This window comes from Vipera ursinii, assembly GCF_947247035.1.
Source record: "Vipera ursinii genome assembly, chromosome: 1".
In the NCBI taxonomy this organism is placed as follows: Eukaryota; Metazoa; Chordata; class Lepidosauria; order Squamata; family Viperidae; genus Vipera; species Vipera ursinii.
In genome coordinates, this window is record NC_139512.1 from 354,680,130 (window position 1) to 354,750,805 (window position 70,676).

Sequence of the window (70,676 nt, forward strand, 5' to 3'; positions counted from 1 at the left end):
ATCGTTCGCATCAAGGGTGCCTATGGGGGCCTGGGCAGGAGTGGGACAGATCTGAGGGTCTCTGGCAGAAGGAGGGTCTTTGGGCCAGGGCCAAGGCAGTGGGGGCCGTTCCCTCACTCTTTCCAGGATGGCTTCGCGGGCTGCATGAAACCACTTGGCGGGCCGGATCCGGCCCCCGGGCCTTGTGTTTGACATGTCTGACCTAGAACTAAGGAGAAACTTCCTGACAGTTAGAACAATTAACCAGTGGAACAACCTGTCACTAGAAGCGGTGAATGCTCCAACCCTGAAAGTTTTTAAAGAAGAGACTGGACAGCCATTTGTCCGAAATGGTATAGGGTTTCCTGCCTGAGCAGGGGGTTGGACTAGAAGACCTCCAAGGTCCCTTCCAACTCTGTTATTCTATTCCATTCTCTCAGATATTTGCTTCTGACAACTGAGAGCACCACAATGTTCTTTGATGGTTTTTTTTTTTAAAAAAAAACAACTTCAAAAGGTCCTGAACTCACCCGATTTGGGCAGCAAATGAAATTTATGCATGCAGTGCTGGTCCGTCAGACTCCGCTCTTCACACAACTGGTGCCCATTGCTCCAAAATTTGTAGCAGTCTTCGTGCAACTGCAAGGCGTACTTGTGGAAGGCCGGACCCCGGGCGTGCTGGCTGTAGACCCTCAAGGCCTGGGCCAGCTGGCTCTTGTGGATGGTCATGGTGTAGTTATGGGGCAGGTTGGACTGATAGGCACTGTGAGCCATGGGAAGCGCTTTCTGACAGCGGTTTTCGGAAAACTTGGTGTCAATGTCCAAGTAACCCTCCAGGACCTTGATGCTGCCCATGATCTTGGAGGTCAGCTCTCCACCGGGACAGGATTCATTCTCCTTCCCTTCAATCGCCACCTCGTAAAGCTTCAGGGCCGTGGTGACCCATTTCTGGTAGGTGGGCAGCTCAAAGTGAGAAGGCTGGGGGTTCCTTCCCACGCTGTCGTCAAAGCCCTTTTTGCAAAGGACCAGCTCCACATGCTGGAACAAGAATTCCTTTAAGGTGCAATCCACCAACTGCCCCGAGCAGCTGGAACTGCTGCTCCCGCCGGCGCCAACGCTACTTTCGGCGTGGAACGACAGCTGCTGTCTCCCGTGGCGCATCATGTGGTAGCGTCGCGGCCCCGCCAAGGCCGGGCCCAGCGAGGTCTCGGTCTCCCGAGCAGTGCAGTTGTTTCTCAGCTGCTCCAGCAAGACAGCAATGGGGTCCTCGCCCTCCTGGGCCCCGCCGGCCACGATGTAGACAAACGCTTGGTTCGCCGGCACGGTGAAGAGGCAGTTGATGCTCTGGTTGGTCAGCACCCGGCTCTTGCGGAAGATGCGGTAAATCTGGTCCTCCAAGGCGTGTTGCAGCCGACGTTTGGGCGAGTGCTTCTTGGGGGGCGGCTTCTCCAGCGGGCCCCCCAGCTCCTGCCCTCGGCCCGGCGGAGGCTCCACCTTCAGGGCCCGGTTGAGCTGGAAGAGGAAGAGCAAGCGAGGTGGGCAAGGCCGGCAGAAGAGCTTCCAGTCCTTGCCGACGGGGCAGTCCTTGATGGCAGCTTTGAGGGTAGGCAGCACCTTCTGGCGCAAGCCGTCCAGAGCCCGGAAGACCCGGTCGTAGGTGATGTCGAAGGAGGAGGTGGGATGCACCATCAGCAGGATGTGACAGACGGAGAAGAGGTAGAGCAGGCTGAGGCAGTGCATCTTCTCCTGCTGCTTCCAGAACTCGTGGGCTTCGGCGTGGGGCAGCGGAGAGCCCGCCGGGGCCCCCAAGCCGGCGGAAGCCCGGATCGAGCCCCCCATGGCTTCCAGATCCTTGCAAGCTTGCAAGAGCTGGTGGCTGTCGCTGATGGCCGTCAGCACCAGGTAGAGCACCTTGCTCTCCTGGCTGTAGAAGGCCTGCAGGTGGTTGTAGTCCCCTTGGAAGGGGCTGGCCGAGGAGGAAGAAGAAGAGGAGGAAGAGGAGGAGGAAGAGGAGGAGGAGGAAGAAGAGGAAGGGCGAGGGGGGGAGTCAGCCAGCGGGTCCGGGCTTGCTCCAGCGGCTTCCCCGGCGGGAGACCTGACTCCCCCCGCGCCGCCCTCCCGCTGGAAGAGAGGGAAGACCTGCCGATCGCAGACCGTGTTGACCAGCGCCGCCTTCTCCGAGCCCAGCTGCAGCGCCGTCTTGCCGAAGATGCCTACCACGCAGATCTCCTCCTCTTCCCCCGGGGGAGCAGCAGCAGCAGCAACCGGGGCCGCCGACGGAGCAGGAGCAGCGGCCGGAGGAGGAGCAGCAGCAGCGGCGGCGGGTGCCCCGGCCAGCAGCAGCTCATGCAAGCTCACCGGGCCTTGCACGACGGCGGCGGCGGCGGCGGCGGCGCCCACCATCCTCCGGCTTTGCAACGGGGCTGCCGTCGGACCGGCGACTTCAGCTCCGTCCCGCGACCGGCAGCAGGAGCCGCACCCGGGAGAGGCGTCAGGGCGCAGGCGCGGGGAAGATAGAACGTCCGGCGATTTTTTTTCAGCGGCGGCAGCCAATCCGAGCTCGCCTTCGGGGAGGATTGGATACTTGGCGTTCCACGACGGTAGATTTAAGACGAGTGAAGAGGGGGCATGCGCCAGGTTGCGGGACAGACTTCCGGGCTCCCGTGAGAGGGATGGGTGGGTGGGTTAGTTTGCATTTAGAATCGGAATCAGCTGGAAGGGATCTCGGAGGTCATCTAGTCTAGCTCCCTGCTCAAGCAGGATCCCCTATCTCAGGGGGGGGGGGTCTTCCAACTTGGCCCTTTTTATGACTTGTGGACGCTGTTTTATATTTTATCAAAATAAACGATACTGACAGTTCCAAAAGGAACTGTTTTTCCCTTAATTGATGTTATCTCAACTATAGCTGAAAAGAAAAGTGAAAGTGAGGAAATGATGGTTAAAGAAAAACAGTTTGGCATTGTAAAATATTGCGATCTTAACGATTTTCCAACTTAATTCTTAATTTGCTAGATATTTGAGGCATGTCTCTCTGTGTAAGTGTGCTTATTTCATTTTTTTAAAAATTGTTTTTAACTTTTGTATTTCTTGTTTTGAATACCCTGTAAACCGCCATGAGTCCTTCGGGAAAGGGCGGTATATAAATCTAATAAAATAAATAAATAATAAATAACTCCCAGAATTCCTCAGCCAGGCAAGATTGGAGGTAGAAGCCTTCAAACATCCATTGAGACCTCAGTAACAGAACCTTGAATTTATGGTACCCATAAATTGATCGTTGGTGCTCAAATGCCACGTATTTCTCTTCTCTCCGTCTTCTAAGGAAAAGGACAGAAAAACTGTCCTCTTGTGTGTAACGTGTATACAAATCTGCGGGTGCCCAGCTTAGTTACAAACACAACAGGCCAAGAATAAATAGAATTCTTCCAAGCTCTGGAAAAACAGTGCAATTTCTTTCGATTAACATCTGTCATTCCCCCCCCCCCCAAAAAAACCCACCACATTCTTTTAAAAATATAATGAGAGGGTGAGTAAACTTTTAAAAGAGCGGTTCAGTTATCTAAAATTGCAAAGCTTTAAATTAAAGCAGGAGTTTTCAAAGTTGGCCCCTTTTATGACTTGTGGACTTCAGCTCCCAGAATTCCTCAGCCAGGCATGCCTGGCTGAGGAATTCTGGGAGTTTAAGTCCACAACTCATAAAAGGGCCAGGTTTGACGACCCCTGCCCTATACCATTTCAGACATTTCGGACAGTTTCCTCCTTTAAATTTCTGGGAGTCTACCTCTGCGAAGATCTGACCTGGAAAGTTAATACAGCCCAGGTGGTCAGAAAGGCCCAACAGAGACTCCACTTCCTCGGGGTCTTGCGGAAGAACAGGGTAGAACAACGGCTAATGACCCTCTTTTACCGGTCTACTATAGAGAGCATCAGGGACGCGGTGGCTCAGTGGGTTAGGACGCTGAGCTTGTCGATCAGATGGTCGGCAGTTTGGCGAGTCAAATCCCGAGTGCCACATAACAGAGTGAGCGCCTGTTACTCGTCCCAGCTTCTGCCAACCTAGCAGTTCGAAAGCACGTAAAAAATGCAAGTAGAAAAATAGAGACCACTATGGTGGGAAGGTAACAGCGTTCCGTGCGCCTTTGGCATCTAGTCATGCTGGCCACATGACCACGGAGACGTCCTCGGACAAGCGCTGGCTCTTCGGCTTTGAAACAGAGATGAGCACCGGCCCCTAGAGTCAGAAATGACTAGCACGCATGTGCGGGGGAACCTTTACCTTTATAGAGAGCGTCCTCTCGTAAGGTATTGTGGTTTGGTATGCTGGTCTGACAGCCGTGGATAGGAAGGCATTACAGAGGGTGGTGAGCACAGCACAAGACATTGTGGGCTGTCCCCTGACACCACTGGATGACCTCGCCAGGGCCCTCTGCCTTGGAAGAGTGAGGAAAATTCTCAGGGATGACTCACACCCTGGACGGTACCTCTTTACTCTCCTACCGTCGGGTAGGAGATACAGGAGGATAGCCAGCCGCACCAACAGGCTGAAGAACAGCTTTTATCCATGGGCTGTTAGGCTTTTGAAAGGGAAATAATTTTATAAACTTTATGCATGATTGACTTGTGAGGCCGGTGTGTTGTGCAATTAGCTCACAGGGTGTAATAAGATGGAGGGTTTGTGTCACTGTAAGTTGGGGGTGGGGGCACGAAGGGAGGCTCAGCCAATCTCAATGTATACATGGTTGTACTTTGACAATAAAGGTTCATTCATTCAAGTGGCTGTCCAGTCTCCACAATGTCTGAAGCAAGCTGTTCCACTGGTTAATTGTCCTCCCTGTTAGGAAGTTTTTCCTTAAATCCAGGTTGCTTCTCTCTTTGTTCAGTTTCCAACCATTGTTTCTCGTCCTTCCCTCTGGTGCTTTGGAGAATAGGTGGACCCCCTCCTCTTTGTGGTAGCCCCTCAAATACTGGAACACTGCTATCATGTCTCCCCTATTTCTTCTTTTCTTTAGACTAGCTAAACCTAGGTCCTGCAGCCATTCTTCGTATGTTTTAGTCTCCAAGCCCTTCATCATCTTAGCTGCTCTTCTCTGCACTTTTTCCAAACTGCATTTTTTTTGTAATATCGTGATCAAACCTGTATGCATCCCAGATGTCGCCTTACTAAGGCTTTATAGAAAAGGTATTAGTCCTCTTTAAGGGGATCAGAGAGGGAAAGGGTGGCTTTAGCCGGGTTTACTTCTGAGTAAACCTGCTTGGGAGTTAGCCCAAAGCAGTCCTGTATTACAAGAAGACAATCTTCCATCCCAATCAAGGATACATATTGCTTAGACCAGGGGTCCCCAACCTTGGCAAGCATGGCTGACTGGGGGATTCTGGGAGTTGAAGTCCACAGGTCTTAAAAGTTGCCAAGGTTGGGGACCGCTGGCTTAGACGGAGGGGGGGGGTTTGCCAAGGAGCGTGTGTGTTGGAGAAATGTTTAAAATTTGGCTTAAAAACCTCGGTTCCATAGCAGTCACGCTACAATCCCGTCTTTCTTTACTCGTTCCTGTTCCATTAGTATGAAACGCAAAGCGGAAGTCTTCTCTGGAGATTATCTATGAAACATTAATCAATCAGGGAAATGCTTTGACCCACATGCGCATTTGAACCCACGAAGCTGGTTAAAAGTGTCCATATGCCCTTCTTCTCGCTGCACGGGTGTCCAACTTTGTCAACTTGTGAACTCTCAGAATTGCAACATGGCTGGACAGGGAATTCTGGGAGTTGAAGTCCACAGGTCTTAAACCTGCCATGGTTGGACATCCCTGACCTAGATAGATGCTTTTCCAGGGAGATCTGTCCTCAGGCTTGTCCTTCATATCTTCCAATGTTTCCCCTATATCAGGGGTGTCAAACTCAATTTCATTGAGGGCCACATCAGCATTGTGGTTGCCCTCAGGGGGCCGGGTAGGTATGGCCAGGGTGGGCTTGGCCTACTGGGTGGGCGTGGCTAGAGTGCATATGGCCTACTGGGTGGGCATGGCCAGCTCTACATCATTTGCATCAAGGGTGCCTATGGGGGCCTCGGCAGGAGTGGGACAGATCTGAAGGTCTCTGGCAGAAGGAGGGTCTCAGGGCCAAGGCAGCGGAGGCCATTGCGGGGGCCATTCCCTCACTGTTTCCAGGATGGCTTCACGGGCCACATGAAAACACTTCGTGGGCCTGATCTGGCCCCCGGGCCTTCTGTTTGACATGTCTGCCCTATATTGTCTGTGTAGAGGACTATCTATCTATCATCCACCCATGTCTTTCTGTCTGTCTATCTATCCATCCATCCATCCTATCATCCCTCTATATTTATCCTCTATCCATCCATTTATATCATCTTATTCATCCATCCATATTTGTCATCCATCTGTCTCCTTCATTGGTATCTATCTATCCATCCATCCATCTCTATCATCTATCCATCCATTTATATCATCTAATCCATCCATTCATATCTATCATCCATCCATCTCCTTCATTGGTATCTATCTATCATCCATCCATCCATGTCTTTCTATCTATCCATCCATCCTATCATCCATCTATATTTATCCTCTATCCATCCATTTATATCAACTTATTCATCCATCCATATTTGTCATCCATCTGTCTCCTTCATTGGTATCTATCTATCCATCCATCCATCTCTATCATCTATCCATCCATTTATATCATCGAATCCATCCATTCATATCTATCATCCATCCATCTCCTTCATTGGTTATCTATCTATCTCCATCCATCTCTATCATCCATCCATCTATATTTATCATCCATCCATTTATATCATTATCTAATCCATCCATCCATCTCTATCATCCATCCATCCATCCGTCCATTTATATCATCTTATTCATCCATCCATATTTGTCATCCATCTGTCTCCTTCATTGGTATCTATCTATCCATCCATCCATCTCTATCATCTATCCATCCATTTATATTATCTAATCCATCCATTCATATCTATCATCCATCCATCTCCTTCTTTGGTTATCTATCTATCTCCATCCATCTCTATCATCCATCCATCTATATTTATCATCTATCCATTTATATCATTATCTAATCCATCCATCTCTATCATCCATCCATCCATCCATCCATTTATATCATATAAATTATATCATTTATATTATTATCCAATCCATCCATCCCTCTCTCTCCAGCCTAATCAAGGAACCTCCGGGAACACTCCCACCAATGCTGACAGGGCAAGCCACTTGTATATCAACAGAGAGCAAATCCCACACTCTTCCAGCATTGATGATCTGACCTAGTTGGGTCATGAAACGTCTGCAAAAAACACAACCCAGCTCAGAGAGCACCAAGCATCCTACAAATTATCTTGTATCATGCAGAATCACTGTTCTCCGGCCATGGCAACTTTCAGGTGGAGAACCCATTTCCCACAATCCCCCAGCCAGCCTAGATCATTGCTGAAGATTCTTGATACTGAAGTTAATGCAGTTTGAACTCCCCAAGGTGTGGCGCGTGGGACTTTCAGCTGGGCGAAGATGTCAGCCTTCTCTATGAAGTTGGCGGGTGATTCCCAGCATTACCGCACCATCCTGCTCAAGAACTTCTTGAATTCTGGGAGTTGAAATCCATAGATCTTAAAGTTGCTAAGCTGGGACACTCATGATCTAGAAGAATTGTTATGAAACAACGCTGCCAAAAAAGCCAACACAGTGCTAGGCTCCATTAACAGAGGCAGAGAATCAAGATAATGTGAAGTGTTAATAACACTTTACAAGGCCTTGGTAAGGCCACACTTGGAATACGGCATCCAGTTTCGGTCACCGCGATGTAAAAAAGATGTTGAGACTCTGGAAAGAGTGCAGAGAAGAGCAACAAAGATGATCAGGAGACTGGAGGCTAAAACATATAGGGAACGGTTGCTGGAATTGGGTATGTCTAGTAGTTTAATGAAGAGAAGGACGAGGGGGTACATGATAGAAGCCTTCCAGTGTCTCAGGGGCTGCCCCAAAGAAGAGGGAGTCAAGCTGTTCTCCAAAGAACCTGAAGGCAGGAAAAGAAGCAACAGATGGAAACTCATCAAGGAGAGAAGCAACCTGGAACTAAGGAGAAACTTCCTGAATTAACCAGTGGAACAACCTGCCTCCAGAAGCTGTGAATGCTCCAACACTGGAAGTTTTTAAGAAGAGACTAGAAAGCCACTTGTCTGAAATGGTATAGGGTTTCCTGCCTGAGCAGGGGGTTGGACTAGATGACCTCCAAGGTCCCTTCCAACATCATCATCATCATTATTATAATTCTGGGAGCTGAAATCCATAGATATTAAAGTTGCCAAGCTTGGACACTCCTGATCTAGAAGAATTGTTATGAAATAATGCCTATTTTCTACTATTCTCTTGGAGACAATGAGCTGACCCAATTATAAGCGACTCTTGCTTTTTTTCCAAACTTCTTAGAATTTATTCTTTTCTACCATCCGTTTTGCTTACAGTTCTTTGGCCTTTCCGATCCGAAATTGAACAGACACACGAAATATCACTTGCAGTATAAAGCAGTTGGTCTACCACAGCACATTCAACGTGAGCCTTTTACACCTTTTCTGTATAACAATCCATTGTGTAATCAAGCTAGGTGCAACCTGACCTATTATGGGTTAATTCTGGATTTATCCTCTCCTTTCCCTTCACAAACTCTCTCCAAAATTGGAGGTAGAAGCCTTCAAACATCCATTGAGACCTCAGTAACAGAACCTTGAATTTATGGTACCCATAAATTGATTGTTCATGCTCAAATGCCACACATTTCTCTTCTCTCCGTCTTCTAAGGAAAAGGACAGAAAAACTGTCCTCTTGTGTGTCACATGTATACAAATCTGTGTGTGCCCAGCTTAGTTACAAACACAACAAGGCAAGAATAAATAGAATTCTTCCAAGCTCTGGAAAAACAGTGCGATTTCTTTCGATTAACATCTGTCATTCCCACCCCCAAAAAACCCCACCACATTCTTTTAAAAATATGAGAGGGTGTGTAAACTTTTAAAAGAGCGGTTCAGTTATCTAAAATTGCAAAGCTTTAAATTAAAGCAGGAGTTTTCAAAGTTGGCCCCTTTTATGACTTGTGGACTTCAGCTCCCAGAATTCCTCAGCCAGGCACGCTGGCTGAGGAATTCTGGGAGTTGAAGTCCACAAGTCATAAAAGGGCCAAGTTGGAAGACCCCAGCTGGTGGACTTCAACTCCCAGAATTTCTCGGCCAGGCACGCTGGCTGAGGAATTCTGGGAGTTAAAGTCCACAAGTCATAAAAGGGCCAAGTTGGAAGACCCCTGCTTTAAAGTCAAAACTGCTTCATTTAAAGGAGGTTTTGAATGCCCAGATGCTTGAGAAGGTAGGAAGTGGATGTGTTTTAGAGAGTCTTTTTCGGCAGTGTATTGTTGCAGAATATTTTTTTAAAAAACTGGAGGGAGGGGGGAAAAAAGACATGTTCCAGCATGTGAAAAACCTTGCCAAGCTAACCCTTCCTTTCTCCGACCATACTGTTCCCCCAGGCAGCGTGATGTATCCATCGTAGACATTTGTGGAGACCACCAGGAAATCTTCTAGTTCTGTTCCTCGAAACTGTTTCTTGTAGGAAGGTGTGAAGGAGAGGGACTCTTTGGGTGTGCCAGCTGTGAAAAAAAAAATAAAACAGCTTCCAATTGGGCACTTTATTTCTTGATTTGTAGCCCAGGTTTATTATTTTTACAAATAACTCAAGGAGGCAGACCTATCCTATGCGCCTTCCTCCTCCTCTTTTCCATACAACAACCTTGTGAGGTGGATTGGGCTGAGAGAGAGGGACTGGCCAAAAGTCACCTTGCAGGCTTTCGTGCCTAAGGCGGGACTAGAACTCCCCGTCTCCTGCTCATTGGCCCAAAGTCACCCAGTTGGCTTTCATGCCTAAGGCAGGACTAGAACTCACTGTCTCCTGGTGATTGGTCCAGTCACCCAGCCGGCTTTCATGCCTAAGGCAGGACTAGAACTCATTGTCTCCTGGTGATTGGTCCAGTCACCCAGCTGGCTTTCATGCCTAAGGCGGGACTAGAACTCACATGCACCTGATGATTGGCCCAAAGTCACCCAACTGGGTCTCATGGGTAAGGCAGAACTCACCATCTCCCACTTTCTAGCTTGGTGCCTTAACCACGAGACTAAACCGGCTCTCTTGTGTCCAACTGTACTCCTTTTGTGTAAAAATCTTGGCTGTCTTACAAGCTCCTGTAACTTATTTTATTAAGGTCAACGTACCAAGAAGATACCAACAGTCCTCACTTAGGGACTAGCAACTTGGTTGCTAAGTGGGGGGGAAAAAGCACACGATTTTGACTTCTGATTGTACTTCTGCCTTGTCCAGTAACTCTGCTTCTTACAAACTGGTTGTAAGAATGCCCAAATAGCAGTCAAGTGACTGTGGGATCTGCAAAGGTGAGGATTGATTCCAGGAAAAAAAAATCCCCCCCCCAAGACATTGTAATTTTGTACTGATGCTGCATGAGGCCACTGATAAGGGCGGGCTGCTTGGTTTGATCAGAGGCTGCTTAAATTACCACCTTGCTTCTTTTTCTAAAAATCTAAAAAAATTTTTTTTAAAAAAAGCAGTACAAGTAGTTCTTGACTTACAACTGTTCGCTTAGTGACTGTTCAAACAGCACTGAAGAAAGCAAAAGATGAGCATTTTTCACACTTACTGCCATGGCAGCATCCGCGTGTTCCACGGGATCAAAGTTTAGAAACGTGGCAACTGACTCCCATTTATGACGGTCGCAGTGTCCCGGGATCACGTGCTCCCCTTTCGCGACCTTTTGACGAGCAAAACCAATGGGGGAAGCCAGATGCACTTTAGCGACCGTGTGACTGGCAGAACAACTGCAGGGATTCACTAAAGAACGGTGGCAAGAAAGGTCTCAATATGGGGCGAAACAAAACTCAGCCAACATAACTCAGCGGGTTATTCCCAGGGGAAGGGCGTTCTCTGTGGGCGTGCCGGCCCTTTGGAACCAGCTTCCCACGGAGCTTAGGACCGCCCCCGACCTTCGCTCATTTCGTAGGGACTTGAAAACTTGGTTTTTTGAGTTGTCTGGCCCAGACTGAGGGGTTTTAATTTTTAATTAATGGGGGTTTAGTTAAGCTCAGGGATTGATTTAATCTTAGTTTTAATCATTTTTAATTGTATATGATGTATTTTCACTTTTATTTTTCCCTGTAAACCGCCCTGAGTCCTACGGGAAGAGGGCGGTATATAAATTTAAATATAAAATAAATAAATAAATAAATAACTTAACAAAGGGAGTTTGGGGCTTCAGTGTGGTCCTAAGTCAAGGACTTCCTACAAAGACGTTTTTCTACTCTCCACGGGTCCAATTTTCCCGGGAAATGAAGATAAGCTGGGACAGCAATATACATTTTGAGATAGCCTTGCCTGGAATTTCCGCCGGAGAGCCTGGGTCATGAGTGGCGTTAGCCCTGTGCCTGTCTCAATGTTTTCTTTGTTGTTCATTGGTGTCCCCCCTGGACTCCTGGTTGAGAAAAAAATAATAATAGCACCACGTTACAGACAGTCCTTGACCTATAACGGCTCATTTAGTGACCGTTCAAAGTTAGAACGGCACTGTGGGAGATGAAAATATAGTCCCTTCCTCATATAGTAAGATAGAGCTGGAACAAACAACAACAACAACAACAATAATAATAATAATAAAGTTGGAAGCAACCTTGGAGGTCATCTAGTCCAACCCCCTGCTCAGACAGGAAACCCTATACCATTTCAGACAAATGGCTGTCCAGTCTCTTCTTAGAAACCTCCAGTGTTGGAGTATTCAAAGCTTCTGGAGGCAGGTTGTTCCACTGGTTAATTGTTCTCACTGCCAGGAAGTTTCTCCTTAGTTCTAGGTTGCTTCTCTCCTTGATGAGTTTCCATCTATTGCTTCTTGTCCTCCCTTCAGGCGCTTTGGAGAATAGCTTGACTCCCTCTTCTTTGGGGCAGCCCCTGACATATTGGAAGACTGCTAACATCTCTCCAATCTTTCCCTTTGTTTGAGTAACAGAATAACAGTTGAAAGGGACTTTGGAGGTCATCTAGTCAAACCCCCTGTTCAGGCAGGAGACCCTATACCATTTCAGGCAAATGGCTGTCCAGTCTCTTCTTAAAAATTTCCAGTGTTGGAGCAATCACCGCTTCTGGAGGCAGGTAGTTCCACTGGTTAATTGTTTTAATTGACATGAAATTTTTCCTTAGTTCTAGGTTGCTTCTCTCCTTGGTTAGTTTCCATCCATTGCTTCTTGTCCGGCCTTCGGGACAAGGTCCCCCACAGTAGTCATTCAAAGCTTTAACTTGAACTTTATGCTGTTTCGCAATAAAAATGTACTATTTGTAATCTGCTGAGCTTTGTGCAATATAAATTGCAAAGTAGATAGTTCTATGTATATTTGGAACATGAGTATTGTAACCGTGGGAAAAAGGGGAACTGAAAGTAGCTGATGGATGCGGGTTCCAGTCTTCACGGGTATACGTGGAACGTTCAGCAGAAGGTCAGCAGGAGGTCAGTAAAAAATCAGCAAACGTCAGCAGAAGTCAGCGGACCATCTGACTACAGTCTTAGAACGAGAAAGGATATAAAAGGTTGGGACTGGAGCTGATTGATTTGCCATTGGCCTATAGCTGTCCTTTTGGCTCAGTGGATTAGGCCACTGAGCTTGTCGATCAGAAGGTCGGCAGTTTGGCGGGTCGAATCCCGAGTGCCGCGTAGCAGAGCGAGCGCCTGTTACTCGTCCCAGCTTCTGCCAACCTAGCAGTTCGAAAGCACGTAAAAATGCAAGTAGAAAAATAGGGACCACTCCGGTGGGAAGGTAACAGCGTTCCGTGCGCCTTTGGCGTCCAGTCATGCCGGCCACAGGACCACGGAGACGTCCTCGGACAAGCGCTGGCTCTTCGGCTTTGAAAGGGAGATGAGCACCGGCCCCCAGAGTTGGAAACGACTAGCACGCACGTGCGGGGGACCTTTTACCTATTGCCATATGGTCCTCATTGCAATGGGTTGTTAATGTAAGTGAAGTTATGTTATTATGCTATGATCCAAATTAGTAGAAAAATAAACCTCTGAATCTTAAAGTAAGAATTATTGTTTTGTGTTGCTGTCTCGTCTTTTCCTTTGGTGTTTTTCCATGACAGTTGCACCGGCACGGAAAAAAGTGACTTAGGACCATTTTTCATTTACAGCTCTTGCAACATCCCCAGGGTCACCTGATCAAAATTCAGACGCTTGGCAATTGACTCATATTTACGACGGTTACAACGTCCCAGGGTCAGGCTGTCATGTTTGGTGACCTTCCGACAAGCAAAGACAATAGGGGAAGCTAGATCCGTTTTAACAACCAACCGTATTAGTAACTTTTAACAACTGCAGCGATTCACTTAGCAACCGTTCCAAGGAAGGTCATAAAACGGGGCAAAATTCGCTTAACAAATGTGTCTCGCTGAGCAAGGGAAATTTTAGGCTCCATTGTGGCCATAGGACCAGAATTTCTCTTGTGACGCAATTGCTAATTGCGTTAAATTTTACAACCTGTTTTGCCACGGTTGTTCAGCAAATCACTTGCAGTTGTTAAATGAATCATCTGGACTTTAAGCAAATCTGGCTTCCCCTATTGGCTTTGCTTGCCAGAAACCGGCTGGGAGAAATGGCGATCACACGACCATCATAAATACATGCCGGTTCCCAAGTGCCTAATTTTAGATCAGGTGTCCCAGGGGAGGCAGTTATGCATTTTTTGCACCAAAAAAAAAAAAGTTGTAAAATCGGGTTCAGTGGCATGACGGCTCACTCAGTGACCGGTATCCCTTAGCAACCGGATCCAATTGTGATCGTAATCGAGGACTATCTATCTAGAACTTTGGGTCATTTCCCACTTGCCCTCCGTCTGGTAAACTCCTAAGATTCGTTTTTCTCGCCATGCACATATATACATAACCTGAACTGGACTGTATTGTTTCTCTGTGTCATAGGATTAATAATAATAATAATAATAATAATAATAATAATAATAATAATAATAATAATAATAATAATAATAATAATATATTATTATTATTTTAACTGGGGTTTTATTTATGCAGGGACAAATATAATTTTTTTTAAATTTGTTTTTAACTTTTGTATCTTGGTTTTTTAATCACCCTGTAAACCGCCCTGAGTCCTTCGGGAAAGGGCGGTATATAAATGTAATAAAATAAATAAATTAATTAATTAATAAAGTAGTTGGAAGCGACCTTGGAGGTCATCTAGTCCAACACCCTGCTCAGGCAGGAAACCCTATACTATATTCCAGGCAAATGGCTGTCTAGTCTCTTCTTAAAAATTTCCAGTGATGGAGCACCCACAGCTTCCGGAGGCAGGTTGTTCCACTGGTTAGTTGTTCTCACTGTCAAGAAGTTTCTCCTTAGTTCCAGGTTGCTTCTCTCCTTGATGAGTTTCCATATGTGGCTCTATGCATAATTCTGCCTTTATTCACTTATTTTCGTCCTATTTATGTAGTCTATATCGGAGGTGGGGACCCTCGCAGAGCTGAGGGCAACGAAATTTCCTTTTAGTGTGCATTCGAAGGGACAATAAAGTTAAAAGTTATGAGTTATTATGAATGTTGCCATTCGCGTCCCCAGGCCAACTGGGCACCCATCCTATCCCCAACCTCAATTATTGGTAGACGGCAAAATGTTTTTTTCTTCTTTTTTCTTTACCTTTTAATAGCCACTTTTTTCAAGTGTTTTCGGAAATCTAAGCCGTCTTTGCTGGGAGTGCTGAAGGAGAAAGAAGAAAAAAAAAGGGCAGGGTTTAGCACTAAGAAATCGCTCAGTGGACCAAGTTCAAGCACGAATCATAAAGACGTCTCCGTCAATTTCGCAGCAGGGCGAACTTCTTACTTGAGAAGATTTGTAAGGCGAGGAAGTGGCTGGGGAGGTTTGGACTGGAGACGGACGCTCTGCAGGGCCTGGAGAGAAATTACGGCCTTGCCTCCCTGGAATGGGGACATTTTCTGAAAGAGGAAGGGGTGGGGGAAAAAACACGGTACTTTCTCATCTCAGAATAACAGAATCACGGAATCACAAAATTGGAAGGGAGCCTGGAGGTCATCTAGTCCAGGGCTTTTCAACCAGTGGCACGGGTACCACCTGTGGTACATTGGCACCCGGCAGGTGGTATGCGACCATCCTAGAGAAGTGGCAGCGGGGGAGGGGAATGAGCTGAACCGGTGGCAGCACCGCACAAGCCTGAGCGAGAGACGGCTGGAGCTGCAGGGCTGTCGGGGCTCAGCAGAAGCGCCAGGATCAGTGCCAGGATCCAGCTGGAGATCAGCGCTGATCCTGGCACTTCTGAGCCCAGAGGAAGTGCCCATCAGCTGGAATGTTGCAGCATCTCCAGGGCCTTGTGATTTACATTCAGATGCTTGGCAACTGATTCATATTTATGACGGTCACAGTGTTCCAGGGTCATGTGAAGTGATCAAAACCTGCTGCAACCACCCAGCAGACGGGGGGGGAATAAAAACCAAACACCCCCCACCCCACCCCCACTGCCAATCCTCAACAGAAATGCTCACAACAATGAAAATAGGAGGAAGAGCGCCGCCGGGCGGGCAGGCAGGTGTCTTGCTCGGCTGTGGCTTGGGGGGGCACTTTTTTCAGTGACATTGTAACTCCTAACAGTCACTAAGCAAACTGTTGTAAGTCAAGGACTACCTGTACTCGCAGTTGGTGTTGACGGGAGGGCAGAGGTCCGCCCCGAGTACTCATGTTTGTGGAGTCCCTTAGGGGTCGGTCCTCTCTCCCCTCCTGTTCAACATCTACATGAAACCGCTGGGCGAGATCATTCGTGGTTTCGGGGTGGGGTATCATCAGTACGCTGATGATACCCAACTTTTTCTCTCCACCCCTAACCAACCCAGTGATGCCCTCAACGTGATGTCCCGTTGCCTGGAAGTGGTCCAGGTTTGGATGGGGAGAAACAGGCTTCGTCTCAATCCTGCCAAGACTGAGTGGCTGTGCATACCGGCATCTCGGATAAACCAGGTTGTTCCACCACTAATGATGGGGGGGAGGTGTTCCCCCACGTCGATAGGGCTCGCAACTTGGGCGTCCTCTTGGACTCACGGCTCAATTTTGAAGATCACATAGGAGCCGTGACCTGGGGGGCTTTTGCCCAGCTTCGTCTGGTGTGCCAGTTGAGGCCCTATCTGGACCGAGATGCCCTACGCACAGTCACCCATGCGCTCGTGACCTCCCGGCTAGACTACTGCAACGTTCTCTACATGGGGCTGCCCTTGAGGACCACTCGGAAACTTCAACTGGTGCAGAATGCAGCTGCGCGAGTTGTTATGGGAGTTTCCCGATACTCCCGTGTAACACCTCTTCTCCGTGAGCTGCATTGGCTTCCGGTTGCCCTCCGGGTGAGATTCAAGGTGCTGGTAATGACCTATAAAGCTCTAAATGGCTTGGGTCCAGATTATCTAAGGGAACACCTGCTGCCGGCATCAACTTCCCATCGTCCTATGCACTCCCACAGGGAAGGCCTTCTTAGGGTACCGCCGGTTTATTTATTTATTTAATTAAATTGTTATACCGCCCTATTCCCGAAGGACTCAGGGCGGTTTACAGGGCAGCATAAAATACAATATAAAAATAGTATAAAATTAAAATAGATTAAATTACTTAAGCCCAACAATTAAAACAATATTAAAAGCTAAAACCCCTTCAGTCCAGGCCTGATAGATCGAAAAACCAAGTTTTCAGGTCCCGGCGAAATGAACGCAGATCGGGGGCGGTCCGAAGTTCCACCGGTAAATCATTCCAAAGGGCAGGTGCGCCCACAGAGAATGCCCTCCCCCTGGGGATCACCCGCTGGCACTCCTTAACCGCCGGTTAAGGAATGCCGGCGGGTTATTCCTAGGAGAAGGGCGTTCTCTGTGGGCGCGCCAGCCCTTTGGAACCAACTTCCCACGGAGCTTAGGACTGCCCCCGACCTTCGCTCATTTCGCAGGGACTTGAAAACCTGGTTTTTCGAGCTGTCTGGCCCAGACTCGAGGGGTTTTAATTATATAATTAATGGGGTTTTAGTCTAAATCCAGGGATTTAATTTAATCTTAGTTTTAATTGTTTTAATTTTGTATGTGATGTATTTTAATTTTTCCCTGTAAACCGCCCTGAGTCCTACAGGAATAGGGCGGTACATAAATTTAAATAATAATAAATAATAAAATATAATAATAAAATAATAATAAATAATAAAAGCGGTACAATGGGTGAAAAGGTTGAAAAGCCCTGCTCTAGTCCGACCCCCTGCTCAGGCAGGAGACCCCGTGCCATTTCAGGCAACTGGTTGTCCAGTCTCTTCTTAAAAGCCACCACGGTCCCTAAATGAATGGCTGTTAAGTCAAACGTTACCCATGCTGTCTTGTCTATTCAAACGAGATTCTAATTCGCCCACAGACTCCTCGTTGAGAGATGGGTGGCAAAATAAATTTAATAAATAATTCAATTCTGAAATTTCCCCAGGCTGCAGTCCTTGGGATCAGTGCTAAAGTACGACACGCCATGGGGCCATGTAATAATGTGAGGCCTGACTTAACGACCAGGGTAAAAAAAAAAACCACGATAAAATCAGGTGTGGTCACATCGCGACCACCTTACTTAAACGTGAACGAGCTGCTCGCTGTTGTGATTGTAACTTGAGAACTGCCTGTATTGTTTCTTCACACAGAGACTTGCAAGGAAAGCCTGCCAAGACCGTTGTTCATAACCTACAGGCAGTCCTTGACTTATAACCGTTCGTTTCATTGTCTGCAGAGATCCAGGTTAGGCTTGTCCCAAAGGTACCTTTGTCAGGAGGCCAACTGGACTTTCTTGTTTTTCTTTGAAGATGTTTTACCTCTCATCCGAGAAGCTTCTTCAGCTCTGACTGGAACGGCGGGGAATGGAAGGATTTATACGCCTTGCAGAAAAACTGGTCATTTGCATTCTTTTATGAGGGTCGTTGAGGCCGCTTGGAGATTTGTCTGTGATATAGGAGAACAAACCCATCAGGACAAGAGTCAGCAGCCCGTCTGCATTTAAAAGACAAAGACCGCTCTTTCAAAGACAGCAAAGTCCACATTTTGGACAGGGAGGATCGCAGACATCTGGTCATTTGCCTTCTTTTAGAAGTCGTTGAGGCCATTTGGAGGTTTGTCTGCGTCACCTGAGTGGTGCAAATGGGTGTGGAGCCTTCTTGGAACTGCTGAGAGGACCATGTTGTAGACTGGAGATAGATGATGTCGTATCCCTCCCCCTCTGTTGACAGATGTCTGTTCAGTTTTGACACAGATGGCCTCTTTGACCCCTCTTTCAAGCCAGCGGTCCTCCCTGTCCAAAATGTGGACTTTGCTGTCTTCGAAAGTGCGGTCTTTGTCTTTTCAATGCAGATGGACTGCTGAATCTTGTCCTGATGGGTTTATTCTCCTGTGTTGTGACACGCGTTGATGAAGTGGTTCTTCTGTTCCCCAAACAACCTCTTTTTGTACAACACAGTCCTTTCAGCAGGTTCAAGAAGGCTCCCCACCCATATACACCACTCAGGTGACCCTGAGGGCACAGGTAAACCTCCAGGTGGCCTCAAGGACTCTTCAAAGCAGGTATGTCAACCTCGCGACGTTACGTGATGTCGCGCGACGTATCGGAGCTTTTTCCCCATTGCTGGCAATGGGGTGAGCACGGTTTCGTCGTGACGCGTCCGGCCCACGGGCCAGCAATTTGACACCCCTGCTCTAAAGGATGCAAATGACCGGCTGTCTGCAAGGAGTATAAATCCTTCCATTCCCCACCATCCAGTCAGAGCTGAAGAAGCTTCTTGGAGGACAAGCGAAACATCTTCAAAGAAAAATAAGGAAGTCCAGTTGCCTCTTGAAAAAGCACCTTTGGGACAGAAATTCATTTAGTGACCATTTAAAGTTATAACAGCGCTGGAAAAAGTGACTTAGGACTGTTTTTCACCCTTACAACCGTTCCAGCATTCCCGAGGTCACGTGATCAAAATTCGGACGCTCGATTCATATTTATGACGGTTGCAGAGTGCCGGGGTCATGTGACCCCCCCTTTTTTAAAAAAAATTCCATTTATATCCCGCCCTTCTCCGAAAACTCAGGGCGGCTTACAAGCTTAGCAGTAGCCTTCATTCTATGTATATGCCTGCTTATTAGGGCTTTCACACACACACCCCAAGCGGCATTATTACAAAGTCAGCTTATTGCCCCCAACAATCTGGGTCCTCATTTTACCTACCTCGGAAGGATGGAAGGCTGAGTCAACCTTTTTGTGACCTTCCGACCAAATCGAAGGGGAAACCTGATTCCCTTCACAACCCGGCTACTAAATCAACAACTGCAATCATTCACTTAACAACGGTGGCAAGAAAGGTCGTAAAATGGGACCAAACTCACTTGAGAACTGTCTTGCTTAGCCACAGAAATTTGGGGCCATACGTGTTTTTTTTAATTCCATTTATATCCCACCCTTCTCTGAAGACTCAGGGCGGCTTACAAGCTTAGCAGTAGCCTTCATTCTATGTATATGCCTGCTTATTAGGGCTTTCATACACCCCCCAAGCGGCATTATTACAAAGTCAGCTTATTGCCCCCAACAATCTGGGTCCTCATTTTACCTACCTCGGAAGGATGGAAGGCTGAGTCGACCTTGAGCCTGGTGGGACTCGAACCTGCACTAATTGCAGGCAGCTGGTGTTACTTAAGGAGGCATTAGCCCACGTTGAGGATTCCCTGCATGTGGAAAACAGTTTAACTGAGCTGCAAGTTGCTCGTTTCAGGATTACCTTATCCACTGCTGGTTCACTCTTGGTCTTCTTCAGTTTAACGTTCAGAAGATCCTGGGGTGTTATTTGTAGTGGGATGTCCTTTTTTAACGGGACGGGCTAAATTTGAAGAAAATAAATTGAAAAGGGAGGTCAGAATCCATGAGTCACTCAACTATGAAAACAAAACATTTATTAGGGATTTGTTTGGAGCTGTTTGATTGGCTGCCTTCAGCAAAGGGTTGGATTTTAGGTGGTTTTAAATGCTTCACCGCAGACGGGGACTGCAGCCAAGAAATTAAAAGACGCTTGCTCCTGGGGAGGAAAGCCATGGCAAATTTTAATAGCACACTAAAAAAGCAGAGACGTCACCCTGCCAACAAAAGTGCGTATGGTCAAGGCTGTGGTCTTCCCAGTTGCAATGTATGGCTGTGAAAGTTGGACTATAAGAAAGGCCGAGCGCCAAAGAATGGAGGCCTTTGAACTGTGGTGCTGGAGAAGACTCCTGCGAGGCCCTTGGACTGCGAGGCATTCAAACCGGTCGGTCCTAGAGGAGATCAACCCTGACTGCTCTTTTGAAGGCCAGATCCTGAAGCTAAAACTCAAATCCTTTGGCCACCTAATGAGAAGGAAGGACTCACTGGAGAAGAGCCTAATGCCGGGAAAGGTTGAGGGCAAGAGAAGAAGGGGACGACAGAGAATGAGGTGGCTGGATGGAGTCACTGAAGCAGTAGACGTGAGCTTAAATGGACTCCAGAACATGGTAGAGGACAGGAAGGCCTGGAGGAACATTGTCAATGGGGTCGCGAGGGGCCGGACACGACTTTGCAACTAACAACAAAAGCTTCTTCCCATCTACGTTGCCGTTTCTGTCATAATTTAAATATATGAGAGCAGATTCCTGTAGCTCCCAGGTTGGCTGGGACCTCAGAGGGTTGGGTAGGCCTCAGAGGTGAGCACAAAACTGTACAATTGCAGTAGAATTTCCTCACTTCAACAAAGACCAACAATCACCAGTCAAATGTTTTGGTACACATGGACAGCGAAGGAACAGAATAGGAAACTGCAATATTTTTACTTTTATTTATTTACATCCTGCCTTTATTATTTTCATAAACAGCTCAAGGGGGTGAACACAGAGACTAATCCTTCCTCCTCCTATTTTCCCCACAACAACCCTATGAGGTGGGTTGGTTGAGAGAGAGATTGGTTCAGTCACCCAACTGACTTTAGTGCCTAAGGCAGGACTAGAACTCCCAGTCTCCTGGTGATTGGCCGAAAGTTCACCCAGCTAGCTTTCATGTGTGAGGCAGGACTAGAACTCACCATCTCCTGATGATTGGCCCGAAGTCACCCAGCCGGCTTTTATGCTTAAGGCGAGACTAGAACTCACCGTTTCCTGGTGATTGGCCCAAAGTCACCCAGCTAGCTTTTGTGCGTGAGGCAGGACTAGAACTCACCGTCTCCTGGTGATTGGCCCAAAGTCACCCAGCTAGCTTTCATGATTAAGGCAGGACTAGAACTCACCATCTCCTGATGATTGGCCCACAGTTACCCAGCCGGCTTTCATGCCTAAGGTGGGACTAGAATTCATGTCTCCTGGTTACCAGCCTAGTCCCTTAATCATTGAAATGTCCCTGCGGTTGTAATACAGGCAGGCTGTCAAACACCCCTATATTGTTGGCGTAACCTCAAGGAAGCTGCAAGAGTTGTAACTTGTGGGGATAGCTTGTAAGAAAGATTCCTTTTGTGCCACCTTAACTCTGAATGGTGGCTGAAGGAGCAGCCGTTAAGTGAGGACTACCTGTGTCTCTCATGAAGTCAATTGTAGCCCACCAGATTTTGTGCAGGCTAGCCTTTCCACGCCTCACAAAGCCTTTCCTTTGCAAAAGAAGTTCGAAACTTTCTCCCTGTGAGGTGTTAAGTTCCGTCTTACCTTTGGGTCACTCCGTCTTTTGAAACCGAGGGATACTGGTGGCGGTGGGGGCGGCAGTGGGGGAGGCAGCGGGGGTGGCGGGGGAATCTCTAGCTTTTGCGAAGACAACGGTGTGGGTTGTGTGACGCTGAGCTGTGTATGTGCGGGAGAAGCTGACAATAGGTTTGGAGAGAGCTGGCAAGGCAGGCTTCCCGCAGACGCTGCCGTACTTTTATTCTGCTTGAGGAAGAAAAAAAAATCTATTTACTATTAGTTGTTAAATTCGTTTGCTGCCCAGCTTGCCATTTTGCTTCCCTCTCTCTCTCTCTTTCCTCTCTTTCGTTCCCTCCATCCCTCCCCTCTCCTCCTTCTGTCCTTTTTTAATACCTCTATCATACCTCCCCAAGGTCATCTCTGCATTCCTTTGCCTACAGTTTATAAAGGTTTTCTTTGCTTATCTACTTCTAGTTATTTATAATGTTTTTATTCTCCTAATTTTTAAAGAGGGGGGATTTGGCCTAGTGCAGCGGTAGGCAACCTTGGCTCTTTTGATGACTCGTGGACTTCAACTCCCAGAATTCCTGAGCCGGCCACGCTGAGGGGAAAGGGGAGAGGTTTCCAAGCTGGCTCAGGAATTCTGGGAGTTGAAGTCCACGAGTCATAAAAGAGTCAAGGTTGCCTATCCTTGGCCTAGTGCAAGAGGGAGTGGAAGTCCACAAGTCTTCAAGTCACCACGTTTGAAGACCCCTGCCTTGGGGCAAGATGTTTCCAAGGGAGGGGGGCGAGTGTGATGCAGCAGAGAAGGCCTTTCTTCCGGATCCCGATAGTCAGAGTTCTTTGACTGACAGGATCTGGAGTAGGCCCTCCCTGCTGGCACAAATCCAGAGAAGAAAAATCACCAAAGGCAGACCACCATCTCAATTGAACCGGGACAGCTCTCAGCTATTCCTTATTACATCTGATCCAGAAGGACTCAGACATCCATTAACAATTCACTATCTGGGTTCACGCATTAAGTGATTGATTTCTATAGTCGCCCATCCCTGGGAAGCTTAGCGTTCAAAACATATATATATCGATTAAAGTTTAAAAAGCATCTTACAGTATTAAAGCAGAAAACTTGAAAAGCATTAAAACATCTAAGTTAAACTACATAACTACATACATGACCAAGTTTGAAGACCCCCCCCAGCTTGTGGACTTCAACTCCCAGAATTCCTCAGCCAGGCATGCTGGCTGAGGAATTCTGGGAGTTGAAGTCCACAAGTCTTAAAGTTGCCAAGGTTGAGGACCCCCTGCCCTTTAGCGAACTAACTTTGCTTAACAATACATGGTATTTCCTGATCTTTCCAATCGTAAAGATGAAGGACAGAATTTAATGGGCGGAGTGCAGAAGCTTCAACTGTAGTGAGGTGTAACTAACTTGGAGAATTGACCTCAGCTTAGCCACCTCCCTTTCCAGGTTTTTGACTTCGGCCCCGAGTGTCTTCAGCTCCTCCCGGTATGTGTGCGAAAGAAAGGCTGCATTCACAAAGATGCGAAAAATCTGGAAAGGGAAAGAAATCACGTTTCGACAGGATTCGTGGAGAGATGAAGGAAATGGGTGCCAAGTGAAGAACTGTTTTATTTTTGGAGTAGTGGACAAGATGCTGGCTTAGACATTGGGCCTAGTCCCACCATAGGCACGAAAGCCGAGTACGTGACTTTGGAGAGGGTGAATTCTAGTCCCGCCTTAGCCACGAAAGCAGACACTAGGTGACTTTGGCCCAAGGACTTTAGAGGCGGTGAGTTCTAATCCTGCCTTAGCTATGAAAGCTAGGTGGGTGACTTTGGGCCAATCACCAGGAGACAATGAGTTCTAGTCCGGCCTTAGGCATGAAAGCCAGCTGGGTGACTTTGGACCAATCACCAGAAGACGATGAGTTCTAGTCCCGCTTTAGGCATGAAAGCAAACTAGGTGACTTTGGCCCAAGGACTTTGGAGGCGGTGAGTTCTAGTCCCGCCTTTGCCATGAAAGCTGGCTGGATGATTGTGGGCCAATCACCAGGAGACAATGAGTTCTAGTCTCACCTTAGGCATTAAAGCAGACTAGGTGACTTTGGCCCAAGGACTTTGGAGGTGGTGAGTTCTAATCCTGCCTTAGCCATGAAAGCCAGCTGGGTGACTTTGGGCCAATCGCCAGGAGATGGTGAGTTCTAGTGCCGTCTTTGACATGAAAGTCAGCTGGGTGACTTTGGGCCAATTATTAGGAGACAGTGAATTCTAGTCCTGTCTTAGATATGAAAGCTAGCTGGGTGATTTTGGGGCTGATCTCTCTCCCTCAGCTCAACCCATCTCACAGGGCTGTTATTGTGATGAAAAAAGAGGACAAATATTATGTATAATTATTGATAGAAGGGAATATTTGTAGCTTAGAGTAGTATAGTAATGCCCCACAAATTTATGCCTGTTTGCCTTTTGCTGTAAGACTGATAAATTAATAAAGACAGGATAACCAACTCATAAATACATCCAGGTTGCATTTTAAGTCCTGCAAAGGAAATCTTGTTGGGCAAGAACCAAAGTTGATTCAAAGGAAACCTGGTTGCTCTGAAATCCCTATGACATCTTCGGTAAGGGGCAAGTCCAAATCAAGCCTCCCCCATTAATTTTGCTTGTCAGAAGGTGGCCAAAGGTGATCACATGACTCCGGGACGCTGCAACCATTGTAAATACATGCCAGTTGCCAAGCCTCTGCATTTTGATTATGTCAGGATAATGATCTAAAGGCTAAACAGCTTATGTAATGATCTAATGTAAGGTGCATGATGCAAGAATGGGAATGACACAGCAGGGTCTGTGACTGTGCCTTTAAGAGTCTGAGTATAAAAGGGAAGTTTTTTTTGCTAGTCTTTCTCATCCATTTGACTGCTTGTCAGGACCCACCTTAAACCACGTCTTAGGAAGACAAAACTCTTGGAGCCAAATCTAGTCCAAAAAGAATCTTTACTATGACATGCTTGGTTGTAGGAATACAAGACAGGACTTATTATTATTCCACGAACTAAACCCTTATAAAGAGTTCCCGGTTTAACCCCCCTTAACCCCATTTGGTCAGTCCCCCATCATTTACCTCGTATCATCCCTCTCCTGGGAAAAAGGAACTTAGGACCTTTTATGTTTGTTTGTTTGTTTGTTTATTTATTAATTATTGGGACTTATATGCTGCCCTATCTCCCGAAAGACTCAGGGCGGCTAACAACAATAATGTAGAATAAATACAGAAGTTAAAACTAAAATTAAAATTAAAGGCCCCTGTAGAATAAATAAAAATTAAAATAAATTAAAAATTAGAGTTAAAAATTAAAAACCTAATTAAAATCCCTGTCAGTCCTCATATATTGCTCTCTTCCGTGACACAAGCCAGATGCTAGCCCCCCCCCTCTTTTGTTTCCCCAGTTCAAAAGGCTTCTCTTTTCCTTTGAAATGCCTAATACCAGTTCAATGCACATCCGTTTCCTCCTCTTCGGGAGATGGCAGAATCCATGGAATAATGTTTTAAACATACATTTATGAATATGATATAAATGGATTCTGACACTGCTATAATTGCTGCATATTGGAGTTTGCCGTTTCACCACGTATATCTTATTTCTAGTGTATATTTGCAGATATTGTATGATGAACCACATTTAATTACAAACCACTGTTTACTGTATTTACTCCTGGGTAACCTCTGCACAATAAGACTGTGCATGCTCTGACAGATCACAGGACCACGGGGATGCTGCAATGGTTGTGAGTGCGAACAATGGTCATAAAGCACTTTTTTCCAGTGCCGAATGGACACTAAACGATTCCTCTCCCTGTAGGGTACCCTCGATATCAAACAAACTTACGTGTGCAACGTGTCTCTGGCACCACCAACACCAACTAACCGCCGCAGCCAGAACATGCTTGAGGGTTTCTAGTATGTCCTCCAAAGCTAAAAACCTGGAACAGAAAGGCCGTCTTTGGCTACGGAGAGTAACTGGAGACCTGCTGAAAACAACTATAAATTAACATTTTCTTTGCAAAATTGTGATTGTCATTTATGACTTTCCCAGCCAGCTTCCAATAAGCAAAGTCAACGGGGCAAGCCAGTTATGCTTTTGTATGTTATATTTTAATTGCCCTGTACACTGCCCTGAGTCCCTCGGGAGAAGGGCGGTATATAAATCTAATGAATAAATAAACACCGCGGTAAAAAAAAAGTTGTAAAATTGGGTGAGGACACTCGGCGACATATATAACGACTGCATCGCTTAGAGATGGAAATTTAGGTCCCAAATGTCGAGGGACGACATATCCTCTTAAAGCAGGGGTCTTCCTTCCAACTTGGCCCTTTTATGACGTGTGGACTTCAACTCCCAGAATTCCTCAGCCAGCGTGTCTGGCTGAGGAATTCTGGGAGTTGAAGTCCACACGTCATAAAAGGGCCAATTTTACAGACCCGTCTTAAAGCAAACGAGCATTAACCACAAGCTTTAATCAAGCAATATAGGTAGTCCTTGACTTACAACAGTTCATTTATTGACCGTTCAAAGTTATAACGGTGCAGAAAAAAAGTGACTTATGACCATTTTTCAAACTTACGACCAATGCAGCAGGCCTGTGATCATGTGATCAAAATTCAGATGCTTGACAACTGGTTCCTATTTAGGACCGTTGCTGTGTCCCGGGGTCATGTGATCACTTTTTTTTTTGCGACCTTCTGATAAGCAAAGTCAACGAGGAAGGCAGATACACTTAACAACCAAGTTGCTAACTTATCCTCTGCAGTGATTCACTTAACAACTGAGGCAAGAGAAGTCGTAGAACGAAACAAAACTCACTTAACAAATGTCTCACTTAACAACAGATATTTTGAGCTCAGCTGTGGTTGTAAGTTAAGGACTTCCTGTATGCAGGTTTAACAAAAATAATATATTTTTTGCAAGTTGCGAAACATTACTCGGAAAGGTCAAAGCAAAATGAGAAACAGAAACACTTACTTTGGACGGAAAGCTTTTGAAGGAAGAATAGATGAAGATGGAAACTCCGTATGTTTTTTTTCCTTCGATGAGGATTTTGTTCTGGGCCTCCATTTTTGGCACCGTCGCTTAACTCTAGCCATTTTCTGCAATTCCAGGCTAAACTATAGCTTTGTTTGTGTTATTCGCCTGTATTGTTTGAGAAAGACAAAACAGATCCGGAAATCACCTACAATGAAATCAGATATCTTTATTGCTGTGTCTGACGAGTCTTTATAGTAAAAAAAAAGAGAGAATTGGTTTGATGCAGCAATTTGTTATGGCAGTGGTTCTCAATCTGCCATAACAGGGTGTGTTTGTGTGTGTGTTGTTGTCACAATGGGTTCCGCAAAGGCTTGAAGAAATGTTATGATTTAAATCTTAAGTCTTGGGGGTCTGTGATGGCCGTGGGCACAAAAGGCATTTAAAGGTGGTTTGTGGTGAAGAAAAGGTTGGGAACGACAGCATTATGGGAAAAAATAGGATAATTAAATGACATATCTAATTACAGGTAGTCCTCAACTTAGTCGTTTGAAGTTATGCCACTGAAAAAAGTTATGACACTTTTTCACCCTTATGACCGTTGCAGCATCCCCATGGTCACGTGATGTACCTTTGGTTGCCTGACAACTGGTTCATATTTATGACTGTTGCAGTGTCCCTGGGGTCAGGTGATCCCCTTTTGCGACCCTCTGACCGACAAATTCAATGGGGAAGCTAGCTTCAGTTCACAACAGTGTGACAACCTTAACAATTGCAAGGCTTTACTTAGCAACTGTAACAAAAAAAGGTCATAGTATGGGGCAAAAATCACTTAAGAACAGTCTTGCTTAGCAATGGCAATGTTAGGTTCTGTTGTTGTAAGATGAGGACTACCTGTAGTCTGTTTTGTTGGACCCTGGCTGAAGTTTCTGTTACAAGAAGCGTCAAGCATCTGAGTTACATTTTTTTCTTCGTTAATCTAGCCCAGGGGTCTTCAAACTTGGCCCTTTTATGACTCGTGGACTTCAACTCCCAGAATTCCTCAGCCAGCGTGCCTGGCTAAGGAATTCTGGGAGTTGAAGTCCACGAGTCATAAAAGGGCCAAGTTCGAAGACCCCTGATCTAGCCTTTTCAGACATACAGCAAGCAAGGGGATTGAGAAGACAGACCAGAATAGGTCTAGCTCTCTGGACTAGGTGAGTGCAAGGGTGATAAAAAGGCAGAAGGCACGGAAGCATCCATTCACACGACACATTAAATCCCCATTCACCGAACACAAGGGATCCGTTTACGGCACAGGAAGCTCCCAAACGAATCAAACCCAGCCCAGGTTCGCGTGCCGGTCCGATTGGCCCATCCCGTGGACCAACGACGGGATTCCCACGACGTACTAAATCCGTTGCTCACGTGTCGCGCGAACCAGTCCCCGTGAGCCGACTCTTCTGGCAGATGCAAGGACTAGGAAGGCAGAAGCTCAGAGCAAGCCTTTGTCCGGGACGATCCTGCTCAAACCACCCGGGCTGAGCTGCCGCCCTGGATGCGAAGAGCCACGTCTGAACGCGCCAGCTGCATCGCCTGGCCAAACATTCAAACTCCGCCGGAGCCAATCAGAGCGCAGCAGCGAGATCCAACGTTCCATCCGCCTCGAACTTCAAAGGCCTTACAGTCCCTCTGATTGACGGGCGGCTCAACCAATCAGCTTTTCGGCTTTCAAACGGGAGCCAATCAGAGTCAAAGTCGGCGAGGCGGGAGGAAGGAGGGCATCGACGAGCCGGCCCGCCTTTGAAAATTAAAAGCTACGCGAAGGGCGAATGAAGCGCCGCATGCTGATGCCCGCCAGCCAATCCGGCCTCTCTGATTTTTTTCCTCACCTCGCTTCGCTATTAACGAACCAATGGGAAAGGGCGTAGCTTCTAAGGCACCCAATTAGAGCTCTCGTCTCATCGTGGGGCGTCATCTCAGTCATGATCCAATAGATGTAAGGACGTCCTCGGGAGCAGCCAATGAAGCGGAGGATCGAATGACAAGTGCCCAATAGGGAGCGTCGTCTCTTCCAGTCAGCCAAGAAAGGGGCGGTCCCGCGAGGGGAGGGGAGAATGCCACCGCCTGAGGAATGTCAACTATTCAACATGGAGACGGCGGTTACTACGCTCGAGACCATGGTAAGTCTCGGGACTGCTGGCGGGCCGCCACCGCGCAGAACGGAGCCGCCGTTCCCTTGAGGACCGAAGTGGCCCCCTGAAGAGCGGCCTAAACGAACGGAAGGAACAAAAGGGGTGGAAAAGCCGCGGAGGAGGGCAGGAATGTAAGAAAACCTCCCCCCTCCCCCCGCCGGATCCAACCATTCCTCACGCCAGGAGGGGGGGGAAAGGCTGAGAGTGTATGTGGGCGTGCCCATTATTCACCCCGAAAGGGGGTTTGTGGGCTCGCTCCGTTTCTTTCTGCCGTCTTGCTCGAGGGTGGGCGTGGTCCGTCGGTGGGCGTGGCCTCTTGGTGCTGATCCATTCTCCCCGATTCCCGGGGGGCGTGGCCAATACTGCGTGTAGGCGTGGCCAATACTGCGTGTAGGCGGGGCTTGTGTGCTGGGATGTTTCTGTGGCTGGTTGCATAGGAGGAAAAATGGGAAGAGATCCGTTGAAAAGGAAAAAAAAATATAACCTTCCCTTACTCACAGGTTTGTCCTCCACTTACAACGGTTCGCTTAGGGGCCGAAGTTACAACAGCACTGAAAAAAAGCATTTTTCAAACTTAGGGATGCGTTCCCGGGGTCACGTGATCAAAATTCAGAGGCTCGGCAACTGACTCGTACGTATGACGGTTGCAATGTTTGGGTAGAGGTCACGAGATCCCCTTTTGGCGACCTTCTGACGAGCAAACTCAAGAGGGGAAGCCAGGTTCACTTAGCAGCCGTACTTCTAACTTAACAACGGCTGGGATTTGCTGAACAGCTGTGGCAGGAGAGGCCTTAAAATGGGACCAAACTCACTTCAGGAATCTTGCTCTTAAGCCGCGGAAATGCTGGGCTCGAATTGGTGGCGGTAAGTCGAGGGCTGACTGCATTGCGCTTGTACTTGTAGTAAAGTATGGATTTGTTTTGTCCTCTGAAAGCTTATTTAGGGACTTCCTAATCTTGTTGCCTGTCAACAAAAGTGCGTATAGTCAAGGCTATGGTCTTCCCAGTTGCAAAGTATGGCAGTGAAAGTTGGACCATAAGAAAGGCCAAGCACCAAAGAATTGAGGCCTTTGAGCTATGGTGCTGTAGAAGACTCCTGCGAGTCCCTTGGACTGCAAGGCGATTAAACCGGTCAGTCCTTAGAGGAGATCAACCCTGACTGCTCTTTAGAAGGCCAGATCCTGAAGCTAAAACTCAAATCCTTTGGCCACCTAATGAGAAGGAAGGACTCGCTGGAGAAGAGCCTAATGCTGGGAAAGGTTGAGGGCAAGAGAAGAAGGGGACGACAGAGAATGAGGTGGCTGGATGGAGTCAATGAAGCAGTAGGCGTGAACTTAAAGAGACTCCAGAAGATGGTAGAGGACAGGAAGGCCTGGAGGAACATTGTCCATAGGGTCGCGATGGGTCGGACACGACTTCGCAGCTAACAACAACAACAACAACAATCCTGTTGCCCTCTGGAGGGGGCTGAGTGGACCCTACATCTTATCGTCTGCCCATACAAAATGCTACCTGGGGTTGACTCTACCTGCAGTGTAGCAGGTCTGGGAAGCACCAGATTAAGAAAAGGCAGATTTATCGCATTTTTACCCATAAGCGAATTGAAAGTGTGGGAGGTCAGCAACTCCCACCACCACCAAGAGAAGGAGATATTAAAAAGGGCAGATTATATTTCCTCAAAGGATCTTAAAAAGGCAGAAAAGCATGCCCAGTTTTTTCTTAATAGATCCAAGTCTTCCTCCCCCACACAGAAACCATCTCTGTAGAAATGCAGATATCATAATTCTTTCAGAAAGAACCTGGAAGGTTAGAGATGATGGGATTAGAAAGACAAAGATCCCTAGAATCAACAAACCCTCACCCCCAAAAAACCAACACAGGTCATAGCCATCAGCCACAGCCCCAGGGAAGCAGGATATGACCTTTAGGACATAATAGGATTAACCCAGCGCCATCAGAATACCAGAAAGGCAGACTTAGACTCAGGTCAAAGTTCATGTCATAGGAAGAACTCCCAACAAAAGCTCAAGAAGGTATGAAAACCCACCACTCCCAGCTCCGTGTGGTCAGCTTTCCCAGAGCCATGCTTCTGTCTGGCTGTGCTCTTCAATAAACTACAACCTTCTTTCTGAAGCAGTCTCCATTTTGTTTATTTCCAGCTTGGAGTGGACCCTGAGGAAAAAATTTTCTTTCAACAAAAGCAAGTACACGAGATTGTACATCAACCTATACCCAGTGCCACGTTCAGCTGTGGACCCTTTTTCCCCCCAGCCTAGTTGGCACTGCAAGAATATTGTGAGGCTAAATAACAATGAGAGCCAATTTGGTCAAGTGGTTCAGGCACCAGGCTAGAAACCAGGGGAGAGTGAATTCCAGTCTTGCCTTAGGCGTGAAGTCGAATCGGGTGACTTTGGACCAATCACTAGGAGACTGTGAGTTCTAGTCCCACCTTAGGCAAACAAGCTTGTTGGATGACTTTGGTGAGTTCTAGTCCTGCCTTCAGCATGAAAGGCTAAGCTGGGTGATTGTGGGCCAATTACCAGGAGGCTGTGAGTTCTAGTTTCCCCCCCCCCAGGCATAAAAGCTGGCTGGGTGACTGGGTCATTGTGGGGAAAATGGGAGGAGGAAGGAATATTAGTATCTTCCCTGCCTTATTTATAAAAAATAATAAAGGCAGAAGACAAATATTAAATGCTGTTGGAGCATCTTTTGGAAATGAAGCAATCATTGTTTAAGGAATGAAATGTAGGTGTAAAAAAAAACCTGCTGTATTGGATCAGAAGGAAGCCCCAGTATATCAAATAGATATATTTTAAAAATAGATGATTGGAAGACAATTGAGAAAGGTGAGGGAACAATAAATTTATTTATTTATTTATTTTATTTTAATCCCATTTATATCCCGCCCTTCTCCGAAGACTCAGGGCGGCTTACAATCTAAGCACAAATCAAATGTGCTTAGCAATAGCCTTCATTCTATGTATATGCCTGCTTATTAGGGCTTTCGCCCCCCCCCCCAAGCGGCATCATTACAAAGTCAGCTTATTGCCCCCAACAATCTGGGTCCTCATTTTACCTACCTCGGAAGGATGGAAGGCTGAGTCAACCTTGAGCCTGGTGGGACTCGAACCTGCAATAAATGCAGGCAGCTGGTGTTACTTAAGGAGGCATTAGCCCACTGCTCCACCAAGGCTCAATATTTCAATTTTTGTGTGCGGTTGGGTTGGAATGGTTTTGTTATTGTGTCCATTTAAACAATGAATATTGTTCAGCAATGGAAACTTAATATTTAATATGCCTCTCCCTCTCTCTCTCTCTCTCTCTCTCTCCTCTCTCTGTCTCTGTCTCTCTCTCACACACACACACACACACAAAGATATGTATATAGTTTTCGGATCTGTGGGAGCTTTGGTGGAGCAGTGGGCTAATGCCTCCTTAAGTAACACCAGCTGCCTGCAATTAGTGCAGGTTCGAGTCCCACCAGGCTCAAGGTTGACTCAGCCTTCCATCCTTCCGAGGTAGGTAAAATGAGGACCCAGATTGTTGGGGGCAATTAAGCTGACTTTGTAATAATGCCGCTTGGGGGGTGTATGAAAGCCCTAATAAGCAGGCATATACATAGAATGAAGGCTACTGCTAAGCTTGTAAGCCGCCCTGAGTCTTCGGAGAAGGGCGGGATATAAATGGAATTAAAATAAATAAATAAATAAATTACTCTTGTTCTTTGCCCTGGAGTTATGAACTGACACTTTTGTATAAGAAGGGACCTTGTAGGTCATCTAGTCCAACGCCCCACTCAAGCCAGGAGACTTAACAACTGCAGTGATTTACTTAACAACTGTGGCAAGAAAAAAGGTCATAACATCGTGCAAACCTCGCTTGACTGATTTTCTTAGCAACAGAAATTTTGGCTGAGTTCGTAGTTGCAAGTCGAGGATTGCCTGCACCCTGTTCCCCAAATCCTCCATTTCTTCTCATTATATAATGGAAAACCCAAGCAGTGTTTGACTGCTTTGTTTGTTAGGGCGAAAGAACACACAGTGTAAGTTTTCTTATACAAGAGGAACTTGGGTTTTCCATTATAAAGTCAGAAGAAACGTGGGATTTGGGGAACAGGGTACAGGGCAGGCGTTGGACTAGATAACCTACAAGGTCCCACCCAACTCTGTTATTCTGTAATTAGTAACGTGCTTGTGAAGACAATCTGGCTTCCCCGTGACTTTTTGTTTGTCTGAAGGTGGCAAAAGGTGTTCCCATCAGCCCGGGAACACTGCCACCTTCATAAATATATGCCAGTTGCCAAGTGTCCGAATTTTGATCACACGACTGGGGATACCAGAATGGTCGTAAGCGTGAAAAAGGGTCATAAGCCCCTTTTTCCAGCACTCTCGTAACTTCGAAAGTTCACTAAATGCAGAGCTGAAAGTTGAGGACTAGCGGCAAATGAGGAACTTTTGCTGGAACTCCTCAACGGGACCCAAAGTAGGTTTTTGCTTTAATTTCCATGCTCCTTATGGAGCCTCTTCCCAGGATTACAACGCTCTCGAAGCTTTTCTGTCCTCCTCTTAAGATTTATTTATTGGTTATTTATTTATTAAAATTCTAGGCCATTCATCTCCCCCTACAAAAGGGACACTGGGTGGCTTGTTGGCTGGCTGGCAATTTTTTCCCCTTTTTCTGTTTGCTAAGGATGGCCTCTTGAGCTTGCCTTGTCTTCATTATGAAGGACAATTGCAAGAACTGGATATTTATTTATTTATTTATTTATTTATTTATTTATTTATTTATTTATTTATTTTGATTTGATTTGATTTGATTTGATTTGATTTGATTTGTATACTGCCCTTCTTCCCAAGGACTCAGGGCGGTGAACAGTGACATAAATATCAAAAATGTACAAATACAGAAATTGAAAATAAGTTAAACCCTAATGCCTAAATGCAGAAGATAAATTACATTAAAACAATAATTAAAACAAAAACCCGTCAGACCAGACCAGATTGCTCAAACAGATAGGTTTTTAGGTCGCGTCGGAAGGAGCGAAGGTCGGGAGCCATCCGGAGCTCAACCGGTAAACGGTTCCATAGGTCCGGCGCGCCCACAGAGAACGCCCTCCCCCTGGGAGCCACCAGACGGCATTCTCCGAACGGCGGCACCCTTAGGAGGCCTTCTCTGTGGGAGCGCCGGACCTATGGCTAGTTTAGAGCAGTGATCTCCCCCCACCTGCAACCTTTGAGGCAGCAGGCACCGGGTTCCACAGACCGGAGGGGGTGTGGTTTCGTGGGCTGCCTGCATCCCACAGATGGAGCTTTGCTTGTTTACGTGGCCCGGTTTCTGGCGTGCCGTGGAAAAAGGAGGGACTAGGGGTGACATGAAAGCAGTGTTTCAGTATTTGAGGGGCTGCCACAAAGAAGTGGGGGTCAAATTATTCTCCAAAGCTCCAGAAGGCAGAAGAAGAAGCCACAGACGGAAACTAATCAAGCGGAGAAGCAAGCTGGAACTAAGGAGAAACTTCCTGACAGTGAGGACAATTAACCAGTGGAACAGCTTGCCACCAGAAGTCGTGGGTGCTCCATCACTGGAAGTTTTTAAAAAGAGGTTGGACCGCCATTTGTCTGAAATGATATAGGTTCTCCTGCCTGAGCAGGGGGGTTGGACTAGATGACCTCCAAGGTCCCTTCCAACTCTTGTTACTCTGTTTAATGAAGTCAAAGACTTTCTGTTTTTGCCAGTATGGACCATGGGACTCTTTGCTGCAAGAGGTGGAAGCTTGTTAAAGAGAGGCAACCTAGAACTAAGGAGAAATGTCCTGACAGTGAGGACAATTAACCAGCGGAACCACCTGCCTCCAGAAATTATGAATGCTCCAACACTGGAAGTTTTTAAGAAGAGATTGCACAGCCATTTGTCTGAAATTTATACAGTCTCCTGCCCGAGCAGGGGGTTGGACTAGATGACCTCCAAGGTCCCTTTCAACTCGTCATTCTGTTGTTCTGTCTCACGGTTTTCTGCAGGGTGAGAAGTGTCTGTCCACTGCCCTTTTTATGTTGTACTACTAGTGAACATGCACAAAAAGCAGTGCAATGTTAAAAGGGCATTGGCCAGTAATGCTCTTGTCAGCTAAAACACAACGTAAAAGGGAAATCCTGTTATCGTAAAGGTTTGGGAAGCTGCGCGGTTGCCTAAAAACAGGAATGGGAAATCCCATCTTGCCCTCTGGGTGGATTGATTTATTCATTCATTTATTCATTCATTTATCTTTTGAGTTTTGCTGCAGAAGCATTAAAAGCACGAGCGCGCTTTTGCATTACGATAACAAGCAGCGATAGGATTCAAAGATGCGAACAGCCGGTTCTCTCTGTGTGTGTCTGTTTGTATGCTGCTTCCAGAAGTAAGTCCGTTCTGGGCCTGGGCAACAAAAACAACAAAAATTAAGCTACCGGTTCTGCCGAAGTGGTGCGAGCCGGCTGAATCCCACCGCTGGATACAAGTCCACCAAAGTTTCTGTGTGCTAGTCTGTGCATCCTTTGCCCATTTTGCCAACAGCTTTGCCTAAAAACAAAACAGATTCCCTGATTATTGAGACGGCGCTGTTTCTTTGGGGAGGCAAATGGTTGGGTTGGGATCTGCAGGAATGCGACTCCCCCCTTTGCAGGGCCTGCATTCTTTTCATCTCCTGCATGTTTCTGCACACATCACCCCCCACCCCAGCCCCATGGAGGACTGTGCTTATCTCCTACTTTTACAAATAACTCTCTTGAGTCAGACCGCTGGAATCTGGCTGATGCTATGCATGGAGACGGTCCTCTGAATTATGGGGTTGCCATAAAGAAGAGGGAATTGAGCTGTTCTCCAAAGCCCCTGAAGGCAGGACAAGAAACAACTGGATGGAAACTCATCAAGCAGAGAAGCAACCAGGAACTAAAGAGAAACTTCCTGACAGTGAGAACAATTAACCAGTGGAACCACCTGCCTCCAGAAGCTGTGGATGCTCCAACACTGGAGGTTTTTAAGAAGAGACTGGACAGCCATTTGTCTGAAATGGTATAAGGTTTCCTGCCTGAGCAGGGGGTTGGACTAGATGACCTCCAAGATCCCTTCCAACTTTATTATTATTATTATTATTAACAACCTGCCTCCAGAAGCTGTGAATGCTCCAACCCTGGAAGTTTTTAAGCAGAGACCGGATAGCCGTTTGTCTGAAATGGTGCAGGGTTTCCTGCCTGAGTAGTGGGTTGGACTAGATGACCTCCAAGGTCTCTTCCAACATTATTATTATTATTATTATTATTATTATTATTATTATTATTATTATTATTATTGTTCGATGAGACCAAACCCGTAAGGAGCATCGTCCGACCGTTGGAATAAGGCGTCGCTGCAGGTGGCATGGTTTGATCGGAACGGATTCTTCCCTTTTGGAAGCTGGCTTTCTGCTCAAGGAAAAACACCGGCCGCTGAATTCCGAGCCTCACGTGGCTTATGGCGTCCACAGTTGCCTTGGATGGAAGCTCATCGAGGAGAGAAGCCACCTAGAACTAAGGAGGAATTACCCGAACAGTGAGCACAATCAACCAGTGGAACAGCTCGCCTCCAGAAGTTGTGGCTGCTCCATCGCTGGAGGCTTTTAAAGAAGAGACCTAACCGCCAATTCTCCAGAATGGTGTATGGTAGGGGTCCTCAAACCTGGCCACTTTTAAGACTGGTGGACTTCAACTCCCAGAATTCCCCAGCCAGCCATGCTGGCTGGGGAATTCTGGGAGTTGAAGTCCACCAGTCTTAAAAGTGTTTGTCACGTTTGAGGACCCCTGGCGTAAGGTGTCCTGCTTGAGTAGGCTGGACTAGAAGACCTCCAAGGTCCCTTCCGACTCTGTCCCTCGGTTCCCCAAGGGTTTTCCTGCTGACAGGAGCTCTGACTTCATTGCACTACTGTACTTCACGGCTAGCAGTGCAATAGTATTGTCAAAGCACTTGCGAGCAGATCCTGCAACGGCGGCCTGCTGGGCCCACGCATTTCCTCCCAACTCTCTCTGGCCGGATGGAGCGTTTGGGGCTCCGAAGAATCTGGGCTCTCAGGTGACCTGTTGATCAAAGAGGTCTATGAGCTTTAATGGGCCGAAGAACCGAGGGAAGATTCTGCTCAGCAGGTCAGTTTTAGAAGCCACGGTGGGAGCAATACGCTGGCTCTTTTATCAGCTGCTTAGAGAGGAGTGTAAAGCAATATGGGGTAGCATGTCAATGCTATTCCTTTTCCTTCCCTTCCCCTTTCCTCCTTTCCCTTCCCCCCTCTCCTTTCCTTCCCTTCCATTTCTCTTCCCTTCCCTCTTTTCCTTTCACTTCCCTTTCCTCCTTTCCTTCCCTTTCTTCCTTCCCTTTCACTTCCGTTCCCTTTCCCTTTCCTTCCGTTTCCTCTCCTCCTTTCCTTTTTTCCTTTCTATCCTCTTATCCTGTACTTCTCTTCCCTCTTCTTCCCTTCCTTCTTTCCTTTCCTTCCCTTTCACTTCCTTTCCCTTTCCTCTTTCCTTTCCTTTCCCTCCCCCTCCCCTCCCCTTCACTTTCCTTTCCTTCCCTTTCCTCCTTTCCTTTTTTTCCTTTCTATCTTTTTATCCTGTACTTCCCTTCCCTCTTCTTCCCTTCCCTTCCTTCTTTCCTTCCCTTTCCTTCCCTTTCACTTTCCTCTTTCCTTTCCCTCCCCCTCCCCTCCCCTTCACTTTCCTTCCCTTTCCTCCTTTCCTTTTTTCCTTTCTATCTTCTTATCCTGTACTTCCCTTCCTTCTTTCCTTTCCTTCCCTTTCACTTCCTTTCCTTTCCCCCCACTCCCCCTCCCCTTTCCTTCCCTTCCCTTCCCTTCCCTGTGGTTAAAATGCAGCATTGCAGGCTGTCTTTGGCCACAGCCAGGAAGGTTCAATCCTGACTGGCTCAAGGTTGACTCAGCTTTCCATCCTTCCGAGGTCGGTAAAATGAGGACCCCGATGGTTGGGGGCCACAGGCTGACTCTGCAAGTCACTTAGGGCTGTAAAGCACTGTGAAGCGGTATATAAGTCTAAGTGCTCTTGCTATTTGCTGAAAGGCAGCTGGGAAAAGGAAGCTGCGAAATGGTTTCTGAAAATGCCGGCTGTGGAGGTCCAAAGATTCTCCTCACCGAGGCTTCTTCTGCGGCTTCACAGTTGGTTGGGTCCAGCTGATGATTCCTGTAATGATCCTGCAGTTTATTCAACAATTTATTTACTATTGACAGTATTAGATTTGTGTCTTGCCTGTCTTTGTTTTATAAATAACTCGGCGATGAACATACGTAATGCTCCTTCCTTCTCCTGTTTTCCGCACAACAATCCTGTGAGGTGGGTTGGGTGGAAAAAGGACTGGCCCAAAGTCACCCAGCCGGCTTTCATGTCAAAGGTAGGACTAGAACTCACCGTCTCCTGGTGATTGGCTCAAAGTCACCCAGCCGGCTTTTTCGTGCCTCAGGCAGTGCTAGAACTCACCGTCTCCTGGTGATTGGCTCAAAGTCACCCAGCCGGCTTTTTCGTGCCTCAGGCAGTGCTAGAACTCACCGTCTCCTGGTGATTGGCTCAAAGTCACCCAGCCGGCTTTTTCGTACCTCAGGCAGTGCTAGAACTCACCGTCTCCTGGTGATTGGCTCAAAGTCACCCAGCCGGCTTTTTCATGCCTCAGGCAGTGCTAGAACTCACGGTCTCCTGGTGATTGGCTCAAAGTCACCCAGCCGGCTTTTTCGTGCCTCAGGCAGTGCTAGAACTCACCGTCTCCTGGTGATTGGCTCAAAGTCACCCAGCCGGCTTTTTCGTACCTCAGGCAGTGCTAGAACTCACCGTCTCCTGGTGATTGGCTCAAAGTCACCCAGCCGGCTTTTTCATGCCTCAGGCAGTGCTAGAACTCACGGTCTCCTGGTGATTGGCTCAAAGTCACCCAGCCGGCTTTTTCGTGCCTCAGGCAGTGCTAGAACTCACCGTCTCCTGGTGATTGGCTCAAAGTCACCCAGCCGGCTTTTTCGTGCCTCAGGCAGTGCTAGAACTCACGGTCTCCTGGTGATTGGCTCAGAGTCACCCAGCTGGCTTGCATGCCTAAGGCGGTGCTAGAACTCACCATCTCCTGGTAATTGGTTCACGCCTAAGGCGGTACTAGAACTCGTTGTCTCCTGGATTCTAGCCTGATACCTTCACCACCAAACATCAAATTGGTTCTCCCTTCATAATGAGTGAAGGAGAGAATTTGTTTCTCTTTAACATGCTCAGTCTCCACTTTCTGTTGATCTATCTAGTCCAGGAGTAGGCAACCTCGGCTCTTTTATGACTCGTGGACTTCAACTCCCAGAATTCCTGAGCCGGCATGGCTCAGCTTGGAAAGCTCTCCCTTTCCCCTCAGCATGGCTGGCTCAGGAATTCGGGGAGTTGAAGTCCACGAGTCATAAAAGAGCCAAAGTTGGCTACCCCTGATCTAGTCTAACCCTAACTCTATTCCTAATCCTAACCCTGATCTGTTGGTGTATGAAATCTGTCTGTCTGTTCTATGGAAACCAGCCTGCAAACTCTGGTGAAATCACAATGGCTTTATATACAGGTATTCCTCGACTTACGACAGTCGAGGCCAACATTTCTGTCGCTGAGCGGTGCAGTGAAGTGAGTTTTGCCCCATTTTAAGAGCTTTCTTGCCCCCCCCCGGTTGTTCTTGAATCCCTGCAGTTCAGTTAGGGAGCCAGTTGTACCCCCCATTGATTTTGCTTGTCAGAAAGTCACAAAAGCTGGCCGCATGACCCCGGGACAACTGCATCGCTTGCCGAGCTTTGGAATTTTGCTCACGTAACCACGGGGATGGGACAAGGCATGTAAGTGTGAAAAATGGCGATCGCTTACTTTTTTCAGTCACTGGACGGATGACCGTAAGTCAAGGGCTACCTGTACTGTTTTATCCTTTATGAAGAAGGGATTGGCGGTTTGAAACAAGGAATTAGGGCCTGAAATAGCAGCTCCTAACATTGGGGTAAATTGTAGGAGACACTTAACAGCAAGAATGCAGCAAAGAGCAACAGAGATGATTAGGGGAGTGACAGCTAAAGGGTGAAGAACGGTTGCAGGAACTGGGTATATCTAATTTAATGAAAAGGACTAGGCCAAGGGTAGGCAACCTAGACTCTTTTATGACTTCGTGGACTTCAACTCCCAGAATTCCTGAGCCAGCCATGCTGAGGAGAAAGGGAGAAGATTCCAGGCTCAACCATGCTGGCTCAGGAGTTCGGGGAGTTGAAGTCCACGAGTCATAAAGGAGCCAAAGTTGCCTACCCCTGGACTAGGGGGTGACATGATAGCAGCCTTCCAATATTTGAGGGGCTGCCCCAAAGAAGAGGCAGTCAAGCTCTTCTCCAAAGCACCTGAAGGCAGGAGAAAAAGCAACGGAAACTCATGAAGGAGAGAAGCAACCTGGAACTAAGGAGAAATTTCCTGACAGTGAGAACAATTAACCAGTGGAACAACCTGCCTCCCGAAGCGGTGAATGCTCCAACACTGGAAGTTTTTAAGAAGAGACTGGACAGCCATTTGTCTGAAGTGGTATAGGGTTTCCTGCCTGAGCAGGGGGGTTGGACTAGATGACCTCCAAGGTCCCTTCCAACTCTGTTATTCTGTCATGCCATGTGGTTAATTAAGGACTTCTGGGACTTGCAAATACATGTCAGAAAATCAATCCCCCTGCCAATTGTCCTGCCTGATTTCCTGCAGGTACCACTTATTCCGTGGGTCAGGCAAAATGAACAAAGTTCCTCTTCTTCGAAACCTGCCTGACTGCGTAGCCGCAGGGAATCCTGCATCCTTACCTTGTAATAATAATAATGATGATGTTGGAAGGAGACCCTATACCTACCATTTCAGACAAATGGCTGTCCAGTCTCTTCTTAAAAACTTCCAGTGTTGGAGCATTCGCCACCTCTGGAGGCCGGTGAATGCAAGTGTTTGCTGAATGCCATTTGGGCACCGTTCGCCAAAACGTTTATTCATATTGTAGCTGGAAGATTTGATTGAAACCAAGTCCTCAAGGTGTCGTTAAAGTGAGGTATGGGCCTTGAAGTAAATGCAAGAGCCATAAAAGCATTACCTAAAAAAAAAATCTCCCGTGCTTTTATAAGAATTATTTCTGGAAGTCTGCGATCAAGGAAAAATTAAGCACGGGAGCGTGCAGAGTCAATTGAAACAAGGGAAAAAACGGAGGCAGGAAAGAGAACCCAGTTTATTTGTTTTTAAATGCCCTAGTACCAGGGGTAGCCAGATTCTCTTAACAACCATGTTGCTAACTGAACAATTGTAGTGATTCACTTAACAACAGAGGCAAGAAAGGTCATCAAGTGGGGCAAAATTCACTTCACAGATGTTTCGCCTAGCGATATAAATTTTTGGTCATAAATTGAGGAACCACGTGTATTTTATTGGGGTTTACTAACCTAGGTTAAATGTTAATACTGTGTGTGTGTGTGTGTATAATATGATATGCCATAAACGCCAGAATTTCTCAACCTTGGCCATTTTAACAGGGAAGGACTTCAACTCCCAGAATTCCCCAGCCAGCAATGCTGGCTGGTAAATTCTAGGAGTTGAAGTCTACTCCTCTCAAAATGGCCTAGGTTGAGAAAACACTGCCCTAGGCCAGGGGTAGGCAACCTTGGCTCTTTTATGACTCGTGGACTTCAACTCCCAGAATTCCTGAGCCAGCCATGCTGATGGGAAAGGGAGAGCTTTCCATGCTGGCTCAGGAATTCTGGGAGTTGAAGTCCACGAGTCATAAAAGAGCCAAGGTTGCCTACCCCTGATTTAATGCAAAGGCCTCTCAGCCGAGAGGACCCATGTTTCTGAACATGCAGTTACACTCCCTTAGCAATCATAAATCAAATTTAAATTTAGGAAATCAGCTAATCAGTGAAACAACCTGCCTCCAGAAGCTGTGAATGCTCCAACACTGAAAAGTTTTAAGAAGAGACTGGACAGCCATTTGTCTGAAATGGTATAGGGCTTCCCGCTTGAATAGTGGGGTTGGACTAGAAGACCTCCAGATTCTCTTCCAACTTTGTTATTCTGTTAAGAGAGGGTGAAATGCCATCAATATGGAAAGATACGGTCCTTCTGCTCCATTCCATTCCATTCTCAATAAAGATTTGTATTCCACTCTGCTCTACTCTACGTTCTTTCATTTATTAAATGTTTATGCCATCCATCTCCCCTACAAAATGACTCTTATGCCATCTTTCCTGCCCCAATTTCTACTAAGCATGGGCATTAATTGTGGTGGTCCTCTCGCTCTGTAGAAGGGACGCGGTGGCTCAGTGGGTTAGGATGCTGAGCTTGTTGATCAGAAAGTCGGCAGTTTGGCGGGTCGAATCCCGAGTGCCGCGTAACAGAATAAGCGCCTGTTACTCGTCCCAGCTTCTGCCAACCTAGCAGTTCGAAAGCACGTAAAAATGCAAGTAGAAAAATAGGGACCACTACGGTGGGAAGGTAACAGCGTTCTGTGCGCCTTTGGCGTCTAGTCATGCCGGCCACATGACCACGGAGACGTCCTCGGACAAGCGCTGGCTCTTCGGCTTTGAAACGGAGATGAGCACCGGCCCCTAGAGTCGGAAACGACTAGCACGCGTGTGCGGGGGAACCTTTACCTTTACCTTATATCTCGCTCTGTACATCATGTTAATGGGTTGTGATGGTTTTTCATGTTTTAGTTCCAGAAGGCTGAATCTGATCTGGATTACATCCAGACAACGTTGGACTTTGAAATGATGAAACGGCTTCCTAATGGACTCGCTGAAGAGGTATCGTCCTTAGCTTGAAAGCATTGCTGAAATCCTCTTAAGAAATATTTTAAAACCTTATCTTTAAGGTTCCTTAGTGTGACCGTATTTTAGCACCGGGGTTTGGAGTTGCACAGCCCATAAGCCATGATTTACAAACTCCAGTTTTCAGATTGACCCTATTCAGCCAGAACAAACCGGGGACTTGAATGATGCTAGCCATTTGTAGCTCAGGATTGAACTGTGGGGTCATCCGTGCTTGCTGAGCTTGGATGTTACGCAACTAGGTAACATCATTAGTGGCAAAAGAAGAAATCCTGACTAATAAGGAACGGATGGAATGTAAAAGGGAAATTAAGATTAAACAAAAACCACGAAAATAGGATGCATGGTGAACTAATAAGAATAATTATTATAACTATAAGAATAATATAAGCTGGAAAAAATGTTATACATATTATTATTTGTACAAATATAAAAAATGTCTATAAATCATTCATGTACTGAAAATATTAAGAATTACATAGAAGAGACTGGACAGCCATTTGTCTGAAATGATATAGGGTTTCCTGCCTGAGCAGGGGGTTGGACTAGATGACCTCCAAGGTCCTTTCCAACTTTATTATTATTATTATTATTATTATTATTATTATTATTATCATCATCATCATCATCATCATCAATATTAATACTAATATTATTACATTATGTTTTAAGATTGACAAAGGAATATATAAATGGGAGAAGGGAAGATCAAATATATTATTAATTAATATACTCATTAGGGGATTATCAAATTCAATCATTATGGATGTTAATTGATTATCATTCTCTTTTTAAAATGTAAACCAAGACAACACACACACACACACACAGAGGTAAAAGAAGGAGGGGTTTACACAGAGGAGGAGGAAGAAGAGAACAGCTGTGGAGTCCTTGGTGCTCCCGGAGATTGGTTGTTTTCTTGCAGATGTTTCATTACCAAACTAGGTAACCTTGTCAATTTTATTGGGAGTGTTTCCTTCTTGTCACTTAAACAGAGAGCAGACCCCACTCCCCTGTAGCATTGACGATGTTACCAAGTTTGGTAATGAAACGTCTTGTAGGGAAGCAACCAAGCTCACATAGAGCACCAAGGACCACATAGCCATTACAATTTTGCCTCTTTCTTAAACAGGCCATTTTGGGGAGCTTACAATGATACCCCATATATGCATACAGATTCGATGTTTGTCTCACCTTTGCCCTTGGAAAACTGTTCAAAGTATTTGTCTGTGGAGATGCTCCGACATCCGGGTCATGGCTGCCCCCAAGGTGCTTTTTCAAAAAGTAACTGGGCATTCTTTTTCCTGAAGATTTTTTGCTCCTCCAGGAAGCTTCGGTCAGAACTGAAGAAGCCTCTTGGAGGAGAAGCAACATATCTTCAAGGAAAAACAAAAAAAGTCCAGTCGCCTTTGGAAAAAGCACCTTTGTCCAGGCTATCCTTTAAGGCTATAATGCCCCCACACCAAGGACCTCCCCAGGCTAACTAACTTACAGAAGTACTTACTAACGTAGAGATTGATTATTAACATTCTGGAGATGGAAAGGCCAAACTCTTTTTTTTTTCCCCTCGATCCAACCAACATCATTGAGGTTTGCAAAAAAAATAATAATATTTGGATTGAAAGAAGCTTTCTGCACCCCGCAGTTAGACTCAGGATAGGTTCCCGATTCCCCATCCCTGATTCCAATATTCGATCTTAGGCGTCCAGTGAAATTGATGGACAACAGCATAGGGCGGTCCAAAAGAAGTTCTTCCGTGTACCCTTTTTGGTATCCGCTTCGGGAATTGGCTTAAAGAGTTGTGAAGAAGCCACCTGTTCTCTTTTCCAACTGTTTCTTCGTGCTCTTGATGATCCTATGGCAGGGGTCTTCAAACTTGGCCCTTTGATGACTTGTGGACTTCAACTCCCAGAATTCCTCAGCCAGCGTGCCTTGCTGAGGAATTCTGGGAGTTGAAGTCCACAAGGGCCAAGTTTGAAGACCCCTGGTTTAGCTAAAGCAACGGTGAATTCTCCATATGTTCATTCTGGGGAAAAAATTACACTGACCAATAAGAGAATTATTGATCAACATTTCAGAGAGGGAATAATTATTAAGGAGAGAGCCCAGTTTGAAGACCCCAAAGGTAAAGTCACAGATCCCCTCTCTGTTGCCCTGGTCACACCCCCTCCGCAACACCCAGTCCAATTCTGTTAATTGAATAGCTAATTGAATTCTCATCTTAAGATTTGTTGTCATCAAAGGCTTCCAGGTTGACTGTGGCTTGTTTAGAATTCGACAGGTAGTCCTCGACTTAGGACCAGAATGGAACCTTCTCTCTCACATTGACTTCTGAATCTGCTTTTGTGGACCTTCTCTTCTTCATGCTTGACGCTTTTGGTCTTTCCGGATTTCTTGCTCCGAAAACAGGAAAATCCTCTGGTCCTGGTAAAGCAGCTCTCCGTCATGAAATCCCGTTACAAAAGCTTGTGCGAAGAGCTGGAGAACATTTCTGCAGAGCGGCGAGAGTCCATGCGTGTCATCCGCCCCACGCTGGCTAAAACCGTGAAGCTGGTCCAGGAAGTACAGCAGCACACTGGGACGGAGGTAATGCTTTGGTCCCGATTGGTACTATAATGCGTGCTGCCCTCAATATTTTACCTTCTCCTCTTCCTTTGGAATATTTGCCAGAGTGTACGAAGCTCCGTTTGAATCGCCAGGAAACGTTTCTAGGGATCAGCATGCTTCAAGCCAGCATTGTTTATACCCAGCCAGAGGTCTGGCGAAATAGGACCACATCTCAAGGAATGCCAATAGCTGAAGGTTGAACTTGTGGGGTCCTTGGTGCCATTAGAACTTGTTTTCTTGCAGACGTTTCATTACCCAACTAGGTAACATCATCAGTGCCAGAAGAGAATGTGAGGTTTACTGTCTGTCTAAAACAGCTTAATCAAGGAACCTCCAAGAAGAAAACAACTCTGGCAGGGCAAACCATGATATATAAGAGAAGGGCAAACCCCACTCCTTTCTAGCCCTGATGATGTTAGCTAGTGGGATCACGAAACGTCTGCAAGGAAACAGCCAAGCTCAGAGAGCACCAGGGACCCCACCCTCCTCCTCCTCCTCTTCTCCTCTGCACACCCCACTCCCTTCTAGCACTGATGATGTTACCTAGTTGGGTCACGAAACGTCTGCAAGTAAACAGCCAAGCTCAGAGAGCGCCAAAGACCCTCACGCATCAAATAAGAGCTTGATGGCAGAGGGCAGTTCTTTATTACAAGGGATTCTACCAACTCTAAAACTGCCTTTGAGTAATCTGCTTATCCAATTAACCTAAAGGCAGTATCCTAAACCATACAGTAGAGTTAATTGTTGCGTTCATACAAGCTCAGCCAAATCAAATGTGACAATGAAGCACATTACTCTTTAAGCCATAACTGGCTTGTTTGGCTTAGCTGTTGCAGCTTATTGACGATTTATGATTTAGCAAGCCATTTCACTGTCGTGATTTAATTGCCTTACCAGTATGAACACAGTAATTGTACTTTATGAACTATAATTACAATTTAGAATCAAGTGAGGAAAGGCAGAAACAATTTATCCAAGGCCAACATCGGCAGATATATTATCTCCTGTTTTAAAGTTTTGCCCATTTACTTCTTAAATGCATATCTTGCTTTTCTACTAAATGGCCCTCAGAGCATTGAAGAACATTCATATGAAAATAAGAAAAAGCCAGCTTGCATTGGGAATTAAAAGCCCCTATCAGTTTGTTGCAAAGTTTCATCGAAATCAACCACTTTGTTTTATAACAAAAACAACAATTTGTTGGAAGGGACCTTGGAGGTCTTCTAGCCTAACCTCCTGCTCAGGCAGGAAACCCTATACCATTTCAGACAAATGGTTATCCGATCTCTTCTTAAAAACTTCCAGTGTTGGAGCATTCACTGCTTCTGGAGGCAGATTGTTCCACTGGTTAATTGTTCCCACTTGTCTGGAAATTCCTCCTTAGTTCTAAGTTGCTTCTCTCCTTGGTTAGTTTCCATCCATTGCTTCTTGTCCTGCCTTCAGGTGCTTTGGAGAACAGCTTGACTCCCTCTTCTTTGGGGCAGCCCCTGAGATATTGGAACACTGCTATCATGTCACCCCTCACCCTTCTCTTCATTAAACTACACATACCCAATTCCAGCAACCGTTCCCTATATGTTTTAGCCTCCAGTCCCCCAATCATCTTTGTTGCTCTTCTCTGTACTCTTTCTAGAGTCTCGACATCTTTTTTACATCGTGGTGACCAAAACTGGATGCAGTATTCCAGGTGTGGCCTTACCAAGGCATTGTAAAGTGGTATTAATACTTCACCTGATCTTGATTCCGTCCCTCTGTTAATGCAGCCTAGCACTGTGTTGGCTTTTTTGGTGGCTGCAGCACACAGCTGGCTCATAGCTTAGTGTCTGCCCACTAGGACCTACAACCACAATTGGGGATGCTGTGACGGTCAAAAGGGACTTGGTTGTAAGTCATTTATTTCTCAGTGCCCCTGTAATTTTGAACCATCACTAAATGAAGGGTAGTCAAGGACTACGTGACGCAGTAAACTTTCGAGTGACTCTGGCATGCATCCCCATTGACTTCGCTTATGAGAAGGTTGCAAACAGGAGTAGCTGCGGTGGGGACTGCAGCCAAGAAATTAAAAGACGCTTGCTCCTGGGGAGGAAAGTCATGGTAAATCTGGACAGCGTACTAAAAAGCAGAGACATCACCCTGCCAACAAAAGTGCATATAGTCAAGGCCATGGTCTTCCCAGTTGCAATGTATGGCTGTGAAAGTTGGACCATAAAAAAGGCTGAGCACCAAAGAATTGAGGCCTTTGAAGTATGGTGCTGGAGGAGACTCTTGCGAGTCCCTTGGACTGCAAGGCGATCAAACCGGTCAGTCCTAGAGGAGACCAACCCTGACTGCTGTTTAGAAGGCCAGATCCTGAAGCTGAAACTCAAATCCTTTGGCCACCTAATGAGAAGGAAGGACTCACTGGAGAAGAGCCTCATGCTGGGAAAGGTTGAGGGCAAGAGAAGAAGGGGACGACAGAGAATGAGGTGGCTGGATGGAGTCACTGAAGCAGGAGGCGTGAGCCTAAATGGACTCCAGAAGATGGTAGAGGACAGGAAGGCCTGGAGGAACATTGTCCATAGCAGCTAAAAACAACAACCACTGGAGGACTGCCAGTTCTAATCCTGCCTTAGGCATGAAAGCCGGCCAGGTGATTTTGGGCCAATCACACACACTCAGCCCAAACCACCTCACTGGTGTTACTGGGCGGGGGGGGGGGAAGGAGGAAGGAGGAGTATTGTGTCCTGTATGTTTGCTGCCTTGAGTTATTTATAAAAACAGTAAAGGCAGGTTAGAAATAAAATAAATAAAACCGACTCATTTTCTTTCTTTTCTAGATCTCTTCTCTGTCTGAAGAAGAACAGCGTGCATGCAGCACTTAATGTACCAGACTCCTGAAGTGAGAAAGGTTTTTTTTATTATTTATAGATTTTATTAGTTTTTAAAGGGCTAGGAATAAAATGGGGTTAGGGTTAGGGTTGGGGTTGGGGATTATCCAAATTAAATTTTCAATATTTAGCAAACAGCATAATGTCTGCGTACATGTGTTTCACTAACAGCAATAGATATAGTTAATTATCATAAACAATGTGTTAATTAATCACTCAATAGTCGTCTTCTTGCTAGTATATATTCAAAATTACATATCGCGTTCCTTCCTCTCTGACACGTTTTTCCAGCCATTGATAGAAATTATCCCATGTTCTAAAGCGCACGGAGTCTTCTTTCCTCTTTAATCTTTAAAGTCAATCTATCCATTTCTGCACGCTTTAGAATTTTCTTAATTAGTACTTCTTCAGTTGGTAAGTTTTCATTTTTTCCAACGTTGGGCAAGTACAACTCTTGCTGCCGTTAATACGTGTAGTATTAGATATCTGCAATCTTTCTCCTAATCAGCTCCTATTATTCCTAACAAAAATAATTCTGGTTTAAAGTCTTATTTGGTTTTTTTTTAGTCATTTTTCTACTGAAGTGAGAGAAAGTTTGACAGAACAGGTAAATCTAAAAAAAGAATCTGGCTTTTTTAGGTCCGGTCCTGAATAGCTAAAAATAAAATCCTGGCCATTATAAGTTTGTTGCTTATGTATAAGTACAGCTTTTTTTTTTGGCTCCTGAAACAGAACTAAGGCTTTTTCACAACCTGATTTTAGATTTAGATTTATTTATTAAATTTATATGCCGCCCTTCTCCCCAAGGACTCAGGGCGGCTCACAACAATAAAAAATTAAAAAACATAAAATACAAAATTTAAAAAAGAATTAAACAATGGATGTAATGAATAAATGACAATTTAACCCAATGAAAGCCAAATTTAAAACCAAAGTCAGTCCAGGCTCGCTTGTTGGAACAAAAAGTTTTAAACTCTTTGTCTTAAATTAGCCAATGATCCTAGTTTCTTCTCTCTCTTAACTTCCGGCATAAAGATAGTTAGACTTTCAGTTGGGGTGGTGTGGGGCTCGTATGTCCACTTTACAGGTGGTCCTCAACTTATGGCAGTTCATTTAGTGACCGTTCAAAGTTACGACGGTGCTAAAAAAAAGTGACCTAGGACCGTTCGTCACACAACTGTGGCAGCATCCCCAGGGGGCGCGTGATCAAAATTCAAACGCTTGGCAACGGACTCGTATTTGTGACCGTTGCAGCGTCCCAGCGTCACGCAATCCCCCTTTTGCGACAAGCCAAGTCAACGGGGATGCCACCTGTGTTACTGATTTAACAACTGCAGTGATTCGCTTAACAGCTGTGGCAATAAAAAAAAAGGTTGTGAAATGGGGCAAAAATGCCACTTAGCAACGCCTCACTCAGCAACATACAGATTTGGGCTCAAGTTGCTGATTGTAAGTTGAGGACTGCCTGTATTACTTCTCCATTGTGCTTATAAATTAAAGTAGGCTACTTGTGCTTTCCTTTTTGCGAGAAAACGGGGGGTTGTTTGCTTAAAACAGTCTCTGTTCTTTTTCTACAGAATTGCCCAAAAGAACATTAAATCCACTGATTCCTTGCTGAACATTCCAGAAAGCAACTTCCCAGTGGGAGGTGATGAACAAGGCCATATACTTTTTCATGTATATATATATATATTTTTTAACCACTTGGACAGTGTTCCTGTGTTTGGTACGTAGGTTGCCAAGATACCATTAGATATCAGTGTGTGAACAATGCTGTTTTAAAATTATGCGCCGGTGTTGATCTTGTATCTTTATTAAAATGTGAAAAAGTTTACAAAATGATCAGCCAGTTACCTGATTTGAATGCCTCTGCCCAAAGGGCAGGTTTTAATCGTTTGTATTATTGGTGCAAGCAAGCCTGCCCTTCTAGTTAGTATTTGCACGTTAACTCAGGTTAGCTTTGAGTAATTACAGTTGCAAGAAAAAGTATGCGAACCCTTTGGGATTACGTGGAGTTTTGCATGAATTGGCCATAAAATGCGCTCTAAACGTCAGGTAAGTCACAACAGTAGAAAAACACAGTCTGCTTAAAATAATGCTACACAAACATTAGCTGTTGTCATGTTTTAATTGAACAGAAGATGGAAACATTCACAGTTCAGGGTGGAAAAAGTATGTGAACCTTTGGACTTAATAACTGGTTGACACTCCTTTGGCAGCAATAACCTCAACCAAACGTTTCCTGTAGTTGCAGATCACACCTGCACAACGATCTGGAGTAATTTTGGACCACTCCTCTGCACAAAACTTTTTCAGTGTAGCAATATTCTTGGGATGTCTGGTGTGAATCGCTCTCTTAAGGTCATGCCACAGCATTTCAATCAGATTGAGGTCAGGACTCTGACTGGGCCACTCCAGAAGGCGTATTCTGTTCTGTTGAAGCCATTGTTTTGTTGAATTGTATGCTTTGGGTCATTGTCCTGTTGCATCACCCATCCTCTGCGGAGCTTCAGTTGGCGGAGAGATGGTCGTACGTTTTCCTGCAAAATGTCCTGATAAACTCTGGAATTCATTTTCCCATCAATGACAACAATCCGTCTAGGCCGTGAGGCAGCAAAGCAGCCCCAAACCATGATGCTCCCTCCGCCATGTTTTACAGTGGGGATGAGGTTTTGATGTTGGTGTGCTGTGCCTTTTTTTCTCCACACATAGTGTTGTGTGTTTTTCCCAAACAACTCAATTTTGGTTTCATCTGTCCACGGTATATTTTGCCAGTAGTGCTGTGGAACATCCAGGTGCTCTTTTGCAAACTTCAAACGTGCTGCAATATTTTTTTTTTTGGACAGCAATGGCTTCCTCCGTGGTGTCCTCCCATGTCCTCTATTCTTGTTTAATATTTTCCTTATTGTAGATGTGTCAACAAAAATGCTAGCATGTGCCAGAGATTTCTGTAGGTCTTTAGCTGACAATCTAGGATTCTTCTTTACCTCACTGCGCTGTGCTCTTGCAGTCATTTTTACAGGACGACCGCGCCTAGGGAGAGTAGCAACAGTGCTAAACTTTCTCCATTTGTAGACGGTCTGTCTTACCATGGACACATGAACATCAAGGCTTTTGGAGATACTTTTGTAACCCTTTCCAGCTTCATGCAAGTCAACAATTCTTGATCGTAGGTCTTCTGAGAGCTCTTTTCTGCGAGGCATGGTTCACATCAGACAGTGCTTCTTGAGACCAGTAAACCCAAAACAGGTGTGTGTTTTTAAAGGGCAGGACAGCTGTCAGCAACACATCCAATATCATCACACTGATTGGAGTCAAGGTTTGCTCACTCCTGGCTCCAATTAGCTCTTGGAGAAGTCATTAGGCTAGGGCAGGGGTAGGCAACCTCGGCTCTTTTATGACTCATGGACTTTTATGACTCAGGAATTCTGGGAGTTGAAGTCCATGAGTCATAAAAGAGCTGAGGTTGCCTACCCCTGGGCTAGGGGTTCACATACTTTTTCCACCCTGCACTGTGAATGTTTACATGTTATGTTCAATTAAAACATGACAACAGCTAATGTTTGTGTAGTATTATTTTATTTATTTTATTTTAATTCCATTTATATCCCGCCCTTCTCCGAAGACTCAGGGCGGCTTACAAGCTTAGCAGTAGCCTTCATTCTATGTATATGCCTGCTTATTAGGGCTTTCACACACACCCCAAGCGGCATTATTACAAAGTCAGCTTAATTGCCCCCAACAATATGGGTCCTCATTTTACCTACCCTAGGAAGGATGGAAGGCTGAGTCAACCTTGAGCCTGGTGGGACTCGAACCTGCACTAATTGCAGGCAGCTGGTGTTACTTAAGGAGGCATTAGCTCACTGCTCCACCAAGGCAGACTGTGTTTTTCTATTGTTGTGACTTACATGACGTTTAGAGCCCATTTTATGGCCAATTCATGCAAAACTCCACGTAATCCCAAAGGGTTCACATACTTTTTCTTGCAACTGTAAAATGATTTTCTGACCAAGCTAAACATTCTGGAGAAATGAAATAAAATTTAAAAAATGGTGGTGATTTTATTTTGCTTAGCCAGAGGCTGTACAGCACCAATGAAAGAGGTAACAATAATCCATAATTCCACAACTGATAAAAAGACTGAATCAAAAAAACACATGTACAAAACAATCACTCAAAGTATAACTCCCCCCCCCCCCCCCGGAAAATTAATAAGCTCAGGACCTTTTTCCTAAGTTGCACATACAAAGTCATGCTTTGCGTCAAAAGCATGCTTTGGCACCAGACCTCCGAACTTTCCGTCATGACCTGAAGACCCACCTATTTGAAATAGCTGGTCTGGCCTGACGGGGATGGGTTTTAATAGTTGTTTTAGATTTGTTCACTGTTTTTAACTGGGCATGGGTTTAATCTTTTTTAATTTTTGTATTGTCTTTTTTATATATGCCCTGTGAACCGCCCTGAGTCCCCACCAAGGAGAAGGGCGGTATATAAATTAAATAAAACTAAACTAAACTAAACTAAAACTGCCTTGCTTGCTTGCGGATAATATTCTATATTCTTTCTAATTTTTTTAATTAAGAATTTCATTTAACTACCACGATGCTTCAAGAATAATATATGTAGTTCTCGACTTATGACCATCAATTGAGTCCAAAATTTCATTGCTTAGCAAGACAGTTTCTGGAGGCAGGTTGTTCCACTGATTAATTGTTCTAATTGTCAGGATGTTTCTCCTTAGTTCTAGGTTGCTTCTCTCCTTGGTTAGTTTCCATCCGTTGCTTCTTGTCCTGCCTTCAGGGGCTTTTGAGAGTAGCTTGACTCCCTCTTCTTTGTGGCAGCCCCTGAGATACTGGAAGACTGCTATCACGTCACCCCTAGTCCTTCTCTTCATTAAACTAGACAGACCCAATTCCAGCAACCGTTCCTTCTATGTTTTAGCCCCCAGTCCTCTGATCATCTTTGTTGCGCTTCTCTGTGCCCTGTCTAGAGTCTCAACATCTTTTTTACATCGTGGTGACCAAAACTGGATGCAGTATTCCAAGTGTGGCCTTACCAAGGCCTTGTAAAGTGGTATTAGTACTTCACGTGATCTTGATTCTATCCCTCTATTAATACAGCCTAGCACCTTGTTGGCTTTTTTTGGCAGCTGCAGCACACGGCTGGCTCCTGTTGTCCACTAGGACTTACAACCACAATTGAGCCCAACATTTATGTTGTTAAGTGAGACATTTGCTAAGTGAGTTTTGCCCCCCTTTTACCACCTTTCCTGCCACAGTGGTTAAATGAAGCAACTGCAGTTAGCAACACGGTTGTTCAATCCGGCTTCCCCACTGACTTTGCTTGTCAGAAGGTTGCAAAAGGGGATCACGTGAGTCCGGGATGCTGTGACTAGTTCTAAATACAGGGAGTGCAGAATTATTAGGCAAATGAGTATTTTGACCACATCATCCTCTTTATGCATGTTGTCTTACTCCAAGCTGTATAGGCTCGAAAGCCTACTACCAATTAAGCATATTAGGTGATGTGCATCTCTGTAATGAGAAGGGGTGTGGTCTAATGACATCAACACCCTGTATCAGGTGTGCATAATTATTAGGCAACTTCCTTTCCTTTGGCAAAATGGGTCAAAAGAAGGACTTGACAGGCTCAGAAAAGTCAAAAATAGTGAGATATCTTGCAGAGGGATGCAGCACTCTTAAAATTGCAAAGCTTCTGAAGCGTGATCATCGAACAATCAAGCGTTTCATTCAAAATAGTCAACAGGGTCGCAAGAAGCGTGTGGAGAAACCAAGGCGCAAAATAACTGCCCATGAACTGAGAAAAGTCAAGCGTGCAGCTGCCAAGATGCCACTTGCCACCAGTTTGGCCATATTTCAGAGCTGCAACATCACTGGAGTGCCCAAAAGCACAAGGTGTGCAATACTCAGAGACATGGCCAAGGTAAGAAAGGCTGAAAGACGACCACCACTGAACAAGACACACAAGCTGAAACGTCAAGACTGGGCCAAGAAATATCTCAAGACTGATTTTTCTAAGGTTTTATGGACTGATGAAATGAGAGTGAGTCTTGATGGGCCAGATGGATGGGCCCGTGGCTGGATTGGTAAAGGGCAGAGAGCTCCAGTCCGACTCAGACGCCAGCAAGGTGGAGGTGGAGTACTGGTTTGGGCTGGTATCATCAAAGATGAGCTTGTGGGGCCTTTTCGGGTTGAGGATGGAGTCAAGCTCAACTCCCAGTCCTACTGCCAGTTTCTGGAAGACACCTTCTTCAAGCAGTGGTACAGGAAGAAGTCTGCATCCTTCAAGAAAAACATGGTTTTCATGCAGGACAATGCTCCATCACACGCGTCCAAGTACTCCACAGCGTGGCTGGCAAGAAAGGGTATAAAAGAAGGAAATCTAATGACATGGCCTCCTTGTTCACCTGATCTGAACCCCATTGAGAACCTGTGGTCCATCATCAAATGTGAGATTTACAAGGAGGGAAAACAGTACACCTCTCTGAACAGTGTCTGGGAGGCTGTGGTTGCTGCTGCACGCAATGTTGATGGTGAACAGATCAAAACACTGACAGAATCCATGGATGGCAGGCTTTTGAGTGTCCTTGCAAAGAAAGGTGGCTATATTGGTCACTGATTTGTTTTTGTTATGTTTTTGAATGTCAGAAATGTATATTTGTGAATGTTGAGATGTTATATTGGTTTCACTGGTAAAAATAAATAATTGAAATGGGTATATATTTGTTTTTTGTTAAGTTGCCTAATAATTATGCACAGTAATAGTCACCTGCACACACAGATATCCCCCTAAAATAGCTATAACTAAAAACAAACTAAAAACTACTTCCAAAAATATTCAGCTTTGATATTAATGAGTTTTTTGGGTTCATTGAGAACATGGTTGTTGTTCAATAATAAAATTAATCCTCAAAAATACAACTTGCCTAATAATTCTGCACTCCCTGTACATGTTGATTTCCCGCTGCCTGAATTTTGATCACGTGACCAACGGGACGCTGTGACGGTCAAAAGGGACCTGGTTGTAAGTCACTTTTTTCTTTTCTCAGTGCCCCGGTAATTTTGAACCATCACTAAATGAAGGGTTGTAAGTCAAGGACCATGTGTCGCAGTAAACTTTTCTTATTTCTACAAGCTTGCAAAGAGCAAGACGTGCATTATTTTCTCTCCTTCTCCAGATTCAGAATAACAGGGTTGGAAGGGACCTTGGAGGCCATCTAGTCCAACGCCCTGCTCAGCCAGGAAACGCTATACCATTTCAGGCAAATGGCTGTCCAGTCTCTTCTTAAAAACCTCCAGTGTTGGAGCATTCACCGCTTCTGGAGGCAAGGAGTTCCACTGGTTAATTGTTCTCACTGTCAGGAAATTCCTTACTTCTAGGTTTTTTTTTTTTTTATTTTATTTTAGTTATATTTATATACCGCCCTATTCCCTGAGGACTCAGGGCGGTTTACAGGAAATTAAAAAATCCAAAATACAAAAATTAAGAACCAAATTAAAAAATATTAAATTAACCCTGTAGTCAGTTAAAAAGAACCCCAAATTAAAAATTCCTCCTCAGTCTGGGCCCGAGAGCTCGAAGAGCCAGGTCTTCAGGCCCCGGCGGAATGATCGAAGGTCGGGGGCAGTTCTCAGCTCCACCGGCAGCTGGTTCCAGAGGGCAGGCGCTCCCACCGAGAAGGCCCTATCCCTGGGTGTCACCCGCCGGCAGTCTCTTACCGGCGGGACCCTGAGCAGACCCTCCCTGTGGGAGCGCACTGGGCGAAGGGCATTTGACGCCGGCAGCAGGTGTTCCCTCAGATATCCCGGACCCAGGCCATGTAGGGCTTTATAGGTGATAACCAGCACCTTGAATTTCACCCGGAGGGCAACCGGAAGCCAATGCAGCTCGCGGAGTAGAGGTGTTACATGGGAGTATCGGGAAACCCCCATTACAACTCGCGCGGCCGCATTCTGCACCAGTTGAAGCCTCCGAGTGGTCTTCAAGGGCAGCCCCATGTAGAGAGCGTTACAGTAGTCCAAACGGGAGGTCACAAGCGCATGAGTAACTGTGCGTAGGGCGTCTCGGTCCAGATAGGGACGCAACTGGCGCACCAGGCGAACCTGGGCAAAAGCCCCCCTGGTCACGGCTCCTATATGGTCTTCAAAATTGAGCCGTGAATCCAGGAGGACGCCCAAGTTGCGAGCCCTATCGACGGGGGGTAACACCTCACCCCCCATCATTAAGGATGGAATAACTTGGTTAACCCGAGATGCCGATATGCACAGCCACTCAGTCTTGGCGGGATTGAGACGAAGCCTGTTTCTCCCCATCCAGACCCGAACCGCCTCCAGGCACCGGGACATCACGGAGAGGGCATCACTGGGTTGGTTCGGGGTGGAAAGAAAAAGTTGGGTATCATCAGCGTACTGATGATACCCCACCCCAAAACCACGAATGATCTCGCCCAGCGGCTTCATATAGATGTTGAACAGGAGAGGCGAGAGAACCGACCCCTGAGGGACTCCACAAATGAGAGACCTCGGGGCGGATCTCTGCCCTCCTGTCAACACCGACTGCGAGCGGCCCTGGAGGTAGGAGGAGAACCACCGTAAAACAGTGCCTCCCACTCCCAGCCCCCTGAGACGCCGCAGTAAGATACCATGGTCGATGGTATCGAACGCCGCTGAGAGATCTAATAGGACCAGGACAGAGGAGCAACCCCTGTCCCTAGCCCTCCAGAGATCATTCACCAGCGCGACCAATGCCGTCTCCGTGCTGTGTCCGGGCCTGAAGCCCGATTGGTACGGGTCCAGATAATCAGTTTCCTCCAGGAACAGAGGGAGCTGATGCGCCACCACACTCTCAACAACCTTCGCCAGAAAGCGAAGGTTGGAGACTGGACGGTAGTTGTTTAAAACAGCCGGGTCCAAAGCAGGCTTCTTGAGAAGGGGTCTCACCACCGCCTCCTTCAAGGCGGCAGGAAAGACACCCTCCTTCAAGGAAGCAGTTATTACTGCATGGAACCAGCCTCGTGTTCCTTCCCGAGCCGCATAAGCTAGCCAGGAGGGGCACGGATCCAACAAACAGGTGGTGGTGCTCAGTCTCCCCATGATCCTGTCCACATCATCAGGGGAAACAGGGTCGAACTCAGTCCAGATAACGTGCTCAAGACCGCCTGATTCCTCCACATTAGACTCTGCCCAGTCAGAGTCCAAGCCGGTCCGGATCCGAGCGATTTTGTCCGCCAGATGATGACTAAACTCCTCGGCTCGTCCCTGCAAGGGATCCTCTCTCACCTCCTGATTAAGGAGGGAGCGAGTCACCCTAAACAGGGCGGCCGGGCGATTATCTGCGGACGCGATAAGGGCGGCAAAGTAGTTAGACTTCGCCGTCCTTATCGCCGCAAGATAAGACCTTATAAAGGTTCTTAACTGCAATCGGTCGGATTCGGACCGGCTGGATCTCCAACCACTCTCTAGACCTCGTCTCCGCCGCTTCATCTCCCGGAGCTCCACAGAGAACCATGGGGCCCAACGGGATCTGCGTCGGGTCAGAGGTCGCATGGGTACAACGCAGTCGAGTGCCCTGGTGGCTGCCGTTTCCCAGGCCTCCACCAGGGCATCGACTGGGCTGTGGGTAAGGGTGATAGGTATAGGCCCAAGCGCCCTCTGGAACCGATCTGGGTCCATTAGGCGCCTGGGGCGGAACCACCTGGTCGGCTCCGCCGCCCAGCGGCGGGGGATGGCATGACGGAAAACTAGCCTCAGGAGGTAATGGTCTGACCATGACAGAGGGGTGATGGACGGAGAACCCCCTCCCAGATCATCCAACCACTGTCCAGACAGAAACACCAGGTCAAGAGTGTGACCCCCCTCATGAGTCGGGCCCTCAATAACCTGGGTCAGGCCCATGGCTGTCATGGAAGCCATGAACTCCCGAGCTAACTCCGACGACCCTCCCAGTGATGGCAGGTTGAAGTCACCCAGGACTACGAGCCTGGGGAACTCCACCGCCAACCCTGAGAGGGTGTCGAGCAGCTCGGGCAGGGCTGTTGCCACACAGCTGGGCGCCAGGTATGTAAGCAACAAGCCCAACTGAACCCGAGGACCACACCTCAAGAGGAGGGTCTCACTCCCGGCCATCTGGACAATGGTGGCCTCCCGGGGACACAATGTCTCCCGAATAACCACTGCCACCCCACCACCCCTGCCCTGAGCCCGTGGCTGGTGCAGCACCCGGAAACCCGGCGGGCATAACTCGGTGAGAGGCACCCCTCCCTCCGAGCCCAGCCAAGTTTCCGTGATGCACGCTAGATCCGCACATTCCTCCTCAATCCGATCACGGATGAGGGGAGCTTTATTAACTACGGATCTAGCGTTAAAATAGACCAGCCTGAGCTCAGGGGCCTGATCACCCTCATCCCCGGGTAAGAGGGTGCTAACCGGAGGGTCGGAGCGCGCCACCGCTCGAAGATAGCGGGGGCGCGATCCCAGATGTTGATATGACCCTCCTCGCAAACACCTGCTGCCATACCCTATCGCCGTGGGGATTCGATACCCCACCCCCACATTCCCAGCGCCAGCAGCCACCTCCCCCAACCCCGTCCCACCAGGACCTCTAACAGGACCAGACTGAGTGCTGGTTGCTTCTCTCCTTTCCACCCATTGCTTCATAATTCGTAAAGGCACACCCGATTCCCTGTTCAGGTTTTGGTAACACGAAGGTGGAAGTCCTTGTAGTTGTTTCACAGTTATGTTACTGGACCCCTTAACGTTCAGCAGCTTCAAAACCCATTCCCTGAGGTTCTTAGGTTCTCCTTACTTTTAAGAAGAACCTCAGTGAACTTCACCTATGAAGTTTTGAAATGACTATAAGAGAAATCAAAACGTTCCAGCTTCAAATAAAATGTGCCGGACCCAAAAAAACAAATGGCTGAAAAGCCGTATTGTGGGAATGTGTATTGCAGCACAATTTTTTTAAAATGCTGCGAAAAATGTCTGCGAAAATCTCAGTTGAACTCTTTTTTTTTTTTTGGTGATAAAAAAAACTGAAACCCAAACTGGAACTTTTCATAACGGGGCGAGAGCTTTTGCCTCAAAAGATTTGAACAGCTGGTAAATGCATCTCCTCTGATCTGGGGAAAAAAAAAGCACTTTGCTGCTGAAATCTGGCTAGACTTCGTAACAGCACACCTGGATACATTAAATGATATATCCAGTCCGTGTAATTATTGCCTGTACTCAACTCAAGTTAGCCTTACTTTGAAGAAAAAAATATACTCCAGTTTTGTTACAGCCAATTGTGCAGTGTTATCTAATCTAGAACAACCGTCTAGAGATCTTCCCTTCTTCAACCAGACAATTACACTGCAATAATGATGGGATCATCTGCATATTTAAGATCTAAATCATGGGTGTCCAACCTTTAATCTTCAGCATGAGATTATTTACTGCATCCAGTTTTGGTCACCACACTGTCAGAAAGATGTTGAGGCTCTAGAAAGAGTACAGAGAAGAGCAACAAAGATGATCAGAGGACTGGAGGCTAAAACATACGAAGAACAGTTGCTGGAATTGGGTGTGTCTACTTTAATGAAGAGAAGGATGAGGGGGGACAAGATAGCAGTGTTCCAATCTCTCAGGGACTGCCCCCCAAAAGAGGGAGTCAAGCTATTCTCCAAAACACCTGAAGGCAGATCAAGAAGCAACGGATGGGAAGTAATCAAGGAGAGAAGCAACCTAGAACTGAGGAGAAATTTCCTGACAGTTAGAACAATTAATCGCTGGAACAACCTGCCTCCAGAAGTGGTGAATGCTCCAACACTGGAAGTTTTTAAGCAGAGACTGGACAGCCATTTGTCTGAAATGGTATAGGGTTTCCTGCCTGAGCAGGAGGTTGGACTAGATGAACTCCAAGGTCCCTTCCATCATCATTATTATCATTATCATTATTGATCATCGCACAGTCAGCCAGATGTTCAGACTGGATTTGGCATTTTTGTCTACCTATCGAGTCCTTACCAAGGACCTGGGATAGGCAGATGTGGATGTTTGATGGTATTACAGATCTCGTCGCAGGATGGAAGCAGTTCCTAGCAAGGCCGCCTTTTGCAATTGACTAATGGTGAATTTGTCAATGCCGATGATGGTGTCCAAGTGGTGCTCCAGTTGTTTTGGGATTGCACCCAAGACACCTATTACTATTGGTGCCACCCTTGCTTGCCTTTGCCACAGTCTTTCTATTTCTATTTGTAGGTCTTTGTATTTTGTTATCTTCTCCAGTTCTTTCTCGTCTGTTCTGCTGTCTCCAGGCACTGCCACATCCACTATCCAGACTAGATAGATGAACTCTAAGATCACTTCCATCATCATCATCATCATCATAATCCTCGTCATTTCTAGGCAACAATGTGGGGCAGGCAGTTCTTGATTTACAACCATTTGAAATTATAATCGCACTGATAAAAGCGACGTACGACTTTTTTCACACTTAGGACCGCGGCAGCATCCCTGTGGTCACGTGATCAAAATTCAGACGCTTGGCAACCGACTCATATTTATGACGGGTGCAGTATCCCAGGAGGGGGGTCACGCAATCTTCTGAGTAGCAAAGTCAGTGGGGAAGCCAGATTTACTTAACAACCAGGTTACTGACTAACGTCCAAACTGGAGTGATTCACGTAACGAGCGTGGGAAGAAAAGCTGTAAAATGGAGCAAAACTCAGCAACGGTCTCACTTGGGAACATAAATTTGGGGCTCAATTGTCAGAAGTCAAGGACTACCTCTATCTGCATATCCAGTTTTTTTTCACTCAACGATGTATATCACGGCTGTCAAAACTCGCTGAGTCACGGGACAGGTTGCAACGTATCGCAGCTTTTTTTGCATTGCTGGAGCTGGGGTGGGCGCGGCCCCTGCATGATGCAAATGGCCAGCGGGCCGGCAATTTGACACCCCCTGATGTATATGAACAGGATGCAAACTCCACATTCCTTTGCACTCATGTTATAGTTATAGCCATAGCCATAGCACTTATATACCGCTCCACAGTGCTTTGCGGTCCTCGTTTTACCAATCTCGGAAGGATGGAAAGATGAGTTAACCTTGAGCTGGTGAGAATCGAGCTGCTGGCAGTAGGCAGAATTAATCTGCAATACTGCATTCTAACCACCAGGGCTCCCAAAGGCACAATACCGGAACTATTGTTACACGTAGAACAGGGGTCTTCAAACTTTGCCACTTTAAGATTTGTGGTAGCGGGGGAGGGGAATGAGCTGAACCGGTGGCAGCACTGCACAAGCCTGAGCGAGAGACGGCTGGAGCTGCAGGGCTGTCGGGGCTCAGTAGAAGCGCCAGGATCAGCGCTTAAAAGAATGCAGTCAAAGGGAGAGCAAAGCCAGCTGGGTGAGTTTGAGCCAGTCTGTGGGAAACTAATCAAGGAGAGAAGCAACCTGGAATTAAGGAGAAACTTCCTAACGGTGAGGACAATCGACCAGTGGAAGAGCTTGCCACCAGAAATCGTGGGCGCTCCATCACTGGAGATTTTTAGGAAGAGACTGGACATTCACCTGTCTGAGATTGTTTAGGTCAGTGGTGGCGAACCTATGGCACGCGTGCCAGAGGCGGCACTCATTGCCCTCTGTTGGCACGCATGCCACCGCCAGCAGCAGGTCCATCAGGACGCCACCCGGAGCAGGAGCCCCGCCCAGCACAAAGGAGACGAAACAGCCGACTAGCAAGCTCGAGTAGAGGTGGTAGAGCAGAGGTCACCAACCATTGTCAATTGGTGGACTGGAAGAAAAGGGAGAGGGAAGCATTTTACATGCGTGTGTGTGCACGCATGGGGCCGTGAGCATGCACGTGCTGCAAATGGGGCAGGGCTAGTGCCTGCATGATACTCACCCTGCCTCATTCTTGCATGGTTCAGCACCTTGTATCTGGACCCTCCAGTGCCACGGTGGCCATATTTGCGCCTTGCAGCAGGTTGGCCCATTTTTGCGCCTCTGGTTTTTGCGTGCCAGAGGCGGCACTCAGAGGCACCTTCCTGCCCTCCCCCTCCCCCCCAAGGGCACCACAATGCTGATGCACCCCTTGCACCTTGTGATAAATAAGTGGGTTTGCGGTTGCGGTTTGGGCACTTGGTCTCTAAAAGGTTCGCCATCACTGGTGTAGGTTCTCCTGCTCGAGCAGGGGGCTGGACTAGAAGACCTCCAAGGTCCCTTCCAGCTTCTATTCTATTCTATTCTGAGGACCCAGATTGTTGGGGGCAATAAGCTGACTTTGTAATAATGCCACTTGGGATGTGTGTGAAAGCCCTAACAAGCAGGCATATACATAGAATGAAGGCTACTGCTAAGGTTGTAAGCCGCCCTGAGCCTTCGGAGAAGGGTGGGATATAAATGTAATAAAAATAAAAAATAAATAAAATAAATATTCTATTCTATTCTATTCTCTACTTCTATTCGCTATTCTATTCTCTAGTTCTGTTCTGTTCTATTCTCTATTCTATTCTCCCTCTATCTCCCTTTCCCACTCTCTCTCCATCTCCCTATCCCTCTCTTCTCCCTCCCTCCCTCTCTCCCTCCCTCTCTCTCCCCCTCTCTGTCAGCCCGAGCCACCTCATAAGGTTGTAAGTAGGGCGGGGGAAAGGAAGAAGGAGTAGTACAGATGGGTCCTTGACTTACGACCACAACGGAGCCCAACATTTCTGTTGCTAAGTTTCACACGACCATGGGGAGGCTGCAACGGTTTTTCAGTGTGAAAAACGGTCCTAAGTCACTTTTTTTTCAGTGCCATTGCAACTTCGGTCTCTAAATGAACTGTTGTAAGTGGAGGACTGCCTGCGTTATGTACGTCCGCCACCTCGAGATATTTGTTAAGAAATAATAAAAGGCAGGATACAGACCCTAAATACATCACCTCTCTAAAGGTCTGGGAGATCCTATTAAGAGAACCATAATTTCTAGGTTGAATCATTCAAGCCCCGTGTAGCTTACGCTTCAAGAAATATGCATACAACTTGGCCAAACACTGGGAAAGGCTAAAATACCATCACAGATCTCAATGTACGCTCAGGTCAGTCTCAAAGAATCCCACTTAAGTCCACACCGGAAAGGTAAGTGAAGTTTTGCAAAATCCTTCCTCCTTAAAAGCACGGGAAAACCTTGGCTTGTGGGCGAGAACATGCTCAGAGTTTGTTGCTGGGAGCTTCTGGTAACTCTGAACAACCAAGCTGCAAACACACAGAAGGAAAAAAAGCATCACTTATTATATTTCCCTGCTCAAGGAAGCATCAGGCTAAATTCACCTGGGTGCCTTTGAGCCAAAACTACCATTGGATCTATCTCAGCACATTGGAAAGGTATGGTATCATTCTAACATTAAAAAAACTCTTTGTATTCATAGCAAAAATCAAGGCATTTAAGAAGAAGAAAATGCTGTTCAATGGAGGGGGAATAAAATATTTCAGTTCTGGGACTCATTTGTGTTAGCGGTATGTTAAAATCCAAACATTGAATGGAAAGCGAACAAGTGAAAGAAACAATGAAAAGATGGGCGAAAAATTTTGGATATAACGTAGAATTAGAAAAATGGCAAAACGTATGGGAAAGAAAGTATAAACTGACAATGTCAGCTTCCTAGAAAGAAAACTTGTATAAAATGTTCTATAGATGGCACTTGCCAGCAGCAAGATTAGCAAAAATGTTGAAAAATATGTCAGATAGATGTTAGAAATGTAAACACAAGTCAGGCACGTATTACCATGTTTAGTGGATATGTGATAAAGCAAAGAATTTACTGGAAAAAGATACACACCTGGCTAGAAAAGATGTTAGGAGAACGTGTTGATTTTAAACCTGAACTTTTTTTATTAGGTATAATGCCAGAAAAGACTAATAAACAAAGCTTATACTTGATATTGCACGTCACAACAGCGGCAAGAATTATATTTGCGCAACCCTGGGAAAATGAAGGAATACCATCAGATGAAGAAATAATTAAAATACTAGAATGCGCGGAGATGGACAGATTGACTATGAGGTTGAAAGAAAAAGGAAGAAACTGTCAGAATCCATTTATATCATATTCATAAATGGAATGTTTCAAACATTATTCCATGGAATCTGCCATCTCCCGAAGAGAAGAGAATGGATGTGTATTGAACCGGTATTAGGCATTTCAAAGGAAAGGAGAAGCCTTTTGAACTGGGGAAACAAAAGGGGGGGCTAGCATCTGGCTTGTGTCACGGAAGAGAGCAATAAACATGAAAGGTCCTAAGTTCCTTTTTCCCACGAGAGGGATGATACGAGATAAAGGATGGGGGACTGACCAAATGGGGCTAAGGGGGGTTAAACCGGGAACTCTTTATAAGGGTTTAGTTCGTGGAATAATATTAAGTCCTGTCTCGTATTCCTACAACCAAGCATGTCATAGTAAAGATTCTTTTTGGAATAGATTTGACTCCCAAGAATTTTGTCTTCCTAAGACGTGGTTTGGGGTGGGTCCTGACAGAAACAGAATATTATCAAACTTGGGACTTACTTTACCAATGGTTAGAGGAAAGAAGGAAGGATTAGGAATTAAATATGTATTAGCAGATGTAAACGCAGTGCGTTGGTTGAAAAATTACTATCGTATGTATAGAAAAAATGAATAAAAAACTTATCAAAAAATACTGTAAAATCCAAACATTGAAGCTAAATGAAAAATGTACAGGTAGCCCTTGGTTTAACCACCACAGTTGAGGCCCAAATTTCTGTTGCTAAGTGAGACATTGGTTGAGTTTTGCCCCATTTTGCGACCTGCCTTGCTACCGTTGTAAAGTGGATCACTGCAGTTGTTAAACAAATCCGGCTTCCCGATTGGCTTTGCTTGTGAGGTCGCAAAACGTGATCACATGAACCCAGGACACTGCAATTGTCATAAGTACGAGAGAGTTGCCAAGTGTCTGAATTTTGACCACATCACCAGGGAGATGCTGCAATGGTCATAAGTGTGAAGTCACTTTTTTCAGCGCTGTTGTAACTTCGAACAGTCACTAAACAAACTGTTTTTAAGTCAAGGGCTACCTGTATACAATCTAAATGTTTAGCCCAGGGGTCTTCAAACTTGTCCCTTTTATGACTTGTGGACTTCAACTCCCAAAAATTTCTCAGCCAGCGTGCCTTGCTGAGGAATTCTGGGAGTTGAAGTCCACAAGCTGGGGTCTTCAAACTTGGCCCTTTTATGACTTGTGGACTTCAACTCCCAGAATTCCTCAGCCAGCGTGCCTTGCTGAAGAATTCTGGGAGTTGAAGTCCACAACCTGGGGTCTTCAAACTTGGCCCTTTGATGACTTGTGGACTTCAACTCCCAGAATTCCTCAGCCAACGTACCTTGCTGAAGAATTCTGGGAGTTGAAGTCCACAAGCTGGGGTCTTCAAACTTGGCCCTTTGATGACTTGTGAATTTCAACTCCCAGAATTCCTCAGCCAGCGTGCCTGGCTGAGGAATTCTGGGAGTTGAAGTCCACATGTCATCAAAGGGCCAAGTTTGAAGACCCCTGGTTTAGCCAAAGCAACGGTGAACATAGCCCAATTCTCCATATGTTCATTCTGAAAAAAAATTACACTGACCAATAAGAGAGACTATTGATCAACATTTAAGATATGGAATAATTATTAAGCAGAGGGTTCTTTTTTAAAAAAACAAGGGAAAAACATATTTAACATGCTAGCATATTTAACATATTTTAAACATACTGTGTTAAAATATTTCTTAAACTGGGTAAGGTAGTAGTGCTAGAGGAGGGGTAGGCAACCTCGGCTCTTTTATGTCTCATGGACTTCAACTCCCAGAATTCCTGAGCCAGCATAGGATAGCTGGCTCAGGAATTCTGGAACTTGAAGTCCATGAGTCATAAAAGAGCCGAGGTTGCCTACCCCTGTGCTAGAGGAATAGATGGGATATCTTAAGATAAAAACAAAGATTTCCCTTTGTGCAAAAACAGGATTTTTGACATGTTCCTAAGCATATGCCATTGACTGATTGATTGATTGATTGAATTGACTCATTATATGCCATCAAGTAGGTACTTAGATTTTCTTCAAGCCAGTCTGTTCCCAACCTGGTCTTTCAGTTCTTCCTGTGAAGAACTTATTGTCATAACAGTCCATCCATCTTCTTGACATTCATCTGATAGAATATATGTAGCTCAGGGTTGAAGTGTGTGGGTCCTTGCTGTTCTGAGTTTGGTTGCTTTCTTACAGATGCTTCATTACCCAGCTAGGTAACATCATCAGTGCTGGAAGGGAGTGGGGGTTTGAGGAGAGGAGGAGGAGAGGGAGTGAAGAGGAGGAGGAAGTAAAGGAGGAGGAGAACTGTGGGGTCCTTGGTGCTCTCTAAGCTTGGATGTTTTCTTGCAGATGTTTCATGACCCAACTAGGGAACATCATCAGTGCTAGATGGGAGTGGGGGGTTGAGGAGAGGAGGAGAAGGAGTGAAGGAGGAGAAGGAGGAGGACTGTGGGGTCCTTGGTGCTCTCTGAGCTTGGTTGCTTTCTTGCAGACGCTTCATTACCCATCTAGCCTTGGTGGAGCAGTGGGCTAATGCCTCCTTAAGTAACACCAGCTGCCTGCAATTAGTGCAGGTTCGAGTCCCACCAGGCTCAAGGTTGACTCAGCCTTCCATCCTTCCCAGGTAGGTAAAATGAGGACCCAGATTGTTGGGGGCAATAAGCTGACTTTGTAATAATGCCGCTTAAGCAGGCATATACATAGAATGAAGGCTATTGCTAAGCACATTGATTTGTGCTTAGATTGTAAGCCGCCCTGAGTTTTCGGAGAAGGGCGGGATATAAATGGGATTTAAAAAAAAACAAAACATCAGTGCTAGAAGGGAGTGGGATTTGCTCTCTATATACAAGTGCCTTGCTCGGTCAGTGCAATACACTAATCAAGGAACTACCAGCTCAGACCAACAGTCAAACAGTCAACAACAGGCTAATTAAGGAAACCCCCCAAGCAGAAAACAACTCTCCCACTAACACTGACTGACAAGGCAAGACACTTGTCTATAGAGAGCGAACCCCACTCCCATAATCCAATTTGCATGCCCGTTGGGGGACACCTATTGCAACAACAGAAGCCATGATGCAGTCGCTTTAGCTCCAGCTTAAGAATACAGCTAGCCCTCAATTTAACAGTCATACGTCAAGGACTAGCTGTGCTTCTAAAAAGAGCCATCTTATTGACTTATTCAACAACCACAATCAAAACAGGTCATCCCTCCAGGCAGGAGGCAGAGCCATCCATCCAGCCTCATACCTGATTTGGGGATTTACACCTGAGATTATTTTGCTACCAGCTTCCTCCTGATTTTTTTTTTTTTGGTACAGAGCAGTTTTTTTCCAACTTGGCAACTTGAAGATGGGTGGACTTCCAGAATGCCTCAGCCAGCTGGAATCTCAACTCTAAGGTTTTACATTTAGGCAGGAAAAACCAATGGGACAAGTACAGATTGGGTGAAACCTGGCTCAAAAACAGTAACAGTGAGGGACCTTGGAGTCCCAGTGGCCGATCCCTTAACCAGGGGTCAGCAAACTGAAACAGTGAAAGAGCCACTCGGAACCGGTTCCCTCACAAAAGAAAAAACTGGGAGCCGCAAAAAATGTGTGCACGTGTGCGTACATGCGCGCATGCGCAGAACAGGGTTTGACTGAAGAGTGGAGCCAAGGCGAGATATGCACCTACCCTGCATATTTGAATTGATTGGTTGAACTTTTTTAGTCCCACTTTTTTTTTTGGACTGCACATGGCAGAGGACTGGGAGCCGCAGGAGATGGCTGAAAGAGCCGCATGCCTTAACCATGAGCCAGCCATGTGCGGCAGCAGCCAAAAAAGCTCATACAATCCTTGGTTTTATAAACATAGGCACAGACTCAAAATCACGTATTAGTACTGCTTTATAAAAAATTACATTACATTACATCTTTACATAAGCTGTTTAGCTGTTAAATCATTAAACCTTGATAGGATGGAAACTAATCAAGGAGAGAAGCAACCTGGAATTAAGGAGAAACTTCCTAACAATGAGGACAATTAACTAGTGGAACAGCTTGTCTCTAAAATTTGTTGGTGCTTCATCACTGGAAGTTTTTAAGAAAAGACCAGACAGACACCTGTCTGAAATAGTATGGGGTCTCCTGTCTGAGCAGGGTTTGAACTACTAACTAGAATATCTCCAAGGTCCCTTTCCAGCTCTGTTCTGATTGACTGAAATGGTATAGGGTCTCCTGCTTGAGCAGGGGGTTGGACTAGAAGACCTCTTAAGGTCTCTTCCAGCTGTTCTGATTGATCGAAATGGTTCGAGCAAGGGGTTGGACTAGAAGATCTCCAAGGTCCCAGCTCTATTCTGATCGATTGATTGATTGAGATTGGACCACCACCTGTCTGAAATTGTATAGGATCTCCTGCTTGAGGGGGGGTTGGAATAGAAGACACCCCCCCAAGGTCCCTTCCAGCTGTATTCTGATTGATTGAAATGGTATAAGGGCAGGGGTCTGCAACCTAGACAACTTTTAGACTTGTGGACTTCAGCTCCCAGAATTCCTCAGCCTGGCACGCTGGCTGAGGAATTCTGGGAGCTGAAGTCCACAGGTCTTAAAAGTTCTCAAGGTTTGCAGACCCCTGGTATAGGGTCTCCTGCTCGAGCAGGGGGTTGGACTAGAAGACCTCTAAGGTCCCTTCCAGCTCTATCCTGATTGATAATTGTCCAGTTTGGAAAGCACTGTTGCAGAGCAGGGCTCTTCAAACTTGGCCCTTTTATGACTTGTGGACTTCAACTCCCAGAATTCCTCAGCCAGCCTGCCTGGCTGAGGAATTCTGGGAATTGAAGTCCACAAGTCATAAAAGGGCCAAGTTTGAAGAGCCCTGTTGCAGAGTAACACAACCCGTTGCAACCTGTTCCCGCTCACCTGTTCTCGAAACTATTCCCCCCCCCCCCGAGAGTTAACGCATGCGCAACATTGCTCCCTTCTCCTCCGACAAATCCGGAGGGAAACGAAGCGCTCCGGCAAATCCGAACGGGCGCTCGGTTCAGCGCAGGCGCACCGGGTCGCTCTACCGCGCGGCCGACTTAATGCGGCACCTTCGGTTCTCGGTTGGCGAGCGTGACTGCGCAGGCGCAGTAAGGCGGCAGAGGGGCTTCTTTCCCCCTCCCTCCTCCTGCTCCCCTCCCACGTCCCCACAGCTGCAAGGCGCGAGCCGGCGGGGCCGTTGATGACTCGGTTTCCCTGTTTGTCCTCACGGGAAGGGGGAGAAATGGCCTTGACTGGGGCGGGGGAGTCTGCGGGATGAGAAGCCTTTGAGAACTGGGAGGGGGGAGGGATAAAAAGCTCGACCCCCTCTCTTTTTTTTTCTCCCCCCCCGGTGTCTTCAGACGCTGATCGTTTCTCCTCAGGAGAGGAAACTGAGGAGAAGGAGCGACCCCGAAGGAGGCGGTTTCCAGTCATGGACGAGCAAAGTGTTGAGGTAAATAACCGTCCTAAGCCTTCATAATTGCGATGATGATGATGATGGTAATAATAATAACAGTAACAATGATGATAATGATAATAATAATATAGTGTTGAGGTAAACAGCCTTCATAATTGCGACAATAATAACAATAATAATAATGTAACAATATTTATTTATTTATTTTTATTTTTATTCCATTTATATCCCGCCCTTCTTCGAAGACTCAGGGCGGCTTGAGGTAAACAGCCTTCATAAGCCTTCATAATTGCAATAATGATAATAGCAGTAATAATGTTGAGGTAAACAGCCTTCATAAGCCTTTATAACTGCGACAATAATAATAATAATAATAATAATAATAATAATAATAATAATAATAAATAGTAGTAGTAGTAGTAACAACAATAACAATAATGTAACAATATTGAGGTAAACAGCCTTCATAATTGCAACAACAACAACAATAATAACAATATTGTAACAATAGTGTTGAGGTAAACAGCCTTCATAAGCCTTCATAATTGCAATAATAATGATAAAGAGTAATAATAATGTAACAGCCTTCATAAGTCTTCATAATTGCAACAATAACAATAGTGTTGAGGTAAACAGCCTTCATAAGCTTTCATAATTGCAACAACAATAATATTGTAACAATAGTGTTGAGGTAAACAGCCTTTATAAGCCTTCATAATTGCAACAACAATAATATTGTAACAATAGTGTTGAAGTAAACAGCCTTCATAAGCCTTTATAATTGCAATAATAACTAACAATAATATAATAATGATAATTATTGATGATGATGATGATGGCGGAATGGGGAGGTGCTTCTCCTGTCAGACCGCCCCTCCCCCAGAGGTGCGGGATGGATATGTGGCTGCCCTACCCCCCAAAATGGAGACTCCGGGAGGACC

General features: G+C 46.1%; 4 protein-coding genes across 12 annotated transcripts in view; 2 read left to right on the forward strand and 2 right to left on the reverse strand.

Moving 5' to 3' along the window:
• Positions 1–2,442, reverse strand: part of SMG8 (SMG8 nonsense mediated mRNA decay factor) — an 11,923-nt gene extending 9,481 nt beyond the window's left edge. The window contains exon 1 of the mRNA XM_083379682.1: positions 510–2,442. Within this exon, the coding sequence (XP_083235808.1) occupies positions 510–2,382 (1,873 nt within the window). The 5' untranslated portion in view covers positions 2,383–2,442. The remainder of the gene's footprint in view (positions 1–509) is intronic.
• Positions 2,443–11,345: 8,903 nt separating this feature from the next.
• Positions 11,346–26,933, reverse strand: PRR11 (proline rich 11; the record flags this gene model as incomplete). Its single annotated transcript, XM_083379610.1, has 8 exons — positions 26,779–26,933; positions 25,645–25,783; positions 23,190–23,312; positions 21,788–22,006; positions 19,873–19,971; positions 14,937–15,049; positions 14,754–14,813; positions 11,346–11,535 (listed from the first exon to the last, which is right to left on the reverse strand). The coding sequence occupies exons 1-8, from the start codon at positions 26,898–26,900 to the stop codon at positions 11,346–11,348; spliced, it is 1,065 nt and encodes a 354-aa protein (XP_083235736.1). The 5' UTR covers positions 26,901–26,933.
• A 1,953-nt stretch (positions 26,934–28,886) lies between these two features.
• On the forward strand, positions 28,887–50,486 carry SKA2 (spindle and kinetochore associated complex subunit 2). Of its 2 annotated transcripts, XM_083379893.1 has the most exons (6): positions 28,887–28,940; positions 31,111–31,155; positions 42,669–42,758; positions 45,192–45,368; positions 48,206–48,267; positions 49,834–50,486. In XM_083379893.1, exons 1-5 carry the CDS (start codon positions 28,908–28,910, stop codon positions 48,248–48,250), a joined length of 390 nt encoding a protein of 129 aa, XP_083236019.1. In that variant the 5' UTR covers positions 28,887–28,907; the 3' UTR covers positions 48,251–48,267; positions 49,834–50,486. The 2 variants fall into 2 exon arrangements, with proteins under 2 accessions (XP_083236019.1, XP_083236020.1); XM_083379894.1 differs by lacking the exons at positions 28,887–28,940; positions 31,111–31,155 and adding an exon at positions 39,362–39,848.
• An 18,865-nt stretch (positions 50,487–69,351) lies between these two features.
• The window catches only part of TRIM37 (tripartite motif containing 37), a 63,946-nt gene continuing 62,621 nt past the window's right edge, over positions 69,352–70,676 (forward strand). For 4 of the 8 annotated variants that reach the window (XR_014494460.1, XM_083379688.1, XM_083379689.1 and 1 more), the window contains exon 1: positions 69,732–69,771. Coding sequence is in view for 7 of the 8 variants with exons in the window: in XM_083379688.1 (XP_083235814.1) it covers positions 69,751–69,771 (21 nt within the window). In the remaining variant the exon portion in view is untranslated. Of the gene's footprint in view, positions 69,428–69,566; positions 69,772–70,676 lie in introns of those variants that run through there. The other 4 variants (XM_083379690.1, XM_083379692.1, XM_083379694.1 and 1 more) reach the window with 2 other exon arrangements.

Excerpts from the sequence above, each read along its gene's own strand:
- SKA2 (XM_083379893.1), top strand. The coding sequence starts at position 28,908 with ATGGAGACGGCGGTTACTACGCTCGAGACCATG. Across the intron at positions 28,941-31,110 it reads TTACTACGCTCGAGACCATG|CTTGGAGTGGACCCTGAGGA; the intron begins GTAAGTCTCGGG and ends GTTTATTTCCAG. Across the intron at positions 45,369-48,205 it reads AGCAGCACACTGGGACGGAG|ATCTCTTCTCTGTCTGAAGA; the intron begins GTAATGCTTTGG and ends TTTCTTTTCTAG.